The sequence below is a fragment of the Cnephaeus nilssonii genome (assembly GCF_951640355.1).
Source record: "Cnephaeus nilssonii genome assembly, chromosome: 1".
NCBI classification, from domain to species: domain Eukaryota; kingdom Metazoa; phylum Chordata; class Mammalia; order Chiroptera; family Vespertilionidae; genus Cnephaeus; species Cnephaeus nilssonii.
Genome location: NC_137072.1, coordinates 79,230,135 through 79,302,223, shown reverse-complemented (window position 1 = coordinate 79,302,223; position 72,089 = coordinate 79,230,135). Strand labels below are relative to the sequence as shown.

Here is a 72,089-nt window from a genome sequence, read left to right as displayed (position 1 = left end):
AAAACTCAGTGAGTATATTTTATGTGCCATGAAATGTGCTCTCTCAAGTAGGTTTTGATGATAATTGAAGATTAGAAGGTATATAAAAATAGTGTTTCACTACTCCAGCACCTTTATGGAAGAAAAAATTCTACTGTATAAATGATTTCTTTATGTTATGATTTCTTTTGAGAAAGCTTTCCTCTATTCCTTCCTTCACCCATAACTATAAAAGTTATGTTTCTTTTCTCTTACATTCTTGGAATGAAAACATATTTCACAATATAATTGATAAGAACATCCATCAGATAATTAACTCAAATATTTTTATTCTATGGCAAACCACCTAATGGTGAAAAAACAAACATTATTATTGTTATTATTATGAATTATTTTATTTGGTTCTTATTTATGGTCCAATCTGCCAAGTGTACATTTCTAAGTTATTCTTGCCTAGTAATGAGTGCATGGTAAATTAATGGATTAACTTACTTTTCTCCTCACTGAGTGTGTTGCTTACTTGTGGTGACTGATATTTTAATAAACTTCAAGTAGAAGTGCATAACAGAATGTCAGAAGCATCAGGTATGTTCAATTAATGTTTGCAAAGTGAACTCACACGTATACTTTCTTACAATAATACTATTCATGTAGTTAAATAATAAACTAGAGGCCTGATGCACAAAGATTCATGCAAATATGGACCTTCCTTCCCCTGGCTACATGCAGTGCCTTTGCTCTGGCCGGAGCCGCCTTTCTGTCTTCCCATGCTGCCCAGAGGCCTGGAGAATCTGGGGTGGTACGGAACACCTGTGTCGTCGCCATGGCAATAGCGAAAGTGTCCCACCCCACCCCCAGCCGCTCAGCACCTGTGTATGCAAATTAAGTCACCATCTTTGTTGGGTTAATTTGCATACTCACTCCTGATTGGCTGGTGGGAATCGCGAAGGTACAGTCAATTAGCATGTTACTCTTTTATTAGGTAGATATTTACACACATGTATTATCTTTTGTAAAAGGTATATTTTTAGGTGAAAATTTTAAATCTTCCTAGAATATAGCATTGAAAAATAGAGATCACTTATGTATATTTATCTAGCATCCTCTTGGAAAAACTATAAATTTTGAATTAGTACCACATTTCTGTATAAAGTTATACATAATTGAAGTAATATTTTTTAAAAATTAATATTTTAGAAATGCATATACTACTTTACATAAACTGTGTTGTCTATGAGACTGAAAAATGTTTTAACTGAAGCCACACCAAAATTAGACTTCAATTTTCTTAATGATTATATGCAAAATTAATTCTATTATTCATAATATATATCAACTTGAAGGCGATTATGTAATGTTTTGAATAATAGTTTAAATAATTAAGTCTCAATAAAATTATGATTCAATAAACAATATGTTTCAAATTACATAACATCAAGTATAAAAATGAAAACATTCAGATTTTTTAAAATATCAAAATGGGATATATTATAACAATATTTAGGATATCCTAAATGTTTTTTTTTAGGAAAAAAATACCCTTCTGTAAGTAAGTGGGAACTCTCTAAACTTCATTGTATATTTATGTTAGTGGCAATGAACATGAACAGATGGAGTGTCTTAAAATAAAATAAGTAAATAAAAAATAAAGTCCCCAGATCAAAGGAGCATATTCTCAGATGTGGAACAGAAATAAATTTGGGTGCATCATTCAAAATGATCAAAGAAAAAGGTCTCTAAGGTAAACAGTGTTATTTTTGTTTGGTTGCCATAATATTCCTGGTAACTTGTCAGTCTTACTAAGAAAAAAGTGTAAAAATCTCTCTGTATGACACAGAAACATCATTCCTATACCTGAAGCAAAGTCACATTGAGCAAAAACAGTTTTAAAAAGAACTCAAGGAAGGATCTGAAGCTTTGGCCAGATTGAATCTGAAGGTTTAATAAAAAACTTGCCTATAACAGAGTGTTCAAACTCTAAGAAACAAGCAAGAAAGTTTTAAGGCTCAGGGATATATTTTTCAGAATATTTATTATTTTGGCCAGCTGAAGTCTCCATAAACTTTGAGTTGGGCAATGGCTCCAAGCTCTATCTTAGTTCTAGCAAATAAAATTCTACTTTTATAATTCAAAAATGCTATGTATTGGATTAAATTCTAGGATCAAAAAAATAATAATTTCTATTACAGCATAATTGGAATTACAAATGAATAAACATTTAGAAAGAGAAGTACCGCTTATATATATTTTACACTGTGTTTTATAGAAAATCGGTGTGGGAATGATAAATATTTTGATCAGCTAGGTATACTTTATTATTCCAATATATGCAAATAAATATCTGACTAATAAATATTCTGATGTCATATTTTTATTAATTATTAAATGTGCTTCATTTCTCAAAGATTCCAAATGAGTTAAGTTTTTCTGAATTATTATTTTAAACCTCTCTTTTCTAAAAATATTGACTAGAATTATCTATTAATGAATCTCAAAAGCATAATATCATTAAAACTATACATAGTTTCTCTTTATCCTTTTAAAAATATTTCAGAAAATTCTCATTGAACCTTGACTAAGTAGATTCACAGTCTTTACCATAAAACTATAAATCAATTAAGTCCAGTAAGATAATGCTGGCTACATGAAATCCATTGTCAACCATGTCACTGGTGAAATGAAAAACACACACAAATCTGTGCTAAAGGTAATATTGTAAAAAACACCCTTAAATAATGCCAAAAGAAATATGCATTGTGTATTCACGCTTCAAATGCAATCTTCAGAACATCTGTGAACAATAAAAATCATGATAGAACATAGCTTGTGACATTTCAATACTATTGTTGAGAACAATAAGAAAGTTGTATAAAATATTAAAACCCCCTTTCATATGACATCTATGGAAACAGTGAGAACCAGAAGGGCCAAGACTTTGCATAGTGCAGAATTATAGAAGGTAGGCTAAATTTCTATTTTCTACAAGTCCTAGCTGTTTTCCTATGGACATTTGTCAAATCTTGAAATATGCAAGAGGTTAAAAGTATATGGTTGTGGGTTGTTCTTTTTGTTTGTTTTTTGTTTTGCCTGGAAAAGGGCTGTTACTCAAAGATACTAAAACCAACAGAACTTTAGGTGGTTTGTGCATTCTGAGTAAAGAAATTGATTACTGATAATTATAAATTCCACAGTCATTTCTCATACAGAAATCTACCAAATTCTAATACTATAAGGGTTAGAGGCAAAAACCTCAGGCAAATGCCTCTGAAAATAAACTAAATGTTTTATCAGACAACTTTCGGGAGTAAGAAGACACACAATGGAGAGTGGAAGCTAACTGAAGAAAAGGCTCCAGAAAATCAGATTTCCATTTCAAATGTGTGATTCTAGACACAAGATAAAGGTATGCAAACTAGAATTAGAGTGGACATTGTCCCAACTATAATGCAAATGACACATCACTATTTCTGACTAGTTTAAGGTTATAACTTCCATTATATCTGCTTAACAAATTATAGGGTGAACCCTTTCTAAATAAAGAATCTGTCACTTAGAATGTCTATAAATGTATATATACAGCATCTGTCACTTAAACCAAAAGGATTAGGCCAAAAATAGAATGAAAAAAAGAAAAAGAAAAAGAAAAAAAGAACACTTAAAAATGACTACAGGCTATGTTGAAAAGGCACTATGTAATTTCCTATCATAACGAAAACACTTAGAATAGCATTAAGCAGAAAACCAGCAATCCTACCCTCAAGTGTATGTGAAATTTGAGTTACATTTATAGAGTTATGTTGTAATCTATACTAATAAAAGGGTAATATGCAAATTGGTCAGAACGCCCTCACAGTAATGACCAAACAGCAGGCTGCATGGGGCTACAAGACCGGCAGGGGGGTTAGTGAGGGACGATCAAATGACTGAACAGCAGGCTGTGTGGGGTGATCAGGCCATCGGGGGGGGGGGGGCAGTGAGGAGTGACCAGGTTGGCAAAGGGGGGCAGTGAGGGGTGACCAGGCCAGAGGGGGAGCAGTTGGGGGTGACCAGGACAGCAGGAGGGACAGTGAGGGGCAACCAGGCCAGAAAAGGGGGGCAGTGGGGGGCAACCAGGATGGCGGGGAAGGTAGTTGGGGGCGACCAGGCCAGCAGAGGGGGGCAGTTGAGGGTGACCAGGCCGACAGGGGGGGCAATAAGGGGTGACCAGACTGGTGGGGAGGGCAGTTAGGGGTGACCAAGTCAGCGGGATGGGCAGTTGGGGGTGACCAGGCTGGCAGTGGGGGCAGTTAGGGGCAATCAGGCAGGCAGGCAAGTGAGCAGTTAGGAGCCAGCAGTCCCGGATTGTGAGAGGGATGTCTGACTGCTGGACATCCCCCAAAGGGTCCCAGATTGGAGAGGTAGCAGGCTGGGTGAGGGGACCCCCCCATGCACGAATTTTGTGCACTGGGCCTCTAGTCTTAAAAAATGTTCATGAAACATCCCATTCAAACAGTTAAATGTCTGGAAACTGTTTAAACCCATGGTCAGCAAACTCATTAGTCAACAGAGCCAAATATCAACAGTACAACGATTGAAGTTTCTTTTGAGAGCCAAATTTTTTAAACTTAAACTATATAGGTAGGTAAATTGTTATTAACTTAGAGTACCTGGTATTTTGTGGAAGAGCCACACTCAAGGAGCCAAAGAGCCACATGTGGCTTGCGAGCCACGGTTTGCTGACCACTGGTTTAACCTTATGGAGTTTAATGAAGGGCTGCAGTTCGATTCCAGTCAAGGGCACATACCTTGGTTGCAGGCTCCATCCCCTGGCCTGCTTGGGCATCTGTGGGAGGCAACCAATTGATGTGTCTCACATCAATGTTTCTCTCTCTTTTTATCCTCTCTCTTTCACTCTCTCTCTCTAAAAAAAAAAGGAAAAAAAATCCTCAGGTGAGGATTAACAACAACAAAAAACCTCAGTGTATGCCACCAGTGATACTCCTTATATAAGGTCAGACATCAGTCAGGCAGAGCTGTAAAAATATTGAGAGATTTTTTAAAGTGTTTTTTAAAATATAATTCCTGCCATAAAAATAATGTTTATATCAACATCACTTTAAGGCTTATATGGTAGTACACAAAAAACTAATAATTAAGATATTGCTCCTAACAAAAATTTATTCCAAATCAGAAATTTTAACTTCCTCATATTGATAAAAATAAGGAACAGAAATTTAAAGTCAAAACTTCCTCATATTAATAAAAATAAGGAACAGAAATTTAAAATCTCACACTTGCGTTTATGAAAAATCAGTCACCTTGAAGTATTGCTATGTAAAAGTATTTTTAGTGTTGTGATAAGAGGTGCAATTTATTACTCATTAATTTTCAAGGAATTGTAAACAAAAACCATTGTAAGTAATAAATTATGATTGTTCTATTCACATTAATTTTCTCCTTATTTCAAAGTAAATTACAGAAAAGTTTTACATCATGTTTCAGATTTAGGCAATCCATTAATTATTCTTTGTTATTTCATTCATTTATCTATTTATTTTCATCACAAAGTAAACCTATCACACACAGGGTAGTTTTTTAAATGCATACCTCATGGATATATGCCAGTATCCTTTACATATGAGAGAGGAATTTTGTAAATAGAGGAGCTTATACATAAATATCTAGAGTTGTTAGTCTGCTGGAAAATGTTCTCTAGCCAACCTACAATGATAAAGGAGCTTATACATAAATATCTAGAGTTGTTAGTCTGCTGGAAAATGTTCTCTAGCCAACCTACAATGATAAATGACAAAGAGATGATGCATCCAATGGCAAGATGATCAGTAGCCTGAAGAAGCATAAGAATGCAGTAGGTCACTTTCTTTATTAGAATCTTTCCCCCGCACCCAATGTGAATACCACTACTTGCAGCATTAGCTAAATTGTTTTTGAGCTCTAAGTCCTTGAGCAGATTTAATTTCCATGTCACCCGGTGTTCCCTTTGTGAAATTTTACAAAATTTAACCCAGTAATATTTTTAAAGTGCTACCACACTTTTTCTCCCTAAAGTAATCATATACATAGACCAGAACATAAATACAATTTCTCTCTAAAATGCAAAATGCATGAGTCATATTCAAATTAAATGAAACAATTACCTACATTTGAAAACATATCAGAGAATGTAACCTCATGTTCCCTATTCTATCCTATTTATTTATTTTTATTATTTATTCATTGTTTGTTAATTCAGTAATTCACCTATTCATTCATTCATTCATTCACTAGGTGTAAATAAATAATGAAATAATTATTTTGCAAACGGGGATTTATCTGACATGTAGTGAATGACAATACACTGAATGGGAATTATTTTTCTCTCCCATTTATTACATCCTTCAACTCCTGGAAACCTATCTCATGTTAGTCCCAGTCTTTCCAGAAACTTCCCAATTCAAAAGTTATAATTTTCAGCTCCTCTGTGTTGAATTAGGGCATCAGTTCACTGAGCTCTCTTATAATTCTTCCACTAGACCTAAAATTTATAAGAATTTATGCACATTTTATTAGACCAGGGACCATTTTCCTAGCATTAACCTATTCCATATACACAGTATAGTCCTGGAGTGAATGCAGTTGTCTTGCTTCATTTCCTCAGAGTGACTGAAAACAAACATGAAGTTAAGTCATCAGAACCAGGTTTGCACATTCACTCCATGATTGTGCAGATAAATAACATTTGGCAAATTATTTGACTTTGTATTTTTCTCATAAAATGTGCACTATAATACCTAATTGTATGACAGTTGAAAGGATTAAATGAGATTATGTATGTAAAATGCCTAGCATGCTTTGAGGTTCCAGGGAATCCATTATTTCTACAGCCGCATGAGTTGCCTCATCCATAAAACTGTACTAAAATTGCCTCTCATGGGTGAGAATTGAATGTGATTGTGTATGGATAGATGATATTCAGACTAAAAATTGCTATATAAATGTTGGTCATTGTTATTCCAGGAAGTAGCATGTGGCCTGAATGTTAAAATTGTCAACTTCATTTTCTTTTATTTATAGAAATGATTTGCATGTCAAGTATGACAATTGCCCAAGTTTGATAGCTTTCTATGTTAATTAGAGCCCCTAAAAACAACACTATTGTAAATACATGCCTTGAATTTGTTGACTACTTATTGCCATTTAATCTACTTTCTCGGCTTGTGAATATTAGATACCAGTATCATTAGATTTTAATAATTCTTAAATCATATTTGATTTGATATTACATTGTTTATATGTAAATGAATTGTCCTATTGCTCAAAACATCAAATATTCACCTTCTTTTGCTATAATAAGTTCTTTTAAAATGACATATTTAACAGAGAGCTTTTGATAGTAGATTTCTTTATTCACATGTATACTCTTTAAATACCTTTACCTACCCAAGGTATTAATGTTCTCAAATATGTATATAGTAAAGGATAGGCAATACCATCTCTTGTTTAAAGAATGTTCTTAATGCCCTGGCTGTTGTGACTCAGTTGGTTGAGTGTCATCCCATGAACCAAAAGGTTACTGGTCAGATTCCTGGTCAGGACACATGTCTGGTTTGTGGGCTCAATCACCAGTAGAGGGTATGTAGGAGGCAGCAATCAATGTTTCTCATATCTATATTTCTCTCCTTCCCTCACCCTTCCTCTCTCTCTAAAATAAATAAAAACATATTTAAAAAAAACAATGTTCTTAGAATGCATAGCCTTATCAGTGAGGTCAACAAATAGCAAGGTTATTTTGGTAATTATGTGCTTACATTTTCCTCAGAGGATTTGGAATGCACTTGACTTAGATTGCTTTCTATATTATAATAAATAATATACAGTTAGGTTTTAATGCAGCTTTCTCTTCTACATAATTTATAATTCTTAACTTTAAAATATGCCCTGACTTATTCTCATACGGCAATATTTTAAACAAAGGCTTGAGGTAATGGCTTTTTCTTTATTTTCCCTTTTGGCTTTTCAACATACTGTGGTAAACAGAATTCTAGTAGATAAAAAAGAATGGAAGGATTTATTTTTTTATATATAAGTAAATGAGACAAGACATTATTTTAAGATATATTGTGGAGAGTATAAACATAAAATTTTATAAAATATATGTGGGAAGCCACTGCTTTCCCAATATTGTCATAAGAGTGCACCAAGGAACACAGAAGGCTGATGGACCTTGAGCTTTAGCAGGGCTAATGCTATGCACCTATTGTTCCCTGTTGAGATAGTGGTGGCTCGAAGCAATTTCCTAACCTAATAGCCTTAAAGTAAATGTTTACTGAACCTTACTGATCTTTACTGATCTTTATTGGCCTCAGAGATGGTCTGTCTGCTACCTATTTGCCAGGCTTTACTGAGGGCAAGATGGGTATCTACAACTGAATAAAAAGTGGATAAGGCCAGGTTTTGGTGTGCCTCTCCAAGAGAGAGGTCTCCACCTGGATCCCCATGCCTTCAAAATTCATATTTCTTGTCTAGTGTTTTCATTTGTGCGTCAGCCCTTTCTTCAGATCCTGAACCCCTGCTGTAAAAGATTGTGGCAAATATATATGAAAAACATTTTACCAGCTAGAACATTCATAATTACTTATAGCCCTACTGGTGTGGTTCAATGGTTGAATTTCGACCTATGAACTAGGAGGTCAGGATTTGATTTCAGGTCACGGAATATGCCTGGGTTGTGGACCCTATCCCCAGTAGGGGCAGCCAATCAATGATTGTCTCTCATCATTGATATTTCTATCTCTCCCTTCCTTTCTCTAAAATGAATACTTTTTTTGAAAATTACCTATAAACCAAGGTATATTACTGACTGTCTAAAGTCGAATTATGCATGGTTACATTTGAACTAGCGAGATCACCCTCTTGAGAAAATATAGTATTTTCTGTGTCAGCTACACTGACTCTACGCGACCTAGATCATTATTAAACTCAAAGCACCACATATTGAAATAGGTCTGCTCCTAAAGTATTATAAAGGAAAACATATTCTTCTTGATGACATTCAAAGATAAAATACACACTCTGGAGCCCATGATGACTCAACACTTAAAAAACATTGTTTAGGATTTGAAGTCTAAATACATCACACTCAATTCATTGCTGTGCTTTAAATTAAATGTATAGACCAATTTTCATTACTAAGTATATTTAGATCTAGAAAACATAATTAAGTGATGAAGTTTATATTTTTCACCTATTTAACTAAATATTTGTATAAAGTACATATGATAGTATAAATCTAAAATCTATATATCTACACTGATAAAAGAGAAAGATGCAAATTGACCATACCTTCACAATGCCCACCAGCCAATCAGGAGTGAGTATGCAAATTAACCCAGCAAAGATGGTGGGTTAATTTGCATATGCAGCTGCCCAGTGGCCGGGGGCAAGGCGGGACACTTGTGTCATTGCCATGGTGATGATGCAGGTGTTCTGCACCACCCCATAAGCTCCGGGTCTCTGGGCAGCATGGGAAGGCGGAAAAGTGGCTCTGAGCGGGAGCGAAGGCGGTGCCAGCAGCCAGGGGAAGGAAGGCCCATTCTTGCATGAATCTTCATGCATCAGGCCTCTAGTATATATATAAAACACTAATATGAAAATAGACCAAACAACGGAACAACCAAACAACTGAATAACCAGTCAGTATGATGTATGCTGACCACCATCGGGTGCGCATGGAACATGGCAGGCATCAGCCATGGCAGGATGGTGGAGTAGGAGAGCGGGGATGCCAGACCAAAGCGGGGCACCAGTTGCTGTCATCAGGGCGAGCCTCTGGTGGTTACTAAAAATTCTTTGCTCCTGCCCAGCACTCGCAATTGCTGCCAGCCCCAATTGCCCCTGAGGGCTTCTCCACCTCCCCCTGCTCCTGAGGAACTATCGGGGCAGCAGCTGCCACTCACACCCACTGCTGGCACTGGCCCCAATCACTCCACACTGTCATCGGGTACAAGCGGGGCCTGCACCATTAGCACATGGGAGCAGCGACGGGAGTGGGGCAGTAGGCAGACAGGGGACCAGGGGCCATGGAGGAAGGAGCCAAGTGGGGGCACGGAGGATGGGCCAAGACCTGCCCCTGTGCCCACCACAGCCTCACGACCACAGTTCCTTTCAAGATGCATGAGTTCATGTACTGGGCCCCTAGCCTATAATAATAAAAGCGTAATATGCTAATTAGACTGAACAGTTGAACGACCTTCCAGATTTCCTTCTGGACGAAGCCTCAGTGGTGGGGACTGTGGGAGAGGAGGTTAGGGGTGATAAGGCAAGCAGGCAAGCAGTTAGGGGCGATCAGGCAGGCAGGCGAGTGATTAGGGGTTATCAGGCAGGCAGGCAGAGTGGTTAGGGGTGATCTGGCAGGCAGGGAGAGGGGTTAGGGGTGATTATGCAGGCAGGCAGAGGGGTTAGGGGAAATCATGCTGGCATGCAGAGTGGTTAGGGGCAATCAGGTAGGCAGACATGTGAGCAGTTAGGAGCCAGCAGTTCTGGATTGTGAGAGGGATGTCCGACTGCCGGTTTAGGCCTGATCCCATAGGGATCCCTGCAGGATTGTGCCTAAACCAGCAGTTGGACATCCCCCAAGGGGTCCTGGATTGCACGAGGGTGCAGGCTGGGCTGAGGGGACTCCCCCCTGTGAATCATTATTTTTATTCTAAGTATTAGTTTTCTATATTATTATTCTAAGTGTTAGGTTTCTTTATTCTAAGTATCATTATTCTAAGTATTAGGTTTCTTTAACAGTATAGAATTTTTGTCTTTATAAATGAGTACTAGAGGCCCACTGCATGAAATTCATACACAGGGGGGTGTCCCTCAGCCCAGCCTGCACCCTCTCCAATCTGGGACCCCTCGAGGGATGTCCGACTGCCCGTTTAGGCCCGATCCCGGTAGGATCGGGCCTAAAGGGGCAATCAGACATCCCTCTCACAATCCAGGACTGCTGGCTCCTAACTGCTCACCTGCCTGCCTTCCTGATTGCCCCTAACCGCTTCTGCCTGCCAGCCTGATCACCCCCTAATCACTCCCCTGGCAGCCTGATTGATTCCTAACTGCTCCCCTGCCAGCCTGTTTGCCCCTAACTACCATCCCCTGCAGGCCTGGTCACCCCTAACTGCTCTCCCCTGCAGGCCTGGTCACCCCTAACTGCCCTCTCCTGTAGGCCTGGTCCCCTCCAACTGCTCTCCCCTGCAGGCCTGGTTCCCCCCCGAACTGCCCTTCCCTGCACACCTGGTCGCCCCCAACTTCCCTCCTCTACCGGCCTGGTAACCCTTAACTGCCCTCCCCTGCAGGCTTGATTGCCCCCAACTGCCCTCCCTTGCAGGCCTGGTTCCTCCCAACTGCCCTCCCCTGCTGGCCGTCTTGTGGCAGCCATCTTGTGTCCACATGGGGGCAGCCATCTTTGACCACATGGGGCAGCCATCTTGTGTGTTGGAGTGATGGTCAATTTGCATATTACTCTTTTATTAGATAGGATAGAGGCCTGGTGCACGGGTGGGGGCTCGCTGGTTTGCCCTGAAGGGTGTCCCGGATCAGGGTGGGGGTTCCCATGCGGCATGGGGTGGCCTGGGCGAGAGGCCTGTGGTAGTTTGCAGGTTGGCCACGCCCCCCAGCGACACAAGCGGAGGCCCTGGTATCTGGGATTTATTTATCTTCTATATTGAAACTTTATAGCCTGAAGCGGAGGCCAAGGCAGGCCAGGGCTGCGGAAACTTGGTTTCCTCCATTGCCCGGGGCAACTCAAGCCTCCTGCTCTCTCCAGCTCTGTGGCTGCCGCCATTTTTGTTGGCATTTATTTATCTTCTGTAATTGAAACTTTGTAGCCTTGAGTGGAGGTCTTGGCCAGCCAGGGTGTGCAGAAAGCTTGGCTTTCTTCATCACCAGGGAAACCCAAGCCTCCTGTTTGCTCTGTGGCCACAGCCATCTTGGTTGGGTTAATTTGCATACTTGCTCCTGATTGGCTGGTGGGCGTGGATTTGGGGTGTAGCAGAGTGATGGCTAATTTGCATATTACTCTTTTATTAGATAGAATTACTTTCTTCTTTAGATAATGAGAATGATATATAATTATGGTTTTTCCCTGGAAATACAGAACAAAATTCAATTGTTAGTTATGTTACCCATATCCTTGTTCTCAATATAATTATTTGTCCACAAACTTATTTTTCTTTAATCATAAATCATGCTATCTTACATTTTATATTGTGCCTTGCTTCAAATTCTCTTTAGGAAGTAGGTAATATCTTATGTAATAAAAGCCTAATATGCTAAGTGTCTGGTTGTCGAGTTGTCTGTTCAACCAATCAAAGCGTAATGTGCTAATCATATGCTAAGGCCACTAAACCACTTGCTATGATGTGCACAGACCACCAGGGGGCAGACGCTCTGTTCGGTAGGTTAGCTTACTGCTGGGGTCTGGCCAATCGGGACTGAGCGAGACTGGCCAGACATGCTGGCCAACCTCCAGCATCCCTCCCCAACCCTGACCGTGCACTGGTGTGGTCCCTTGGCCCGACTTGTGCCATCTCACAGGAGATGTTGGAGAGCCAGTTTCAGCCCGATCCCGCAGTCCAGGCTGAGGGACCCCACTGGTGCACGAATTTGTGCACTGAGCCTCTAGTGTTTTTTTGTGTTTTTTTTTTGTTATTTGTTTGTTTGTTTTTTAAATATATTTTTATTGATTTTTTACAGAGAGGAAGGGAGAAGGATAGAGAGTTAGAAACATCAATGAGAGAGAAACATCAATCAGCTGCCTCCTGCACACTCCCCACTGGGTATGTGCCCACAACCAAGGTACATGCCCTTGACTGGAATCGAATCTGGGACCCTTAAGTCCACAGGCCGACGCTCCATCCACTGAGCCAAACTGGTTAGGGCTCTAGAGTAAGTTTTAAATGCACAATGAAAATTTTGGCTCAGAGTAGTAATTTGTAGACTAAATAAACTAAAGCTGAATTCAACCTAAATTATAGAAACTCCTTTCTTCAAAAACAGCAACTAACATTTTAAAAATACTTAAAAAGTATTGGGGCATTGTGTTAACCAATTTATTTTAAATGTTCTAGTAAAACACTATATAGATGTAAGTACTAATACCACCCCTAGTTTGCATAAATTTTAAGTCATTTTGAAGAATCTTCCACAATGTCATGAAGTGGTCCTGAATCTGAGCTCAGGCTCTTGACCATAATACCTATTGTAACCTAAGCTGCACATTCTACTTTGCATTATTGATGCTTTGTTTGTTTGTTTTTAGATTCTCTGTGGGAAAATGTTTTCTGCTGTCCCCAATTAAAAGGAACCCTGTCTTTTAACAAAATTTTGCTCTTCCACTAGGTCTCCTATCACATTTGCTCTCTTAGTGGAGTCCTAACCCATCCTCCAACTCTGGTCCCTGCAGACCCCCTATCCACAACAGAATCCCTTCCTCTCGCACTGTAGTTACCCCAGCAGCTTGTGCCTTCACATCTTGGTCCCCTAGCAGAATCTCTGCATTTCCGACACTGATCTCTTAGCAGGGCCTTAACCCCTCAGACTGATGATTTCTGTAGAGCCTCCTTCCCTTGTCCACAGAAAACCCTCTGACCCGACTTTTTCAGCAAAATTGCTATTCTTGTATCCCAGCCAGAATCAATACTCCACAGCAAACTTTTGCAGAGACTTCTTACAAAGGTCCCATCTCAAACTGTAATTAGGGCATGCTCTACCTCTCATTCCCAGCCTTCTCCTAGAATAGTGCAGGTTTCATTTGTTTGTTTTGTTGATACTGTTTTTTTCCTCAGGGAAACCTAAGTTTTGCTCATGAGAAATTTCAACTGATTGGATGAGGCTGGCCAAACTATCCAGGTAATCAACTTCATTTAAAGTCATCTGATGGTAGATGTTAACCACATGTTAAAACATTAACCATGTGTATTATAAAAAATACTTTACAGCAACAACAGGATTAGTGTTTAATTGAGTTACTAGTGACTGTGTGGGTAAATATAACCTATTTATCTTATTATTTAAATATTTTAAAGATAACTGACCTTCAAAAGGAAAGTAATAAGAATGTATTCAGTGACTGATTAAAAAATGAAGACAAATTGTCTGACAGCAATAAAGAAAGGCCAATACAAATGAAAAGAAAGTACGCTCTTGTAAGTTTATTTTTGATAATAAACATGAAGCACCATAACATCATTAAATTTAAATTGTGCAAAGTTAAAGAATAAAAAAAGTTAAATGATTATAGTATAAATAAATTTTGCTTTGTTGCAAGCTGGATATATTCTATTTTTATAATTTAAAATATTTGTACTGGCACAGCTAGGACATTTTGGAAGAAAATGAATTTATGCTAAAAGTAAGAAAAAACAGAATGTTGTGATTTGCATACATACAAAAATAACTAGGCTTTGTAAAATTATACAAATTGCTATATTCTTATAGTAGCTTGAGTGATTATAAATTGATACCCTGTACAATTGTTTTGAAGATCTTGTTGTTGAGCACATTTAGAGAGAGGTGTAATTTTGCAGAAAAATTTTATAAATAAAAGAGCACATAAAACAATATAAAAGAAGAAAGAAAAAAAAAACGAAAGCTTTAGGGTTTTGTTTGTATGCTGCTTGTTTTTTAATCTGTCTCCATCTTGTGTAGATATTATGCCTGGTTATCCAGGGCCACAAAAGTTAGAGTGTTAAGAACCTGCAAGTTATCTTGATAGGGATCAATACATTTTTAGCATGAGCTAAGTAGACTTTGGTATCTTACAGAAATGAATATCTTCTACATAGGCGTTCTACTTTTAGAACGAGGTTATTCTTAAATGGTTCTGCTAAGCTTTTAAGTTTCAAATTATGAACGTAAGTAAAAGATCAAAATGTTGAAATGTATTTAATAGTTCCTCCAAAATATGCATTTATTACTCTACTTATCTATTTTTACTTTGTGCCTGCATTAACAGTACTCAGATTCTGTTGAATAAAAACCAGTTGGATAGTAGCAGTCTATATAACTTAAATTACACCCTGTAAGTAATAAAGTCATAATTTAGAAGAAATTCTTATGAATTGTTTTATTAAAAGTAGTTTATTTAGTGCTTGCTGGATATTATACTATTCCAGTATTTATAAAGCTTGCTCTGCTAGCTATTAATTCATAGCCCCAAAATACAGCATATAAATTATTGTTCTTGTTGCATAGAGCATGGAAACATCTGTTGCTCATTAAATAACATTTGAATCTGACAGAATTTAGTTCTGCTTTGTAAAGTTTATTATACAAATTGTTCGCATGCTCGATTCAGAAGCTTCAGTAATATATTTCACTAGGTGTCTAAAATTATGCTTCTGAAATTTATAGTTATTTTGTCTTTAGAATTTTAAGAGTACTTTTTTTAGTAAGTTTGACATTAGACATTAATAAAGTTATTAAAACCATAAGACACTCATCTTGAATGCCCATTTTATTTTTATTTACCTTCATTAAAAACACAAAATAACATTGTAGAACAATTGTTAGAACACTCAGTTCCCTACATAATTATTGGTTACTTTGTGTGGTCTGAGAAAAATGATTACACATTGAGTGGCTTGATTTACCAATCTGATGGATATCTTTGAACTTCTATTTACAATGTAAATCTATTTATTTTTAACATTTTATAAATTAATTTTAAGTGTATATTTTATATTTAAATTTTTATAAATGCAATTTTTTCTAAGAGCACCAACATAATATTCTCAATATTCCAATATATTGGAATTTAGAATTAAATATCATAAATATTAAATATTATGTAAGTGCTAGTTATTACTAGACATCTGTATCAGTTTACTCTTAAGAAATCAAGTGCTTGTGTATTTGTCAATGAAGTGTAACATAGCTTGTTTTAATTTTGCTTTGTTTGTGAACCCCTCACCGTTTTTTGAGAAGAGTTCTTAGGGAAGTCCTGTCTTGCATCCATGGTGCCCCGTTGTACCATATATTACTAATACTGTGCAGCTCCATGTAGGTGTTGCTTTCCTATCTCTGGAAGGAGTAAAATGAGGAAAAAATATCAACCTATATCTCAGTTTCATAGGAAACCTTATTGTATTTATGAAAACTGTTGGCAGCATTGATGCCAGTTATATGATGTTACAAGTCAAAGAGAAGACTTCACAAATAGCTTATGGATACACTATTATTTTTTCAATTACTTTTCAGTTGAACTCTGTTCTAGGTATATGACAAAATGTTAACAATATCAGCACTTAATGATATCAAAAGGGGTAGGAAAAAATTTGTATTTCCACTCAGGAATCATATATGATTTTCTTAACTTTTTTTCTTGAGACATTTGCATAATATTGGCATATTTCCTAATATCTTAGAAAATATGCCAATATTATGAAAATCTCATAAGTATTTGAGGGTTTATAATATTTTGGTGGCAAGATCATACTTGTAGCACTCTACTAGTATAAGACTTACTTGTTATTAGTCTAAAAAAAATACACTCATCTGTTATAAGTCATTCTTAAGAATGCAAAGTAAATAATAACTTCATTACCTAACAATAAGATAAGATAATTATATTTGAATCTGAAACACATTGAAATTTTAAAAATATCTCAAGACTTAATTTTTCTAAACTGAAATTGCCAATTATAAAATCATATAACCAAGAGAAACAAAAATTTAAAAAGCCCAGGTTTATTTTAAAGAATTTATCATTTAAATCAGAAACCTAACAGGTTATCCCAATTCTGTTGTAGGCTTTCCCAATTTTAGCCTCCTTCATATTGCTCATGCACTCCTCCTTTCTTTCATTGGTTACTCTCTGAAATGTAGGCTACTGTCTTTGTCACACATTAAAACACTATTGTTAACATAAGCTTCTGGGAAGATAAAGTAGATGCACTACTCCCTATTCCTCCCACTGAGTAGAGTGAAAAATCCTGGACATTATATATAAAACAAACAAGAAGATTCTGAGGAGTAGAGAGAAGAAGGAAGACCGCTAGGGCAATCAGGACCTTGGGGACTGCAGGGTAGTATGTTTCATAGGCTTTCTCTTCGCTTCATTTTTCTAAGTCTTGTAGTTGAAGCTACTGATAACCTTGATGTTTCTCTTTCTCTCCCCTGCCCTCTTCCCCTCTGTCTAAAATTAATGGGCATGTCCTTGGGTGAGGATTAAAATCCTACCTAATAAAATGGCAATATGCAAATTGACTGCACCTTCGCTATGCCCAAGCCATGCCCACCAGCCCTAGCCACGCCCACCAGCCAATCAGGGCAAGTATGCAAATTACCCAACAAAGATGGCGGTTAATTTGCATACGCTGAGGGAGGGAGGAGTGAAGACTGAAGACAACTTAGAAGGAAGAGGGAGGAAAAGCGGAAAGCAAGATGGCTGCCAGAGGGAAAGCCCAGGTGGGGCAGGGCGGGGCGGCAGGGGCGCTCGGGTGCAGGCGCAGCGGCCGCAACGGAGGCGGCAGCGGCAGTGCATGCGGCTGCAGCGGCTGCTTGCAGGATTCTTCCTGCAAATGGGCTACTAGTATATATATAAACATAAATGTCACATTGGCTGGGGAGTCTGAAATCAAGCTTGGAAATGGAAAGGAATTAAGGTACTTCCAGGGAATTGAGTAACAGAAACTTCTCAACAGCCTCCTGGGATACTGCCTCTAGAATGAACAAACTCCATTATGCATTGGTTCTAATACAGATAACTTGCCTCTAGGTAGCTGGCTGATTTCCCTGAGTTATGCTATTAGGAGCTCAAATGTAATTGCATTTGCTGACATATTAACTACCTCAGTGGTCTTGATAAGGGGAAGTCCATTTTGTTGATCCCATCATAATCTTTAAGTCTGACTCTGTGGATGCTGTTTATGTTCCTGTCTGTAAATTCCAGTGGCGAGGGAGAATGTTCAACTGGGATTCCATGATTGGGCTGTTCTGATTTCCAGACTGTAAAGATCTTCTTTAACATTTACATTGGCAGAACTTTCACTTATTCTGGACCTTTCTTAGAACATCCAAGCTGCTCTAACAGAATCTCATAAAATGGGTCGTTTATAAACAACAGAAATGTATTACTTAGAGTTCAAGAGGCTAGAGCATCCAGGATCAGAGCACTGGTGGATTTGGTTTCTGGTGAAGTCTCACTGCCTGGTTCATGGATGGCTACTTTCCATTTGACCTCACACATTGGAAGGGTCAGGGGAGCTCTCCGGAGCGTTTTTTAAATAAATCACGAATCTCTTTCATTCGAGTAGAGATGACTTAATCACCTCCCCAAAACTACACCTCCAAGTACCATCACTTTGGAGATTGTTTCACAATATGAAGTTTAGAGGGAAACAAACATTCAGTTTCTAGAAGGAGCTGTGAGGTCATTTTAACGTATTACCTTTTAAAAGCTCCTTGGTCATCCATATGCCAAATTCACTTTTTCATATTTCCTATCCAGTGCCTATAAGTCTGAATAGATACTAAATTTAGACAAACTGGACCCTTGGAAACAGACCTACTGAAAGTGTTTCACTTTTGTACTGCCCTTTACAGCTGCTTTCGTATTAGACTACAAGGCCAGCAGAGCAGGGCCTAATTTTCCTCCAATAAAACTAGGCAGGGAAATTCCTATGTTTAAAGACAGGTGGAAGAGGCAATGGCTGTCCATGAAAGAAATTTGCATACTATCCATGCTTCCACACCACTCATGCAACTTTATTCTTTCAGAACTAACTTTTACCTTATTTCAAATACCCCATTTTATTTTAGTAATGAGATGCTAGTTTAAACTCTGTATAGCTAGTTGGAAATCCAGTTCACAGAGAGACACTCATATCGGAGAATGTCCTTGTGTCCCATAGCAAGTCTTTCAGTTTTGTTAGAGCCCAGCAACAAGTCAGGAATCTTTCTAAAATAACAAAAAAGAAAGTTGAAAAGGAAAAGAAGAAAAGGAAAAAGGAGGAGGAGGAGAAATTATTTTCCAAATTAAAGATAATTTGTTTCAATAATTAATGGACCATTGTTCCGATTCTCAACAAACGATTGCCATGGTATAAATGTATTATCCCCATTTGTTACAGATCATTCCTACATCATTGCATCTCCAGTTTCAGAAAGCAGGAAAGCTATTGACAAATGAAGTCAGACAAGCTAGAGTAGTCATCTTGTTTTGGTTCCTGTTAAACTGACATTCAGATAATTAGGCCATCTGGGAAACAGTTCAAATAACAAAATAGCCAACTTTGTTATCTGCAAAACAAAAGCTAAGTGACTAAGATTGCCTTAACATTTTCCTCAGCTTAACTACATCTTAGACAGATTCTTTCCTGACTCTAGGCCCTGACATCACTTTTTCTTAGAAGATTTACTTTAAAAAAGCAAACCTGCAAATTATTTCTCTGCCCCTTTAGAGATTTAAATATTTTTAAAAGGTCTTGCCAGTTTTATAATTCAGGAATATCTTCCTCTAGGACCTGAGTCCCATCCCTTGGAATTTTTTATGGCAGGAGAGGAGCGTAACTTCAGTGAGGTTCAATCTGCAAACACAGATGACCTTATCACAGAAGAATCTCTGTGGGAATAACTCAATGTGCTCAATACATCCACTGGCCAACCTCTCCCCTAATGTCCTCAGAACTTTTCCACTAGCTCCTCTCAGTTCTCACAAACTCTGCTGTCTTTTGTTCCAGCGGAGTTGAGATCAGGCTGAGGCCTGACCTCTCTCTCTCTCCCTCATTGCAATTAGCCTTGAGTACAATCTTCCTTGCCAGTTCAGCTTTGTCCAGTGTTTGCTTTGGGATAAGCCACCAGGATGGTACTTCTTTCTACAATTTTAATGCTCCATCACATATATCCCAGAGGATCACCTGAAATTTAAAAAAAGATAGATATTGTTCATAATAATTTCCTGCTCTTCATTAACTTTGTTTCTATGATCCTGCTTTATCAAAAGGGTCTCATCAACACAGTGATCCAACATGATGAAGGGTGAGACTGTGAACTCTTCAAAGTTGATGTAATTAAATTGGGGCACTGAGCAAGAGGATTAATGTTGATATGATATTAATATTGATATGTTCAAGAGTGCAGTAGTATGTTTTCTAGGTAAAAGCACCATTTTAAAATATTTTCTCTTCAAGCAATAGAGCAAAAGCCATACTAATTTATTCCAATGAAGACCACATCTGTAACAACAGCTGCAGTTTAATTTAAAGCACTACTTAATCAAACTAATTTAAAATTCACTAACATCCTTCAAATTTTATCTTTTCCCTGGTGTAGATAAATTTGTGCTTTGAGAGTCGAGTCTTTAAAAGAATAACCAGGGAGTACTATGAGCAACTTTAATAAATTCAATAACTTAGACAAAATGAGGATATGATAAGAATAAATGCATATTGAAAGTATTTAATGGTGACAAGAACCTGCACAATGAACACCAAGGATACATGATACTGAAATATTTTGATACTTCTTGTTAGCCTGCTCTAAGAGGAAGGAAGGTAACATGGGAACCAGGATATATTGTTGCTGAGTCCTAACTCCAGGAACATAGAGCAGCGTGTAAAAACCTATAACCGTAGAGCTGAACACTTATAAAAAGATAATATGCACAGAGGACAGGATGGAAAACTGGAGGACCTTAATCGGAGAAGGGAGAGATATATAGAACCAGATGTATTTGGCTGGAGATGCAGGTGGGTGACAGAATTTGTGGTACCTTGTAGTCTATGTTAAAGTGGTTTGTTTTCATCCTAAGGCAATAGTAACTAGCAAGGAAAAGTATTAAGCATGGAAATTTTTAAAAATGAATCAGCTTGAGCTAACATAATTACACAGGTTTTTCATATCTCAGTTTAGATGCCACCTCCTCCCCAGGATCTTCTAAAGCCCATGTTATACATATACACAAAACATGATTATAGTCCTTCACTATTTACATTCAAAGCACACTGCCGTTAGTCTTTCATAGAATTTAATAATAGGTAATATCATTTTGTTTACTTTTTTAGTCTCTTGCAGACCATAGTTTTCTTGAAGTGATGAACTATGTCTTTCAAACACAGGGTCTACAGTAGTATCTCAACATATTCTTATTAAATACATTTTTAAACCTAAAGTATGGTGTTCATTGTTGTCATATATTCTGTGCCATTACTCCAACTTCATATCAGTTATTTTCTGTTGGTAGTGACTCCCTGAATCACAGGATATGTTCTGATATTTCATATCTCTCTAGTAATCTAATGGTTACAATCTTCTACAACTTTATCAAATTCCAGGTATTTCACTTGAAAGTGAAAATGAGTTAAGACAAATTAGCTTAAATGTAATTTATAAATCTTTGTGTAATGATGCAACAAGGAATTAATCAAAGTCAAATATTCTCCTATGATATGCTCTATAACACATCTTAATTATAATATAGTAAGCATATGTTATTATTTCTCAGTTTACAAGTGTTTTGTATAAAAATTTTGTCTTATTTTCTCCCAAAGTTAAAAGAGGGGGAAAAAAAGCCATTAGATAGTGAGATCAAGGATTTCATTATTGATGAAAAATATTTAGTGCTCAGAAGATAAGTGTGTTATGCTGTGTTTTTGCTTTGTTTCTAGTAATTTGTTTCCTGAAATGAGTTTATTTTCCCTTCAGCTATTTGTAAAATAATCACAATTATGCTTTTCCTTTGTTTGAATGCTACCATCAAATTAGGCAAATTAAAAGGCAGTTTTCATTATTGCTTATTTTGAATAATTTTTCAATCCATTTTTTATTTTAACTAATACATTCCACTTGCAAAACAACCAATATTATATAATTTAAGATAAAAGGTATATTAATTTTAATTTGCATTTATTTTTATGTTTACTGTTGCAAAATATCATTCAATAACCAAATCTAGATATGAATTACTTATAGTTAAATATATTACTTTTTTTTTCTTATTGGATAATAAAGACTTGAGATTCTGAATTTAAAAATAACGTAGACCACAAATAATACTAGACCAACAGTGAAATCAATAAGTGAACAGTTGACTCTATCTCAACTCCCAGACAAAGTCGGTTTATGCTCTTGTGATTTTCAAATACATAAACTAGTTTGGCATAGCTCTCTCCTACTTCATGTTTGGCTTTCTTTCTGATTGCCAGCTGGGCTGATCTATAGAGGCATTGGTCCAATACTAGATGCAGATGAAACATCCTCACATAGATTTCCCCATAAGCTCCTACTATTTATTGGTATATATATTGACACTTACATAGAATAAGTAATTTATCATAAGGTTTAGACTTTAAGCAATTGGCCCAGTGATCCCAGTGGCTTGTGGGTGTAGTGGAGTGATGGTTAATTTGCATATTACTCTTTTATTAGATAGAATTTTGTATAAATTAAAAATGTATTAGTCATAAATATATAACAAGAAAATGGACCCATATGCAGAAAGGAAAGCATTTATTGGGAATTCATTCTAGGTGGCTTATAGATTGGTAAGAGCAAGCTAATACTTTAAAACAAATAATAGGAATTTGTTTTTTTAATTCTGGCAAATATGTTTAAAAATTAAAGAAAGCATTATCTTAATGATTAACCAGATAAAGAACATCTGCAGAGAAATTGAAAGTTTAATTGTAATTGGGCAACCAAAAGGGCCTTCAAGAAATGCAATTAAAATACATTAAAGTGAAAAATGTACTGAATGAGCATTATAGAAGATTGGAGATAGAGATAAAAAGGATCAATGAGCTCAAAGACAAGTTAATAGAATTCGGTGTTAAATTTGAAAATGGAGGAGAAAAAGGATTATAGAAAACAAAACAGAACTTCAAAAGCAGATTGGCAGTTTCAGGACAGCTTTTGATAAAGAAAGGTATAAAGAGAAGTTCCAAAATTTATACAATGTCTTTTCTGCTACATTTCATTAGACAAAGTAAATTTTAAAGACAACCCATATCAAGGTAGCTAAAAAAATTGATTCCTCCAGTGGAAGAGAATATATCAAAATTAACAATGAAAAAGAGACAGCATACTAACAATATGTGGCCAATAAAAAAACTACATGGACTTATTTTTATAGTTATTGCAGATATGATATTACCTCACCACAACTAAGATGGCCATTGAACCACACTAACAGTCAACAGTATATAAATCATTCATTATCAATGCTTACTTTTTATTTATTTTTTTAATCCTCACCCAGGATATTTTTTCTATTGATTTTTTTTTTTTTAACAGAGAGTGAGAGAGGTAGCTAGAGGGGGAAGAACATAGAGGTGAGAGAGACATATCTACTGGTTGCCTCCCAATGCACCTGACTAGGATGGAGCCTGTAACCCAGGTACATGGCCTTGACTGGAAAGTGAACCCTAGACCCTTCCATCTGAGGGCCAATGCCTTCACCGGTGAATGAAACCGGCCAGGGCATCAATGCTTCCTTTATAAATAGCACTTATTAGAATTTATTGTCTTTTAATTTAGTGTAAACAAATAGAAACATGTCCATCTTTGCAGGGTCTCAGGAAATGTTATTTTCCCAATAAATTTGTTCCTTGAAGAAATTATTGAATATAAGTAAAAACAATGAAGATATTCTAGAAAGCAAAATGCATGGCCCTTAATATACAACTGTTTAAATTTATAGTTGTAAGATAAAGTGTATTAAATTCAGAAATTAGGGTGATTTCTTTCCTGAAAGAAAATGTATGTAATAATTAACAGATATTTTAAACCTGAAGAATAAACAAAAAAGTGTAAGGTTTTCTAGAGAGAAAAAGTAAGTCATGAACTAGGACTTATTTATTCTCTACAGCAGTGATGGCGAACCTATGACACGCGTGTCAGCACTGACAGGCGTACCCATTTCTGATGACACGCGGCCGCATGCCGAGGATGAAACATTTGCGACTACAGTCTTGGAGTTAGTTTCTTCCTCAAAGTGACACACTACCCGAGTTATGCTCAGTTTTTTGGCGAAGTTTGACACACCAAGCTCAAAAGGTTGCCCATCACTGCTCTACAGCAATAATCAATACCTGACAGCAATAGAAAAAAAAATGTCTTCAAAGTTCTGAGAGAAATATATAAACTAACATTGTATATTTACAAGCCAATCTTTTTCGTGCACTGTCATGTATCCTTAAGAATTCTAAAAATTATATAATATAGCACCTTTAATAATTACAAAATGAATTCAGCCCAACCTCGCATCATTCAGTGGTTGAGTGTTGACCTATGAACCAGATCATGGTTTGATTTCAGGTCAGGGCATATGCCCAGGTTGTGGGCTCAATCCCCAGTGTGGGGCTTGCAGGAGGCAGTCGATCAAAGATTCTCACTCATCATTGATGTTTCTTTCTTTCTCTCCCTCTCCCATCCTCCCTGAAATCAATAAAATATATTTAAAAATAAAAATAAATAAATAAATAAATAAAATGAATTAACCCACATGATTATATAGATAAAGAACATGTGCCAAAAAATAAATATACAAATCAGAATTCAAAATACAGAAGGAAAACCATGATAAACATGCAATTCCACAAGTACACCAGGCAATAGAGCAAAATCTTCCCTTTAAAGCATTCAAAAATGTAAGCTATCAAGTGTATTCTTTTAGCAGTCAAGCTTATTTTATCAAGTAATGGAAACCCCTAGATCATGAAAATATTAATTTTTTTAAAGTACTACTAAGTTTTTGGTTGCAGTTATATTACTGATGGGAAAACCATACAAGAAATAGCCAAATTTAAAAAAATAGTGAAAATGGAATAAAATTTGGGATAAATGTGACTATAAAGGCTGTTTTATTAACTGCTACTCAGAATGCCTCTGTTCAATGTATTTAACTCTTTTCTGTATGTGTCAGTTCTTGTCACAATGCTACGAATCCTTTCTTCCTTATTTGCTCTGCAATGGTGGACATGTAAGCATTTCTCCATTGTTATCAGGATTAGATTAGATGAGATTACACTTTGTTTAGAGGAGACAGAGAGATCCCTTTATGGTTGATGTGTGCTGCTTTTTATTTATTCTCAATCCTGCTGCACAGCTTTCAGTAGCATATATGTAAAAACATTCATTATATTCAACAAATGAATGAGATCATGTGATATTTGTCTTTCTCTGACTGGCTTATTTCACTTAGCATAATGCTCTCCAGTTCCATCCATGTTGTTGCAAATGGTAAGAATTCCTTCTTTTTTTTTTTTTTTTTTTTACAGCCATTGTGTAGTATTCCATTGTGTAGATGTACCATAGTTTTCTAATCCACTCATCTGCTGATGAGGCTATTTCCAAATCTTAGCTGTTGTAAATTGTGCTGCTATGAACATAGGAGTGCATATATCCTTTTTGATTGCTGTTTCTGATTTCTTGGGATATATTTCTAGAAGTGGGATCACTGGGTCAAATGGGAGTTCCATTTTTAATTTTTTGAGGAAACTCCATACTGTTTTCCACAGTGGCTGCACCAGTCTGCATTCCCACCAGCAGTGCAAGAAGGTTCCTTTTTCTCTGCATCCTGTCCAGCACTTGTCGTTTGTTGATTTGTTGATGATAGCCATTCTGACAGGTGAGAGATGGTATCTCATTGTCATTTTGTTTGCGTCTCTCGGATGATTAGTGACTTTGATCATGTTTTCATATGTCTCTTGGCCTTCTGTATGTCCTCTTTCAAAATGTGTCTATTTAGGTCCTTTGCCCATTTTTTTTTATTGGATTGCTTATTTTCCTTTTGTTAAGTTGTATGAGTTCCCTATAAATTTTGGAGATTAAACACTTATCAGAGATAATATTGGCAAATATGTTCTTCCATGCAGTGGGCTTTCTGGTTGTTTTGTTGATGGTTTCTTTTGCTGTGCAGAAGCTTTTTATTTTGATGTAGTCCGATTTGTTTATTTTCTCCTTAGTTTCCATTATCCTAGGAGCTGTATCCCTAAAGACATTGCTACAACACATGTCTGCTATTTTGCTGCCTATGGATTCTTCTAATATTTTTATGGTTTCCCATCTTACATTTAAGTCCTTTATCCATTTTGAGTTTATTTTTGTGTATGGTGTAAGTAGGTGATCTAGTTTCTTTTTTGCATGTATCTGTCCAATTTTCCCAACACCATTTATTATAGAGACTGTCTTGACTCCATTGTATATTCTTGCCTCCTTTGTCAAATATTAATTAAACATAATGGTTTGGGTTGATTTCTGGGTTCTCTTGTTCTGGTCCATTGATCTATATGTCTGTTCTTATGCCAGTACCAGGCAGTTCTGAGGACAGTGGCTTTGTAGTATAGCTTGATATCTAATATTGTGATTCCTCCAACTTTGTTCTTCTTTCTCAATATTGCTGCAGCTATACAGGGTCTTTTTTTATTCCAGATGAACAAAAATAGAACCAGAGACATAGAAGCATATGAGGGAAGGTGTAGGGTGAGAGGGTAAGAGATCAACCCAAGGACTTGTATGCATGCATATGAGCATACCCAAAGGATGCAGACAGTAGGGGGGTGAGGGCATGTGCTGGGGGGTGGGAGCAGCCAGGGAGAGGTCAATGGGGGAAAATGGAACTCATGTAATACTTTAAACAACAGAGAATTTAAATAAAAACAAAACACACATTTTACAACACTGTACCAGCCATGATTATACAGTCATTTGTCACGTTCTCTGCTCTTGTCCTGTTCCAGTGACCACCTGACAATTGTCCTCTCACAGTCACTTCATGTCCTGGACCCCCTCACTGCCCTATTGGTAAATGGGCTCCTAATGCTCCAAATCCCTCTGAGTACTTTCCCCCCAGACTTAGCCCAACTGTCACCTGCAAGATTGTTGTGCTGGTCCTAAAGACAAGACATGGACACCATATACCCCAGACATTTATTGCCTGGCTGGTGAGCAGGTGCCCAATGCCTCAGCAACCTGTGCACTCCTGCCCAACAGCCTTGGCCTTCATGCACCCCAGATGGGTGTTTCTGCTTGGCTGACAACCATGGACTTGCTCTGCCCATGTAACCTCAAAAACTTATATGCCATGCAAATGATGCTTACCCCATCTTCTACAATGAACTGGAGCCTTGAAAAGGAGGATCCATTTTCAAGTTGGCCCTTCCTTAAGCACTCTCTCTTACTCTAAGGAGTTCTGTTTCTGTTTTATCACTCTTCTGTTATGATTAGGAATTTTTACAGCAAATACCTCCTATCCAAATTATTGTGTACTATCAGTCTCCAGATTGGACCCAGGATGATACACACTTTTTAGTCTGCACACTCTCTAAGCACAGCCATAGGAGGCTGGTTATCCCTCCACACCTAACAACTACATGTGGTGCCCAACACAAAGCATTTGCTTCAAAAATGCTTGATTGAATTTAATCCAAAAAATAAATTTACATTGCTGTATCTCATGGTTCCTCAGATTTTTTCTAAATATTAGCAAATCTTCTTCACACTAGAATCAACAGCCTCCTGATGTTTTCATCTAGGCTTCTGCAAAAATAGCATAAAGCATGAATTTTTCATTAGTTATTGGGAAAGCAAAAGATTGTTTCAAGAACTAGTGTGTAGTCAACTCTGACAAATGCTGTCAAGACTTTGAAGGAGAGAAAAGTGTCAGTTTGCTAATGTGGAAGTAGTTGTTGATTTAGCCGGAGCGATTTCAGTGGAGGCCTAGAGGCAGAAACCAGCCTAAGCATATGAAGAGTAGGTGAAGAAATGAAAGCAAGCATGGGGAATTCTTTCACAAATCCTATATAATAAAGAGGAAATATGCAAATTGACCCTCACACCCTACAAGATGCCTGCCTATGACCAGGCCGGCAGGTGGGTTAGTGAGGGATGACCAAACAACTGAACAAGCAGGCTACATGGGGCAACCGGGCTGGCAGGGGAGTTAGTGAGGGATGACTAAATGACTGAACAAGCAGGCTGCATGGGACGACCAGGCCAGCATGGGATGGGGGGGCATTTAGGGGTGACCAGACCTGTGGGGGCATGAAGTTGGGGGTGACCAGGGCAGTGGGAGGGGGAAGTGAGGGGCAATTAGTCTGGCAGGGGGGTTAGTTGGAGGCAACCAGGCTGGCAGAGAGGGCAGTTAGAGGCAACCAGGCCAGCAGAGGGGGGCAGTTGGGGGCCACCAGGCCGGCAGTGGGGGCAGTAAGGGGTGACCAGGCCAGCAGAGGGGGGCAGTTAGGAGCGACCAGGCCAGCAGAGAGGGGGCAATTGGGGGCAATCAGGTGGCACACAGAGGCAGTGAAAGGCAATCAGGCTGGCAGGGGAAGCAATTAGGGGCAACCAGGCAGGCAGGCAGGTGAGCAATTAGGAGCCAGTGGTCTAGGATTGTGAGAGGGATGTCCGACTTCCGGTTTAGGATTGGGCCTAAATTGGCAGTCAGACATCCCCTGAGGGGTCCCAGACTGGAGAAGGTGCAGAATGGGCTGAGGGGACCCCCCACCCCATACACAAATTTCATGCACCAGGCCTCTAGTAAATGTATATTTCTGTGAAATTGAAGTGACATTGCTCCTCCTATTCTTTTTGTACTCTTCTTACTCTCTTTCTCCCCACCTCTTAGTAAAGAGTGTAATATTCCATATTTTTATTCTGAGAGAAAATACCTAGTAGAAGAAAGGTGAGATGCATGATATAGAAAACTCAAGGTTTAGCAGCTGAGAGGTGGGGTCATAGAAAGAAAATATCTACAAAATATCCTGTTATAGAAAGATAGACAAGTGATACTTTAGAAAAAGTGAAGAAACAGATGTGTGCAAAAGGTACAGATGTAGTGGCAGAAATATTAGTGATTTCACATCTAATGGCTTTTATTTTCTTAATAGATGGGAGAGAATAAGAAAAACCTGGATAACAATATTTATTCCTGAGAGGGAAAAAAATAGCTAAGTTGGAGAATTTGATGGCAATGGTAGTGACTATTTAAGTTTTAAAATCACAAAATGTCAATAAAGCCAGTGTTTTTTGTTATTTGGCTTTTGCTGATAATCTTCAATTGCCCAAGGGCATGCAAAATAAAAGTAGTTGAATTTATGCAGGTGACTGGAAAGAAAAGTGGATGAAATTAGAACATAGTTGAAAGTATTTTCAAGAGAGTGATGAAAATGTTGGATAATGCCATTTAAGAAGGGGAAGCAGTGAACTGTAAAATGTTGTGATGCTAATGATTAGGTAAACTATCAAAACATTATATAATATATATATATATATATATATATATATATATATATATATATATATACACACACACTCAACTAAACCATCTTATAAATTACTGATATAAAAACAGTGTAGGAAATTATATAATAAAACAAAGACCGCTGTGTTATATCTTACCTTGCTGTCAAAATCCTTGAAGACCAATTATCCTTCCATTTCTTATATATTCACTATCAAACTTCACCACTTTTCAAAATATATGAATGGTACATCTGTTGGATTAAATATAGTGAAGCCCTGTGTATCTCCTGCCTCAATAAATCTTTACTTTCCATAGAGATTGCCTAAAAGTCCTCAACAATAGAAAGTGAGGATTACACACACTGTTAAGTGTCTAGTAGGTGAGGCACCCAGATCCCACTCCTCCAGGATAGAGACATTAAATTCCCCAGCTGCTGGGGATATTGGTGATTGATAGCTCTCCACTGAGTCCCTTGCTGGGAATGTCCCTTGGTTGAAGAGGCCACCTTCCCCTAAGTTTATGTTCTGTTCTAGAAAAGTCCAATGCTTCGTTCATGTGGACATAAATGGCCTGACCCCTCATCCAAGCAGAGGAGGCTGAAGGGCGATTCAGTCTCTGTATCTCCCCATCACAAAGGATGAGAGCCTTCTGCAACTGCATTGTGGTTCACACTCTTGCTCTGCCTGACTCTACTACTCTGTTCCTTTGAATTTTTTGACCCTGAATCTTTCCAGTAAATTTATTGAATAGAAATCTGCATCTCAAAGGCTGATTTAAGAGAAACCAGACCTGTTACTCTTAGTTCAAGGACTGGTCAGAAGAAAGCAGTTAGAAAACAGACTCTAAAATGTGTTGTTGCTGCTGGTTTAGCCAATGCCTGGCTGGCTAAGAGGCCCTTATCAATTAGTGATAGGTGGATCGTGCAATAGTAGTGCATTCATCCTTAGTGATGACCTGGAATCGTATACCAGTGGGAGGGATTGCATTTAGGAAATGTGTGAGATATGATAATTATAGAGCATTGGCTGTTTGATAAATCAATGCTTCTGGGGAAAGACAAAGCTTAAGGATAATTAAGCATTCATTAGAAATTAAGTTTGAACACCAGAACATCCCCTTAGTAAATTATAGAAAGACTCCAATCTCCTGCATCAGGAGGCAGAAAATGATGAGAAGGCAAAAGATTAAATTATAAAAGAAGCAACCTACAGGATACAGGGATGGTGGGGCCCTGTTATATCCCTGATATAATTCACCAGTTTGTCCCCCCAACCCCCAAGAAAAAGAAATAGATCCAAAAGACAAAAGATCCCACTAGATTATGGCAAAAATCTCATTTAGACTGCTGTGGGAGAAGTCCTGTCTTTGCTAAATTACATCACTACAGCCTCAGGAAGCATTCGTTCACCTGTAAAATGCATTATTGTCCATCCTTATGAGGAAAGGGAGTCATATGCAGTTTGCAGTGGGCATACTGGACAACATAGCATATTTATAGTCTTGCTCCAGTGCTATGTGAACTTGCCACTTGCTTCTGCTACAGTACAGACCAAAGGAAACTGGCACCTGGTCACTCTACGAAACATCACCTTGTAGCATTATATTAGGATCTTCATGTCAATCACATTAGATGACCAAACAGTGACAATACAATTGTGGCCTTGGAAATGCAAATGCCTTTGGAAAAGTGGAAAATAATTATAACGTTTCAGGGGTCCAGCGGCCTGGGTTTATAGAGACATTACCAAAAACGCAAAAGGTGAATTATTGTATCTGATTCCTTCCAGCACTGCTAGTAAGAAATAACCACAATGTCCATGGGGGTTCTTTGGGCACTGGAGGCAGCATGTGCCACTGGTAGGGATATAATTTTGGCCCAAGTATCAGATGACACAACATGCAGGTGGGGAAAATGTAAGCTGCAAGGTGGCCTTGCATCCCATCCCATTTCACCCACAGGTGCACTGGCCAGCTCAGACCTATAATGACATAGGTGTCTATGATGATTAGCATATAGAGAAGGAGCAATGTAAGCTTTTTAAGCAGATAGATTTACTAAGAATGTGAAAAACATTGCATCTGTAGAGATGGCTCAGAAAAGTAACAGTGGAGGAAAAATCTCCGAGCAGGTCAGAACTTTGGGTGGTACAGCCCATCCCCCACCTGGGGAAGAACAAACAATCCAAAGTTAAGAATATATGCAATTCATTTAACATGTAAAATGACTGTCAGAGTTTTTTCCAATCTCAGGGCAATTTTGGGAAGTTGTGCTTGTGTAAAATAAAATGTCTACAGTTTTGATGTAGTGGAAATTGGAAATATGATGAAAGAGGATGAAACGAAATCAAATACCTAGACTTTCAGGATTCATAATTTCACATGTCAAATCTTTGTCATATCAGCTTCAGTTTTTTATGTTCATCTCTTTAGAAGTCACTCATGCATAGATGCCCTCCCTCAATTTTAACATGGACAAAATAAAGTATTTTCTTCCTCCAAGTTTGTATCAGTGCCCAGATTGTTAATATTTTCCTGAAGGAAATATTTTCCAGATGATAAAGAATAAAGCCTTCCACAAAATAGCTTTTTTGGTATTCTCTTTAAACTTGTAGAATTTATTATATACTAGAGGCCTGGTGTACGGAATTCTTGCACAGGTAGTGTCCCTAGGCCTGGCCTGCGATCAGGGCCAATCAGGTTCCCCGCTTCCCCACCTCCTTGCCTCCTCCTTCCCTAGCTCCCTCAGCACCCTAACCCACCCCCCTGCTGCTGGTAACCCCGCCATGTTCCATGCCGCCCCCTGATGGTCAGTGCACATCATAGCGAGCAATTGAACTCCCATTCTCCCAGTCAAACTTCTGAGGGGACACTTTCTCTCTCTCTCTCTCTCTCTCAGTGTGTGTGTGTGTGTGTGTGTGTGCGTGTGTGTATGTGTGTGTGTGTGTGTGTGTGTGTATGTGTGTGTGTGTGTGGTCTCTACACCTTGCTGATAATCAGGACATCATTTGTTGAACTCTAGGACAACTAGATTTGTCTCCCAACTCCATGGAGATTACCTTAGAACTGCAATTTCAGTGATTAGTGCAGGTAACCATATGCAAATCTCCAATGGAAACTGCTCTCAGAGAAAACTAGCATTTATAAATAAGGCAGATTTGGAATTTATCTTACTAATAAGGGAACTTTATCAGGACTGTGAATAAAATTGTACAAATTAAAGAATAACACAATTCCCTTGGATGTAAAGCTTCTCATGATGTGTTATAATCAGTCATATTTACCATTTATTTAATTATAACTCAGGAAAAATAAAGCTCTAGATATGTATCGCTTATTAAGTATTAAAGTTTTCTGACTTATCCTGGAATAATCATTGGGAGATAAAACCATCCCTATTCACAGATTAAAATAGAGAAGTGTAGTGTGATCTTTTAACATCCTCATGGTCACATCATTTAGAAGAGTTAAACTATCCCTCATAAAACTGTCTGGTTCTAAACTCCCACAAGGCACTGTGTCTCTTCTCTCAGCCGCACCCCTCGTTTCCAGGAAGGGGTAGAGGGGAACATTTTGGCAGCATATTTTTACATCATTCTGCAATGTACATTCTGTATTTGAAAGCAGATTTAAATTATCTCTTTTATAGTGATTGAAGGGCTAAAGTACATTTAATACTAGTTTTATAATAAATGTGTGTTCTGCTTCCGCAACCATATTGTACTAGCAATTCAGTTCATAAACTTTCAAAGCCCAAGGATTTTGTCCATAAAACTTATTTCGGGAGTTAATACAATGTCCTTGGCAAGTTATGAACCTCAAGTTTTAATAAAAGAGAGAGTGATTGAAGAATTTAGAAATTATTTAATTTTATTTATAAGTTCAGAACTTTCATTATATAAATTATAAAATACACAATCTCCACATAGTAGATGATTAAACAAATTTTTATTTCTAGAATATGAAATATTTCCTGTATTGAAAATTTTAATTTAATGTAGAGCTCTTTAATGTGTGTGGTTGTTTTGTTTGTTTGTTTGTTTTTAGTCCTCACCTGAGGATATTTTTTCCATTGATTTCTAGAGAGAGTTGAAGGGAGAGAAGTGGGGGGAGAGACAGAGAGAAACACATCCACATGAGAGAGACACATCCATTGGTTGGGTCCAGCAGGTGCCCCCAAATGGGCTGAGAAAGATGCAACTGAGGTAAGAGGTACCTGCCCTTGAGTAAGAATCAAACTCACGACCCTTTAGTCCGATGGCCTATGCTCTAACCACTGAGAAAAACTGGCCAGGGATAATGTGGTATTTTCCTGTAATTTTCTTTATATTTCCTGTCTTTCTAAAAGTTTTGTTAGACTTTCTCACATATCCCAATGACTCTTTAGAATTCAGTGGTTGTCAAGTTTTCCATTTCTTTTGAAGAGCACCGGATCTTGATCAAAGGAATGCAACAAATATGAAGCTTTTTTTTTTTTTTTTTTAAGTAAGTTTTGTGTAAGCCTGCCTTGGACTGGATTGATACTTGCCCTGCTCTCCCCAGAAAGCCTCAGGATGTTAGCAGTACATTTTCATATGCTCCTGGTGTTATCAGTAACAAGCCAAATTTGAGGGGTGTGTGTGTGGGGGGTGGGGGGTGTACATTCCTCCCCTAAGGGGTTACCACAAAACACATGAAAATGTTTGTAACCACCTACTATAGAAAATGTAATGGGAAATCAAAAATCAGCTGAAAAGGATGGAATAAGGGTAAAAAAAAATGCTAGTTGTTTACCATCCTATATAATAAAGAGGTAATATAAAAATTAACCATCACTCCAACACACAAGATGGCTGCCCCCATGTGGTAAAAGATGGCTGTCCCCATGCAGACACAAGATGGCCACCACAAGATGGCCAGCAAGGGAGGGCAGTTGGGGGGGGGGGACCAGGCCTGCAAGGGAGGGTAGTTGGGAGTGACCAGGCTGGCAAGGGAGGGCAGTTAGGGGTGACCAGGCCAGTAGGGGAGGGCAGTTGGGGCGACCAGGCCTACAGGGGAGCAGTTAGGTATCGATCAGGCTGGCAGGGGAGTGGTTAGGGGGTGATCAGACTGGCAGGCAGGAGCAGTTAGGGGCAATCAGGCAGGCAGGCAGGTGAGCAGTTGGGAGCCAGCAGTCCTGGATTGTGAGAGGGATGCCCGACTGCCCTTTTAGGCCCGATCCTGGTGGGATCGGGCCTAAAAGGGCAGTCGGACATCCCTCTACGGGTCCCAGATTGGAGAGGGTGCAGGCTGGACTGAGGGACACCCCCCACCCCTGTGCATGAATTTTGTGCACCAGGCCTCTAGTTTAATAATAATTGTTTTTGAAAATATCTTTATATCTTCAAATGTACTTTACTTGGAGGAAAACTATTATTAACACAAAGTATATCAATTAAAACTCTTTTGGGCTACCACATATGCCTACCATAAGTGGGCTATCTGTACAAATTATAGGTAAAAATCCTTTTGCTCTCCTTTTATACTTTGTTTTAAAGTCTATTACTAGTATATTTGGGTTTATTATTTGAATAAATTTAGCCTCACTGTTTGTCTGAAATTTGAGGGCAAAGTTTTAAGAAGGAAGGCAGGCAATCAATGATGCCAGCAAAGTAAACATTAATAAACTCTACAGTTTATTAAATTGTTGAAAGAATCAATTCCACTCTCCTTCAGTTGTTTGAATCTGTTAGCTTATGTGGAAAAATAGCCAATGTTGTTTGTTTTTATTGGACTAATTACTTCTCTTGAATTAAAAGCTTCTTAAACAATTCACCTAATCTTACTTCTTAAATCACTCTCAATCTGTGTTGCTTAGTTTTCACAGCTTCTGAGCACATAATATAATTAATTCAAATGAGCTTCCAAGCAAAAAGTATATTTTTTCATTAATATGAGATTAAAGTCTGGAAATGGTTGTTGCTGTGTAAATTATTGAGTCCCATTTATTTTATTAAATCAGTATGTAGACTTTAAGGCATATAAGAAAATCTCCTTCTTTCCCATTTTCTCTTTATTCCTTGCCACCTTTTTCTTCATATTTCCTTTCTTCTTTAAGTGTGACTTGATAGTTGCCCTGTACTTAAAAATATGCATAATTGTAAGGAAGCATGGGACTTGGTTGGAAAGTCTGTAAAGAGGATTCTCTGAAAGGTTGGGGGCCTCTAAGGGGACCTTGTTGAAGGCAGCTGCCCCTGCCTCGAATTTTCCAAACAAGTCCAAGCCCCCACATGTTTTACTAGAATCTCTATGTTTAGTCTTTAGACATGACCTTGTAGAAGCATGTGCTTTCTTAAGGATGCTTACCCTGCTAATAGTATCTAATAGTTAATTTTAGTTCAAGCTGTTGTTTAAATAAAAGCCTAAGGAGGCAAGTGAGAGGGGCTGCCTGGTTGCTATTGCCAAGCAGTCCCTTAGTCTCTCACAGAAATGTGTGTTGGAGTAATCCATTCATCCCTAGCTCAGGGTCTGCTGGTCATTCCCAGCACATAATATTTTTATTTAATTTGTCACAGTTTCTTCTAACATCAAAAATACATGCAACTGAGAGAAATTATACATAGCTCTATATATGTGGGAGAGAGACAACAACATTGATTTGTTGTTCCACTTATTTATGCATTCATTGGTTGATTCTTGTATGTGCCCTGACTGGGGATCAAACCTGCAACCTTGGCATATTGGGAGGATATTCTAACCAACTGAACTATCTGGCCAGGGCTATATTTACTTTATACGTGGTAGTTAGTTCTTTCCCAGTTTATTGAAAATGCCATAAAATAACTATGTGAACAAAATATATATTGAAGTAGTATTACATATAAAATACTGTACTTATTACCGAAAAGCATATAGAAGATTTAGATTAAAAATAAAAAATTGTAAACAAATGTTTTATTTTTACTCACTCAGATGTCCCTGATGTAATGAGATAAATAAATAAGGAACTGAATTCAAACCCCAAAATTTGTGAAATATATCAAACATACAAAAATTATATAAAATATAATAAAATACCTGTGCAATTGAAGGAGTAACACAGGCTCATTAGGTCCACCCTTGTTACTTGTCACTTAGAATTATATTCTTGTATCTCTCCATACTCCTTCACACCCAGAGGCCACCACTACCTTGAATTAGATATTTATCATTTCTATGCATGACTTGATACTTTTATTACATATATGTGTATGTATATGTATGTGTGTATGTATGTATATACACATGTGATTACAAGCACTATGATAGATTAGTGGCTATTTTACTTTCTACAAGTGACACCATACATTGCATTTTCTTACAAAGTTTAAAGTGGCTTCTCCTGTTCTCAGGTGGGTCCTCTTTACCCATTGATTCAAGGACAAAGATTTCTTTAATCATGTAGTTCTGCCAACATGAATATGCAGTTTTAAAGACAGCAGTGTTAATATGAGTCAAGTTATGGAAGGAGGATAGATTAAGGGAGAGAGTATGTGTATATTAAGTTGTTATATCAAAACAATGAAAAATAATAGAGCTGTTAAGACAAGTGGGACTGTTCTTTATTGTGATGTGGATTTCTTAGAGACCATGTTAAATGAAACAGGAAAAAACACTGAACATTAAGTATGGTATCCAACATGTATAAAAGTGCCACTTTATATTGAAACCATATATGTATATATGCCCAACAACATATAGGATATATTGTCTAGTTTGAACTTTAAACAAATGGTGTCATTCTTTGAATGTTTTTGTGACATTTATCAATGTAATTGTTGGAATGTCAGTGCATATATTTTTACTGCAGTATAGTATTCCATTTGAACTAATATACCATGATTTATTGGTTCATTCTCTTTTATCAGTGGAAATATTTTTGGTTTGTGGATCTTTTTACTCACTATTGCAATGAACATATTTTTCATATTTCCTCATACATTTTTGCGAGATTATCATGTAAAAATTACATGAAATTGCTGAGTATGTGCATCTTAAACTTTGTCAGATATAGTTATATTCAACTTACTCTCCATCTTAGTTGTATGAATGTTCATGTAGAAGAGCTCTCCTAGATTACATAATTAGCATTGTATCTCCTTGAACCTTTATTTCTTTTATTTCTGGTCTGATTAAGTAACATTTCATGTGTTTATAATGTAACAAAATTTCCTGTTCTATTAATTGTCTTTAGGACCTTTATCTCTTAATCACTAGGTTTCAATGTTTGAAATAAAAATAAGATTTTCTAACATTACAATACATACAATTTTAAGGTCAAAAAGAGAAAAATGGTGGTAAAGTCAACCTAATTTTTATTTACTATTTCAAAAAGTTAATAGATATCCTCTGAAATTAATACAAGATGTGAAAGTGTTAATATGCTATATAAATAAATAGAATTAACAATTAGAAACAGCATCTTAAGAGTTAAAAGAATTTGCCTTTCGAGAGTAGGATTAGCACTTTATAAGGGAAGTTTCTTTCAATACATATACACAAAAAATACATATGTACACACACTTAAACACACACATGATTATATACACATATACTATTTTTGTAAGAACACACAAGAGCTGGATGATTTGCAACCACCACTGGATATGGAAAAAAAGAAGCACTGAGGGAGTGGGTAAGTAGAATGCTTATATTTCACGGCATGCTATTTTATTTCCTTTTGATTTTTTTCTTTATGACTGTATTGCCCATTAAAATATAAAGAAAATACAATTTAAAAAATCTATTCAACAAAACTGTAATCAAATATGTTTTAATTATCCCTGGAGGATAGTAGCTGTTAAAATAGATTTAACAATCTTTAGAGCAGAGAAAAAAGGGAAGTGATACATAATATCTATACTTAATGAGTTATGAATTCCTGTATATTGAGAATGCAGATATCTTGCTATGTCATTAAGAATATCCATACTAGCAATAAGTTAACAAAAGACTTCTAATATTTTCTGGATAATTATTTTATATTTGTCACACTGTAACAATGCTGAGGGCAACAGCTCATTTATTAACTTCAAAATCTTATTTAACAGGCTCTAAAGTTTGAGATCATTCATCTTTCTTAACCTAGACTCTCCACGTATTTTATAAAACGTGGTGACATTGACAATTGAGGAATTACTACTAGTCTTTTAATGTGTATTTTACATTTCATATTCATATCAGGAAAATTTAAATCCAGGATTTCATCTTCTTTCTTTATTCCCTTCTGTCACCCTATGATTTCCAACCCTTCCTCAAATTTGCATACATTGACATTTTCAACATTTCAAAAATTAGACAGTTTTATTTTGCTAAGCTGCAATATAAAAGCAACTAGCAATTATGTCTCATTGATATTCAATCCTAGTGAGTGTACTTCTCAAACAAGGGCTAGCATTTATTATTCTCAGAACAGTTTCCTGGTGTGCTTTCTCGTGATACATGTTTAGTTTCCATATCTGTGTCTAATATCGATATCTTTTACAAAGTTGTGAAGTATTATATTGTGGGAACCATTCTTATGATTTCCACACAATAGATGTAGAAATTAAATTACCAGATTTTTGATTTTCATACCAGATTCAGTAAAAAAGGATGACAATGATGAACTATTTTTGAAATATGTATATATATCTTACCTAATAAAAGAGAAAAATGCTAATTGACCGTACCTTCGCTACACCCACAGCCAATCAGCGAGTATGCAAATTAACCAAACAAAGATGGTGGTTAATTTGCATATGCAGGCGCAGAGCAGAGTGAAGCCTGCTATGAGAGGAATGGGGGCGGTGGAGGGAGCTACTTGAGTGGTGCTTCGGACAGAAGTGAGGACGTGCCAGCTCCAGGCGGCCCTGAGCGGGGAGTGGGGATATGCTGGCTCTAGGTGGCCGGGGAGCAGGGCAGCTGGGAGTGAAGCCAAGGGCCTATTCTTGCATGAATATCGTGCAATGGGCCTCTAGTATATATATATATAGGCAGTGTCTGTCACGACCAGGATGACCAAAGGACCAGCTGGTAGCCTCCCCACAGCCCATAGGGAACTGACGAGCTGCAGCAGGCAGCAAGCAGCAAGTGGCTTGTGCTGGGCCTGCCCCTGCCTTCCCCCCTGCCTGGCGGCACAGCAGAGCCTGTGCCAGGCAGAGGCAGGAGAGGCGCAGCTCGCACCCCGCCAGGTTCTCAGACCCCTGCGCCTGCATCAAGGCCTCAGATGCCAGCACTTTGTTATCTGCCACAACTCCGCAGCACTGGTGCTGCCCAGGCAGAAGTTTTGCGGCCTCACCTATCCGGTGTGGGGCCAGTTTCTCAGTCTACTCTTGCCACCTGCTGCCCGCCCATCGCTCAGACACCCGAGCCAGGGAATCGCTGTGGGGCAGGCCCAGACACTCCTTCCCATCCCCAAGGGTCTGGCGGCCTCGGCAGCACCTGAGCCCTTTACCTGCCCCTGGGAGGGTGGGTCTGGGCTAGGGATCCACAGCCCCTCCTCCGCAACATCCCACCCAGCAGTGGGGGAGGGGGCAGCCCCCATCCTTTCCAGCTCCATCCCAGCGCAGAGGCTGGGGCACATCTCCGCCCCCAACACCCTCAGAAACCCTGGGAAGACATGCCTGCCTGCCCAGCTGAGACCAGTGCCTCAGGCTCCCCACCCTCATGAGCCCGCACCTGGCCTCGCCAGTGGCTGCTGCTCCCCTCAGCCATCAGCCCGCCAGCACAGGAGGAGAGGAGAGGAGGAGGGAAGCTGTTGGTGCGACTCTGTGGGGTTCAGCTGGCCTGCCTGAAAGCTCTCCCCGTGTGCCTCCCTGCTCCACCTCTGCCAAGGGGATCCTCCCCCGCCCCCACGCTCATTCATCAGGATTGCCACCATCTTGGGAAGGTCAATGCCCGGCTGACTGCCAAGGCCTCAGGCAGTAGACGCCCCTCGGTTGCCATGACAAAGAGGTCATGGAGGGTCAGGACACCGCCTCCGGTTGAAGCAGGTGCTGTGGGAGCAAACGGACCAAAAAAAATGGTTATGTCCAAGAGCCATCTAACGCCACACGTGGTGTGAGAATTAGTCATTGTGAGAGCCGAATTTAGTACTGGTGTGCCCCATTTTAAGCAGACCCCCCAAATAGACTTACCATGTTGATAATTCACTTTAATACAGAAAGAATGCACAACGATTCTTGAAATAAGCAAAATATTTTGCACCTCATAGTACGAAACATTTAAACATCATTAAAAATAATCTCTATTTTAATGAGTAAAGGAAGTTGATATTAGCAAAATCTAATATACCCAATTCAAAATGTCATTCAGAAATGCATCTACTATGTAAAATCAAAGTATGGGATCTAGGGTTTGGAAAAAGCAACTTTACCCTGCTCTACCTGCTCATCCCCTCAACTTTATGCTTTGCACAAAAGTATCAATAAAGAGATGGAGGAGAAGGAAACATATGCCTCATGGCACTGAAATTTATCAGTTTCCTCAACAAATATTTATAAAAGTTGTATTAACTTTGTGCCTGTATTATAGAAACATAATACAGCTCTGTCCCTATCTTCAAAGAGCTTAAAGTCTCTGTGAGTTCCCGGTAAGGAAAACCTGTAAACAGCCAAAGAAGGAGCAGGTTCCAATACAATTCTTATTATAAAAATTACTGAGTAAAAAAACTGTCCTCACTCTCCCTCTAGAACAAGAATTAAAAGGAGCAAATAAATATAATGAATAAATCCTAACTCCTTTGGGGACCCCAACCCTCAGGGACTAACACAGGTTTTGTGAGGCCTAAAGTTTACTGAACCTGAAGGACTAATTCTAGCGGGGGGTGGGGGGTATTTTTTTTAAAAAGGTTCAAAAATTACTTTATTTAGAATAATAAAATAAATTACAAATAATTGTAGGCTTAGGGAATCTGTCCCTTTCTCTTTTAAATCATTTCAGGCATGTTATCCAAAATGTTGCTGGTTGCAACTTGCTTGCTCTCTCCCCCAGAACAAATCCAGCCCTCACAGGGGCTCTGAAGCTTCCTTAGCTTTACCATAAAAATAAAAAATAAAAATAAAATTTTCAACAACACTCCTTTCAAGACAAAATTCTTTCTTTTTAAATTTTTTTTAATTTAATCAAGCGGTAAATACATAGTTCATAATGTATCTTTTTTTTTCCTAATAGGTGTGTAGTGTAGTGGTATATAATTGTTGTTTTTATTCTATTGTTGACACTATTACAGATGTCTCCCATCCCCCCCCTTTACCCTCCCCCACCCAGCCCCTCCACGTCTGGCCATCACCACACTTTTGTCTATGTCCATCCTCCTCCCCTCTGACCTCTGTCAGTCCCTCTCATCCTATATAATAAAAGGCTAATATGCAAATCGGCCAAATGGTGGAACAACCAGTCGCTATGATGCACACTGATCACCAGGAGACAGATGCTCAATGCAGGAACTGCCCCCTGGTGGTCAGTGTACTCCCACAGGGGTAGTGCCACTCAGCCAGAAGCCCTGAGCTGGGCTCACGGCTGGCAAGCGCAACAGTGGTTGGGGGCGACCAGGCAGGCAGGCAGAGGCGGTTAGGAGTGATCAGGCAGGCAGGGGAGCAATTAGGGGCATTAGGCAGGCAGGCAGGTGAATGGTTAGGAGCCAGTGGTCCTGGATTGGAGAGGGTACAGGCTGGGCTGAGGGACACCACCCCCCCACCCCCGTGCATGAATTTGGTACAATGGGCCTCTAGTTATTTAATAATAAACTAAATGTATTTGTAAGATATTTGATATGTGACTTATTAATTACTGATTGCTGCTTTAAAAATTATCCAAATTTAGCCCTAGCCGGCTTGGCTCAGTGGATAAAGCATCAGCCTGCGGACTGAAGGGTCCCAGGTTCGATTCCGGCCAAGGGCACGTGCCTGGGTTGCGGGCTCGGTCCCCAGTAGGGGGCGTGAAGGAGGCAGCCGATCAATGATTCTCATCATTGATGTTTCTATCTCTCTCTCCCCTCCCTTCTTCTCTGAAATCAATAAAGAAAAAGAAAAAAAAATTATCCAAATTTATAGTAAAAAACAACATCTATTTATTATCTCAGTTTTAGTAGATCATAAGTGTGGGGAAAGTTTAGTGTCTCCCAGGCAGAAATCAGGTTGTCTACAGGCTACTGTTACATCTGGAGGCTTCACTAAGAAATACTCTGTTCTCAGGCTCATTCAGGATTTTTCAGGCATTCATTTCCTTGTGGCAGTATGAATGAAGTCACCATATTCTTACTGTCAGCTAAAGACCCTTTCTCAATTACTAGCAACTACCCTTAGTTCTCACCACATGGCCTCCTCCTCTACACTATGACACTTTTTTTTTTCACTGCTATCATGAGTATCTACATTTTAAGGGTTCAACTGATTATGTCAAGCCCACCCATGAGATTGAAAAGAGACATGATTAGCTCAAATATCTGGTTGAAAATTCATTTACCTTTGCTATTTAAGGCCATTTATTCATGGGGATTTTTCTATCGTATTGATAGGCCCCACCCATACTCAAGAAGATGGGGTTATATAAGGAGTGTACCAGTATACCAAGGGGTAGAAACCTTTGTAACAATTTTAGAATTCTGCCTACCATATGTTTTATTTTTACCACCTGCAATGTGAATTACCTTTTTTTGTTGTTTATTTAAATATTTATGAATACCTTGCTCAGAACACATTTATATGTCAGATACTATCCAGAAGCTAGAGTAAGTATGATCTCAGCCACTCACCTACTAATGGTCACTTGGCTGTTTCCAGATCTTAGCTATTGTAAATTGTACTTCTATGAAGATAGGGGTGCATACATATTTTCTAAATTAAAATTACTTCTATACATAACATTTTAGGGTTGAGCTTTGTAGGCTCATGTATATATTAGTATATGCACATCTATAAAGCTATGTTTATTGAATTTCCTTTTAAAGAAGATAGATTTCAGTGAGAGTACCTAATTTTTTCTTACGATCATTCATGACATTGCTTTAGTAAGTAGGAAGAACATTTTGAAGTTTAAAACAATGTTGATAGTTAGTAAAGCTCTTAGAATAAAATACCCTTATAAAAACTGAATGTCTTGAATTTTCTTTTTTTCATGTGAAAAATTATGGTAGATTCTCATAATAGTTAATGAGTTCTCAAAAATATGAAGATAGAATCAAAGAAACAATTTACTAAACAATTTGTTTGAAATTTTTCCATTTTTATATTAATTTGTATAGGCATTTAAAAATATTTTCATGTTCCACATTATTACTTTAGTGTTCCTTTTGTTACTTTATTTAATTGTTTTAAACATTATTTATTATTTTTATCTTTTATTTTATTTAAAAAGTGAAAGTTGTTTCTACAGATACATGTTCTCAATAGTATTCTTCTTATATTTTCTTTATTATTATAATAATACTGATAAAACTATTTGGACTTTTTTTTTTTCTATATCTAACAAAATCTATAGTCTCATAAAATTAGTAACACGACTTTTCAATTGTCTGTAGTCATCTAGTCACAGACACAGGTGACTAAGTAAACAGGCCTCATCAGGAATCGCCCACCTGACCCAAGCATTGCAGAGAACAGAACTAACTGAGCACATACTTTTTCCAAAGACAGATCCTGCCCCTTTCCATTTCCTGTCCTACATGGTTTTTTCCCCCCACAATTATTTTACCTTGAAAGTAAGTTTATCCATCAAGAAGTGACCATTTGTTTCATTTCCCCTTGATTCTGGGTGTACTTGTAGATATCTGATCAAATTCTGCTTTCTGGCTTTCAGGACTACTAGGTAACTTCGGACATTCACTCTGGGAAAATCCACATGCCTGGACACTCCCAGGCTGCAAGGCCATGGGTTAGTGCTCGAGGCAGCAGCACTGCTGTATTTCCTGCCAGCAGAATGTGGCATCAGCCAACCATGTGAGAAAGCCATTATGAATGCCCAGCCTACTCAATCCTTCAGATTATTGCAGCCCCAGATGAGAGCTAACTGAACAGTATGAGACATTCCAAGTGGGAGCTGCCCAGCAGCACCTAGCCCAAATTCCTGAGCCACAATGTCCAAGAGAATGACAGCATAGACACTTGCTTTACCCCACTAAATTGGGATGGGATGGTACTGCCATAAAGCAATTTGGAAAAATATTTTAATACTAATAGTATTTATAATGATACTATTTGTTAATAAGAATCATTAAACTCTTTCTTTCAAGGAAAATCATATACTAGTATATGCATGATGATGTGTGGTGTGGCCAGCAATATCAAAGTCTTCTATGTAATTCATTTTATAACTTACTAGAGGCCCAGTGTATAAAATTTGTGCATGGGTCGGGGGAGTCCCTCAGCCTGGCCTTCACCCTCTTGTAATCTGGGACCCCTCGGGGGATGTCCGACTGCTGGTTTAGGCCCGATCCCTCACCTGGGATTGGGCCTAAACCAGCAGTCAGACATCCCTCTCGCAATCTGGGACCACTGGCTCCTAACCGCTCACCTGCCTGCTTGACTGATCGCCCCTTTCCATTTCCTGTCCTACATGGTTCTATCTCCTGTCCCAACCACTCACCTGCCTGCCTGATCACCCCTAACTGCCTCTGCCTGCCTGCCTGATCACCCCTAACCACTCTCCTGCCTGCCTCATTGCCCCTAACTGCTTCTGCCTCAGCCCTCACCTCCGCAGCTTTGTCCGGAAAGACGTCCAGAATGACATCCAGAAGGTCTTCATTAGCATATTACGCTTTTATTATTATAGATTATTTTAAACGGCTAACATTTATTTAAGCATTCTATTACCCCAGTATTTAAGTAACCCCGGTTCATTAATTTTCTTCTTTCATATTTACATGAAACATGAATTATGTGTTATTTTACTGATGCAGAAATAGATATTTCAGCGGATAAATGCCTTTTCAAAATCAGCACACCTGGCAAGTGACAGATCTAACTAATCTTAAAAACCTTTAGTTTTCAAACTACAGTGTATTCAGAAAAGAAAGTTATCATAACAGATTCATGTTACAGTGGATATACTGTAGTAGATGTTTAGAAAATTACATTGCTTCCACCTCTTGTACATTTTTTTCATTTTCTGCCCCTACTCATTATAGAATATTTTATATTTTCTGCATAGAGTATGCTTACTTTATATGCTTGTTTATTTTACACAAATGAATGACTTTTGAATTTTGTGCTGAACAGGTGGCATTAGCCAATCAGTTATGGTTTGGGATATTAAAGAGGTCCAGCTGTCAGACAGTGAGAGAATATGAAGTAGTTGCCTGTGGTAAGATTACTCATTTATCTTTGCTGCATATTTTGAAACCATGGCTTATTTAAATAATTTGTGTTCTGTGAGCCTTGACAAATGTGGCAATATAGTGTGGCTCACATACTCAAGGGTACATTTAAAGACATTTGCAAAATGAAATTTATATCTTATTTTGAATACAATTTTCTTAGTGTATATAGTTTTGAATAAAAATAAATACTAGGTATCTTGGTCGCATAAATATAACAAATATTTCAGACTCAGACTGCATTAAATGTGGAAGGACATTAGCTGTTATCAACATCCTAAAATAACACTTCAGTAAGAATTTCTATTTGTGGATCCATTTGTGTACTTGCAAACTACATAAATATTGTTTTTACTGACTTGTTAAAATAATAAACATCTTAGAAAGTGGGTCGACTTTTTAAGAACGTGCCATAGTTTCAATTTTGCTTTGGGATAGATTGTGGTTTAAAATTTGTTCATTACACGTGTTTTCTGGACAGCAAAGAAACATTGAAATTATTTATGCTAAAGAGTTTTGTGAGAACAGATAATTTTCTAGACACAATAGTAAAATGCAACAGGAAACATATTTAATGCATATTCTAAACAGATGAAGACTTCCAATCCACAATTTTCTTATCTTCACTGTCTCTGGGGTTGTACAAAATTTCTAGGGGCTGATGCACTGACAAATCAGAGAGATGATTTTCAACTTTTGTCTAACTATCATATCTTTTGGTAACAGCTCATTGCTTCCTCATTACTGCAAAGGCTACTTTTATGACAAGCATTTCCTTCCTGATTTTCATGGCACTCTTATTCACATGAGAAAGCATTCTGCTATTCCAATGCCATGTTAGAAGGAGTGAAAATCTCTATTCTTATGCTTTCTACAGATATATCATACACTTCTTCCTTTTGGGGGATGTGATATTTCTAAATGTTATTAAAAAATAGAATTCACATTCTCATCTGCTTTTAAATATAACAAAATGATAATTCTTTAATGTCCAACCTCTCAAATTTTTTTCTTTAATTCCTATCAGCCCATAATTCTGGATTATTTTTTTTCTATTATCTGTAAACTTTTTTATATGTAATAGCAATTAACAATTTAAATTTTAAATTAAACACCCAGTACTATTTATAATTGTACCACAAACTAAAAATTAGGTGTAAATATTACAAAATATATACATGATATATTACATATAAATATACTAGAGGCCTGGTGCACAAAATTCATGCATGGAGGGGGGTGGTCCCTCAGACCAGCCTGCACCCTCTCCAATCCAAGACCCCTCGGGGATGTCTGAGTGCCAGTTTAGGCCCGATCCAAACCGGCAGTCAGACATCCCTCAAGCAATCCAGGACTGCTGGCTCCTATCCGCTCTCCTGCAAGCCTGCCTGATTTCCCCTAACCACCTCTGCCTGTGGGCCTGATCGCCCCTAACTGCTTCTGCCTGCCAGCCTGATTGCCCCCTAACTGCTTCCCTCCCAGCCTGATCGCCCCTAACTGCCCTCCCCTGCCAGCCTGATCACCCCTAACTGTCCTCCCCTGCCAGCCTGATCGCCAATAACCGTCTCTGCCTCGGCACCTGCCACCGTGGCTTTGTCCGGAAGATGTCCGGTCTAATTAGCATATTACCCTTTTATTAATATAGATTATATATTAATCTATATACCATATATAGATTAATACATATTAATCTATATAGAACTCTCATCCAAGAAATCTAAGAAAATCTAAAAATATGGATTCATGGAATAAAAACTCCATGTTATGAAGATACCAGTTCTTCCCAACTTGATCAGTACATTAAACACATGAAATCCTAGCAACTTCGGGGGCTGTGGAGTCGTGGATCCTGCCCGAAGCGCCAGGACAATGGGGACCTGGGGAGTATCACTACCTATTCAAAGTGGTGCTCATCAGGCACTCAGGTGTGGGGAAGAGCAAACTGCTGTCCAGCTTCACCCGCAAAAATCCAACCTGGAGAGCAAGAGCACTATTGGTGTGGAGTTTGCCTTCTACAGCATCCAGGTGGATGGCAAGACCATTAAGGAGCAGATCTGAGACACTGCTGGCCAGGAACGCTACCGCGCCATCACCTCCGCGTACTACCGAGGTGCAGGGGGTGCACTGCTGGTGTATGACATCGCAAGCACCTGACATACGAGAATGTGGCACGCTGGCTGAAGGGGCTGAGGGACCATCCTGACAGTAGCATCGTCATCATGCTGGCGGGCAACAAGAGCGACCTGCGCCACCTGTGGGCTGTACCCACTGATGAGGTCCGAGCCTTCAGGGAAGAACAACTTGTCCTTCATTGAGACCTCAGCCTAGGACTCCACCAACGAAGAGGAAGCTTTCAAGAACATTCTCACAGAGATCTACCGCATCGTGCCACAGAAGCAAATTGCAGGATGCGCAGCCCATGACAAGTCCCCTGGTAACAACGTGGTGGACATCAGTATGCCACGCAGTACTGATAGACAGAAACTGAACAAGTTGCAGTGATGCCAGAACCTGTGCCTGCCCCGTGCCTCGTCCAAGTATGCGTGCGTGCACATCCTCTCCTTCGCCTGCCCCTCACCAGGATGTCTTCTCTGACCCGACCCTCTCTGTTTCTCTGTGTCTGGCTCCCACCCCTCCACTCAGCTCTGCACAGTCAGCTGGGGTTTAGGGAGAACGGAGTCCAGCAGCACCATCTGTCCTCCTCCACCCCAGGAAAGCTTGAAACCTGGCTGCTGCACCTATTTTTCTTGGGTCTCAGTGGGCCTTTGGGTGGGATGAGGTGGGGAGGATGGCAGGATGGACCAGGCCAGCCAGAGGCAAGAGGATGGGCACACCAAGCAGGCTTCAGTTTTCCACAGCGGACTCCAGGGAGCAATTACCTCCCTTCCTCTCCGGCCAGTTGTCCCAGCTGGCTCTGGTCCCCCCCCCAGAACCCTGCTCTGGGCTGAAGCCTGAAGAACAAGTGACCAGGGGATTGGATCAGGCAGACAGAGGCTCCGGCACCCTACCTCCCACATACAGACAGGACCTGCATACACCTTTGACCTCGGCCTCTCCTGTGCGTGCATGAATCCAGCTCCTGCCTATAGATTTATGCTGGGAGAAGACCTCCCCCCGCACCTGCTTTCTACATGCAGCACACTCCCCACCCCTCCCTGTGCCCTTCTCTCTGTCTTGTCTCCCTGTCTGGTCAGGAATTGTTTGCAAGTGAAGCAATGTCTCAGTGTTTTGTATACACAACTGCTCTTGTAGCCTTTGTTTTTTTGTTATGGTAGAGAAGCAGATTCTTTATACACTTTGTAAGATTGACACCAAACCCCAGCTCTCAGATCTTTTATTCTCCCTATGGCCCCTGTTGCCCCAGTGCCTCATTTCTCTGTCCCATTACAAAAATATGTAACCCGACTTCCTGGACAGAAACCTGCCACTGCAAGAAAGGAAGAAAGAAAAAAGAAAGAAAGAAAGAAAGAAAGAAAGAAAGAAAGAAAGAAAGAAAGAAAGAAAGAAAGAAAGAAAGAAAGAGAAATCCTAGCAACTTCTTTTGTGGTTATTTAAAACATTTAAAACTGATTTTAAGTTTATATTCAAAGGAAAAAGGTGAAAAGGATCCAATACAACACAGAAAAAGAACGTCAGAGGATTGAAACTATACTAGCAGAAGTTCAACACTTACCAATTGCAAATCAGCAAAATATCTTAACAGGTTTTTCACCAAAGAAGACAGGCAAGTGGTAAATAAACATGAATGAAGCTTATCATAATTTGCCATCACGGAGTTGCAAATTTAAAACAAGGAGACATCACTGCACACTAACGTCAAACATGCCTAGTGCTGTGTGAGAATGAAGAGCAACAGGAAATGTCATCTATTGCTTGTGGGAACACAAAACAATGCATGCACTATCGAAGGTAGTTTGTCAGTCTCTTACAAGCTAACCATAGTTTTACCATATTATCCATAAATTATGATTCTACATATTTACCCAATAGATTGAAAACTTGAATTCACACAGAAATCTGCATGATGACATTCATAGTCTCTTTATTTATAATCACAAAAGCTAGAAGCCACCAAGGCATTCCTCAAAAGATCAATGGAGAAACAGACTTTGGTACATCTGTACAATGGAATGTTATCCTCTCTAATAAAATGGTAATATGCAAATTAACCATCACTCCGCTACATAAGCCACGCCCACCAGCCAATCAGGGCGAGTATGCAAATTAACCCAAATCCCAGATGGCTACAGCCACAGAGAGCAAGGTTTCCCAGGTAACAGAGCAAGCCAAGCTTTCCATAGCCATTGCAGGCCTAAGCCTCCACTCAAGCTACAAAGTTTCAATTATAGAAGGTAAACAAATTCAAACAAATGGCGGCAGAATGGAGCTTGAGAGAGCAGGCCAGGGTTGCCGGCGGCAACAGGGGAAGCAAAGCTTTCCACACACCCGGGCCAGGCTCATCCGCTTAAGGCTACAAAGTTTCAATTGTAGAAGGTGAATTAACTGCCACAGAAATGGCTGCCGCCCCAGAAATGGCTGCGGCCCCAGGCTACAAAGTTTCAATTGTAGAAGGAAAATAAATTCCAGATACCAGGGCCTCCCCTTGGGTTGCCAGGAGGCGTGGCCAGCCTGCAAACCACCACAGGCCCCTCGCTCAGGCCGCCCCACACCCCAAGGGAACCCCACCCTTATCTGTGACACCCTTCAGGGCAAACCAGCTGGTCCCCACCCATGCACCAGGCCTCTATCCTATCTGATAAAAGAGTAATATACAGATTGATCATCACTGCAACACACAATATAGCTGCCCCCATGTGGTAAAAGATCCTGCCCCCATGTGAACACAAGATGGCCAACAGGAGAGGGCAGTTGGGAGGCACCTGGCCTGCAAGGGAGGGAAGTTGAGAGGGACCAGGCTTGCAAGGGAGGGCAGTTGGACGTGATCAACCCTGCAGGAGAGGGCAGTTAAAGGTGACCAGGCTGGCAGAGGAGGGAAGTTGGGGGCAAACAGGCTGGCAGGGGAGCAGTTAAGCATCAACCAGGCTGGCAGCGGAGTGGTTAGGGGGTGATCAGGCTGGCAGGCAGAAGCGGTTAGGGGCAATCAGGAAGGCAGGCAGGCAAGCAGTTGGGAGCCAGCAGTCCTGGATTGTGAGAGGGATGTCCGACTGCCCGTTTAGGCCCGATCCCACCAGGATCGGGCCTAAACGGGCAGTCGGACATCCCTCCAGGAGTCCCAGATTGGAGAGGGTACAGGCTGGGCTGAGGGACAACCCCCCGCCGTGCACGAATTTCGTGCACCGGGCTTCTAGTTTTGTAATAAAAAGAAATGAGCTATAAAGCAATAAAAAGCCATGAAGAAAACTTAAATGAATATTTATGAGTGAGAGAAGCAAGTTTGAAAGGTTATATACTGCATGATTTCAACTTTATAACATTTTTGAAATGACACCTTATTGAGATATTAAAATAGTTAGTGGTTGCTAAGATTTGGGGTGAGAGATGAGTAAATAAAATGCTGAGGCATTTTTGGACAGTAAGTTTATTTTGTAGAATATACTACTGTATTAGTGGATCAGAGACTATGCACTTGCCAAAAGCCATAAAACTTGAAAGCACAAAGAATAATGTGTGCAAATATACAAAATGTCACTTAGGATCAGGGAACCAGGGTCCCTGTAGCCTGAGACAAGAAAGTCCTGTGGTATTAACAACTGTATAAAAGAAACTCAGTGAAGGTCATTGGGGAAGGGGTGATGACCAGAGTCACTTTGGGAAGGAATGGAGGCAGTAAGAAACTGCATATAATGCTATACACTAGTTGATAGAGTCGTTAAGAGAGCATGAATTAACAATAATTATAGTTCTATACATTTAAATAGAAATGGAACAATTAAGGAAAAGAATGGTATATGGTAGGCTTGTCACTATGGGATTGAGAGTGAATGTGCAGATAAGTAAACTGACTAAACTAAAATGATCCAAGTGATAATAAATTAGAATTGGAGGCATTAGTATGAACTCATGTTTAGCTTAATAAAGATCTAGATGTTTATGTATAGAAATATATGTATAGTCAGAATTCGCTCTCTCTGCCTGTTTATTAATATGTATATACTAGAGGCCCGGTGCATGAAACTTGTGCATGGGGCAGGGGGTGTCCCTCAGCCCAGCCTGCAACCTCTCCAATCTGGGACCCCTCAAGGGATGTCCAACTGCCCGTTTAGGCCCAATTCTAGTAGGATTGGTCCTAAACGGGCAGTCAGACATCCCTCTCACAATCCAGGAATGCTGGCTCCCAACTGCTCGCCTGCCTGCCTTCCTGATTGCCCCTAACCGCTTCTGTCTGCCAGCCTGATCACCCCCTAACCACTCCCCTGCCAGCCTTATTGATGCCTAACTGCTCCCCTGCCAGTCTATTTGCCCCTAACTGCCTTCCCCTGAAGGCCTAGTCCCCCTCAAGTGCTCTCCCCTGCAGGCCTGGGTCCCCCGCAACTGCCCTTCCCTGCAGGCCCGGTCACCCCCAACTTTCCTCCTCTGCTGGCCTGGTCACCCCTAACTACCCTCCCCTGCAGGCTTGATCGCCCCCAACTGCCCTTCCTTGCAGGCTTAGTCCCTCCCAATTGCCCCTCCCCTGCTGGCCTGATCACCCACAACTGCCCTCCCTTGCAGACCTGGTCCCTCCCAACTGCCCTCTCCTGCTGGCCATCTTGTGGTGGCCATCTTGTGTCCACATGGGGGCAGGATCTTTGACCACATGGGGACAGCCATCTTGAGTGCTATAGTGATGGTCAATTTGCATATTACTCTTTTATTAGATAGGATACAGGCCTGGTGCATGGGTGGGGGCCTGCTGGTTTGCCCTGAAGAGTGTCCCAGATCAGAGTGGGGGTTCCCTTGGGGTGTCGGGTGGCCTGGGCAAGGGGCCTGTGGTGGTTTGCTGGCCCTCCATGCCCCCCCATGACCCAAGCGAAGGCCCTGTTATCTGGGATTTATTTATCTTCTACAATTTAAACTTTGTAGCCTGGAGCGAAGCCAAGCCTCCTGCTCACTCCATGGCGGCAACTGTTTCTATAGGGATTTATTTATCTTCTGTAATTGAAACTTTGCAGCCTTAAGCAGAGGCCTGGGCCAGCCAGGGTGTGTGGAAAGCTTGGCTTCCTCCATCGCCAGGAGCAACCCTAGCCTCCTGCTCTCTCCAGCTCCGTGGCTGCCACCATTTCTATTGGGATTTATTTATCTTCTATAATTGAAAATTTGTAGCCTGGAGTGGAAGCCTCAGCTGGCCAGGGCAGGCGGAAGCTTGGCTTACTCCATCGCCAGGGAAACCCAAGCTTCCCTCCTGCTTGCTCAGTAGCTGCAGCCATCTTGGTTGGGGTTAATTTGCATACTCGCTCCTAATTGGCTGATGGGCGTGGCTTGTGAGCGTGGCTTGTGGGTGTAGCAGAGTGATGGTTAATTTGCATATTACTCTTTTATTAGATAGGATATATATAGATATACATATATATATATATACACACACACACATATATATAATAAATACATCTAATAAAGAGGAAATATACTAATTGACCCTCATGCCATCTAATAAAGAGGAAATATACTAATTGACCCTCATGCCATCCTATCTAATAAAGAGGAAATATACTAATTGACCCTCATGCCATTGCAAAGATGGCGGCACCCACAACCAATAAGGAGGGAATATGCTAATTGACTGCCACACCCTCAAAGATGGCAGCGCCCACAGCCACAAGATGGCAGCGCCCAGTCCCTTTAGCTCCACTGGGGCCGCAGGCACACGGCAAGCATGGGCCTTCTCTGTGCACCTGCCTCTGGAGTCCCCCAGTCCCCTCAGACCCCCAGCCGCCCAGGGCCAGCCCAGGGTGCAGGCAAGCCTCGGATGGTTGCTTCCCAGCTGCCCAGGGCCAGCCAGAGGCACAGGCAAGTCTCAGATTGCAGCTGCCCAGCCGCCCAGGACTGCCCGAGGCTCAGGTAACTAGGGCTGGCCGACTGAGGCTTGTGCTGCTGGCAGTCGCAGAAGCAGAGGTGTGATGGGCATTGCCTTTCCCTGATCGCCAGGTAGCCTCCCGCCCCTGAGGGCTCCTGGTCTGTGAGAGGGGGCAGGCCAGGCTGAGGGTCCTCCCCTCCAGTGCATGAATTTTCATGCACTGGGCTTCTAGTATATATATCCTATCTAATAAAAGAGTAATATGCAAATTGACCATCACTCCAACACACAAGATGGCTGCCTCCATGTGAACACAGGATGGCTGCCACAAGATGGCCAGCAGGAGAGGGCAGTTGGGAGGGACCAGGCCTGCAAGAGAGGGCAGTTGTGGGTGATCAGGCCAGCAGGGGAGGGCAGTTGGGAGGTACCAGGCCTGCAGGGGAAGGCAGTTAGGGGTGACCAGGCCAGTAGGGGAGAGCAGTTAGGGGCAATCAGGCTGGCAGGGGAGCAGTTAGGCATCAATCAGGCTGACAGGGAGTGGTTAGGGGCAATCAGGAAGGCAGGCAGGTGAGCAGTTGGGAGCCAGCAGTCCTGGATTGTGAGAGGAATGTCCGACTGCCCGTTTAGGCCCGATCCTACCATGATCGGGCCTAAACGGGTAGTCGGACATTCCTCTAGGGGTCCCAGATTGGAGAGAATGCAGGCTGGGCTGACGGACACACACCCCTTGCATGAATTTCGTGCACCAGGCCTCTAGTATCTATATATATAAACATTTTTTTTTTTTTTTGTCAGCTAAGAGGGCCTTAAATAAATGACACCCCAGAAACAGTAATTACCCAGATCTTGGTTTCTAATACTGTTCTATAATAAAAGGAAACAGAGCTCTTTGGGAAAATGGCTGATTTGAGGATTAGACCAAGAAATATAGGAGAAGAGTCTGTATCACTGTGCAGTATAATAAAGTAAGTGTTCCAAACATTTATGGGGTACATTAAAAGAGCACAGAGTCAACTCAAATTGCTCCCAATGACCAAAGTTGGAACAATTGGAACAACAAAATAAAGAGAGTAGTATTGGGATCCAACACAAAATACAAAATAAAAATCCATGAGTCTATACTAATATAACTAAACTTGGGGCTCAGTGCACAAATTCGTGCACCTTAAAAGGAACTGTGGGCCATGAGACTGTGGTGGGCACAGGGATGGGTCTCAGCCCATGCTTCATGCCTGCACCCAGCTCCTTCCGCTGAGGCCCCCGGTCCCCTCTCTGCCGGCACCCCTGCTCCCACTGCTGCCGCTTGCACTCGCTGATGGTGCAGAGCAATTGGGCCCCGCACCAGCAGCGGGTGTGAGCGGGGCCGGCACAGACAGCAGGTGTGAGTGCCCGGTGGGACAGTGGCGTGCAGGAGCAAAGAATTTTCAGTAACCACCAGATGCTTGCCCTGATGACAGCGTCAGGTGCCCCACATTGGTCTGGTGCCCCAGCTCACCTTCTCTACCATCCTGCTGTGGCCAATGCCTGCCATGTTCTGTGCACCCCCTAATGGTCAGCATACGTCATAGCAGCCAGTTGTTCAGTTGTTCTGCCGTTAGGTCAATTTGCATATTAGGGTTTTATATGTGTAGATTATTAAATACATCAATAAATGGTAGAGAAGATAAAAATTCCGTGCAGAAGATTTACAAATAATTTATGTAGCTATCCTCCCCCTTAAGAAGGGGTAGTACAACTGTGTGAGCTGTGCAGAGTGACTTTCTTCAAAAGTGTACAGTATGGACAGGGGAAAATTTAATAAATTAATTGTGGAGTAACTTGACAAACACTATCTCAGCATCCAAGAAAAGGTACTGTTTCCCCAATAGCCAAGATTCATGAGTTCAGAAGTTAAGGTGTCGTAAAGGGAGAGGTACCACTCACTATTACCCCAAAATGTCCCACTAGCAAAATTTTTGCTTCCTGTTTTGGCAACTTTACATTCTGTTGATGCAATGGTCTTAGTTGTAGAGAGAGAATGCATCCACCAGGAGGCCAATAGGGCTTCCACTGAACTGCAAGTAAAGACTGCCGCTTGGAGCCCTTCATATCTCTCAACCATGGGATATTCAGAGATATGCCATGGGATGATTGATCCTGACTACCAAGGGGAAATTGGACTACTATCCAAAAATAAAGATAAGGATGAGTATGTCTGGAATATAGGAGATACCTTAGAGCAGGTGTCCTCAAACTAGGGCCCGCGGGCCACATGTGGGTGTTTTTGCTGTTTTGTTTTTTTACTTCAAAATAAGATATGTGCAGTGTGCATAGGAATTTGTTCATAGTTTTTTTTTAAACTATAGGCCAGCCCTCCAACGGTCTGAGGGACAGTGAACTGGCCCCCTGTTTAAAAAGTTTGAGGACCCCTGCGTCACTTAGTATTATCATACTCTCTGATTAGGGTCAATGGAAAACTAACAACCCAGTCCAGACAGGACTACTAATAACCCAGACCTTTCAGGAATAAATATTTGGGCCATGTGGCCAAATAAAGAACCACAATCAGTTGAGGTGCTTGCTGAGTGCAAAGAGAATCCGGAATGGGTACTGGATGAAGGTAATTACAAGTATCAACTACATTCAAATGACCAGTAACAGAAGTGAACACTTTGTTACAAATGTATATTTGTTTTTCTTTCCTTTTAACATTGGTATTATTGACTTCATATCATAGTATTTAAATAATGTCAATTTTACAGCATAATTTTTAGTTATGGCATATTAAGGGGAAAAGTAAACATTAGTCAAGGACTTTACTTCCTCTTCTATAGAAGAGGTTAGTGATTTTCTATTGTACACAGAATAACTGTATAATTTTAAGCAGAATTATGATCTCTTTATTGTATTTTTTTGGAAATTAAGTATTGTTTAAGAGGATGCATATGGACGTTAAACTGACAAGGGGTGAGGTTGTAGTGGTTAATTTTATGTGTCAACTTGACTGGGTCGTGAGGTGTCAGTATTTAGATAAACATTATTTCTGGGTGTGTTTGTGATGGTGTTTCTGGATGAGATTGGTAGACTTAGTAAAGCAGGATATTCTTCCCAGTGTAGGTGGGCATCATCCAATCTGTGAGGGTCTAAGTATAACAAAATAGGTGGAGAAAGGGAGACTTCACTCTCTCTGCCTGACTGCTTGAGCTGGACATTGGTCTCCTGTCCCCCAACTGGACTTACACATTGGTTCTCCTAGTTCTCAGGCCTTTGGACTCAGACTATAACTATATCATCAGCTTTTCCAGTTTATAATAATAATTCTATTGGTTCATTTTTTTTTCTGGAGAACCCTGACTAAGACAATGGATTGTCACTGAAAATATTAAAAATGTTTTGCAAAATTTTATATATAAACATCATGTGTTCAGATCAAAGGGGAAGCAGAAATACTGTCTTATAAATCCTGTTTTCATTTCATTTCCTTTTTCATAAGAGACATTGCTAAGTGCTTTATAAGAAGTTAGTAATGTACATTTGAATTTCCTCTAGTAAAGTTTTATTCAACTGTTTCTTTTAAAATTATTATTTCTTCATTATCACAGCCATGATTGCTAAGAAATATTCTGTGCTGCAAATTATTATCAAGATGTTATCAGTTTATTTGTTCTTAAAAATATAGACATCAATATTCATATTTAGAAAAACAAATATCACTTGCAATGTAACTTAGAGTGAGAATCTTGCATTTTTATTAAAAATATGTGAAGTCCATGAATCAGTAAAATTATTTACATATTAAAAATTGTTTTTAATAATACCTTCCTGCAAAAATTTAAGTGAAATGTACTCTAAAAAGAAATAGGAGTTATAATATTCTTCCATGTGGCAGTGTGGAGCTTATACCATTTAATTTAGATCAGGAGATTTACCACTAGCCTGAAAGGTTTTGAAATTGGATTATTCATCAGCTTTACTTTCTGCCAAATTGCAATCATTACCTTTTTTTTTTTTTTTTTTTGATGGTAGTTCCAAAAGTGTATTGACTGTCTTAGCTATTAAGTATACAGAACATTTCCCACTCTCTCATTGACTGGAAGATTTTTAAAGAATATGGATTCCTTGGGGAACATAGCATTACACACAGGACTATAAAATTTCTTTATATACTCTTTGTCTTTGAGATCTTTTCAGCTTGTCATTTTATGGGCAGGTGAGGACTTCGTACATTTTTCTCACCTAGAGAGTGCTAATACAACATTTGCGGGTATGTCTTTGCAAGTAGCCTTGAAAGAAGCAGAGATTAATATTTACATTTCCATAAAAGGCTCTAAAAATAGCAGATCAGGACTGTCACTCAATCAAAAAGGAATTTTTGGAAATCGTAAGTAAAATAAACTTAAGGAGTCCAAGTGGACAAGAAGCAGAGAATAAAATTTACAGCCAAAATCTTGGTGCATAAATGGTTTGGTTAGAATATTGCAGCTGTTGGTGTGGCTATTGAATGGGCCCTTCCCTAGCACTGAGTCCTGGACACTCACTGTGGCATTTCAGACTCTGACACTCCAGAATTCTCACAGACCTTATACTGTGACTAAGTTGCTTTGTCGATACTTAGTGTTACAAATGTTTAAAAAAATGTTTTGATGGGGCCAAAGGACAATAGAAATAACCCTTGCCCTGGTTCCTATTTACAGCCTACTAGGATTTGGAATCACTCAGAAAAGCATAAAATCAAAATATCTTATTGTTGCACATAGTGCTTCTAGAATCCTGAGATGTTCATTAAGCAAATGTGAGGGCTCAATGTATAAAAGGTGTAAGTCTTCCTGCCACTTTTTGAAACTATTTATTTATTTATTTTTGGCATTTACCATTTTATTCAAAACACTAACAGTGCTATGTGATTAAATAACATATTAAGCCAGTATATATAGAAAAGGGATTATTTTAAATTAAGTATTTATTTTCCTTTATTTAGAAAAAAATATTGCTGTGTAAGAATTTATCTACTCATAACTTTATAAATTCATTCATTATAGAAGATAATAAGTTTATACACACTGATCAAAGCATTGTAATAGTCTTAAACTATCTTTAAGAAAGTGGGATGGTTGGGTTTTATTTGTCAACTTGACTTTGATATCGTACCCAGTTGTATTTTCAAACACAAATCTACTTATGCTGGGAAGGTATTTTGTAGATGTGGTTAACATGTGTAATCAGTGGACTTTAAGATAATTAAGATTAACTTGGGTAATGTGAGTGAATCCCATGTAATTAATTGAGGGCTTTGAAAACAAAACCTCTCACTGAACCCTAAATGAAACAAACAGGTAATATTATCCTTTGTTTTCTCTTTGCTTCTGTTATTTTCTTTTGTAGTCTATTAATATTTCAGAATAATACCTACTTTAAAATTTTATTTAGAATAAAAATAATGTGAAATTCTTCAATTAAAAATGTAATTCATGCCCTAACCGGTTTGGCTCAGTGGATAGAGCGTCGGCCTGTGGACTCAAGGGTCCCAGGTTCAATTCCGGTCAAGGGCATATACCTTGATTGCAGGCACATCCCCAGTAGGGGGTGTGCAGGAGGCAGCTGATCAATGTTTCTCTCTCATCGATGTTTCTAGCTCTCTATCCCTTTCCCTTCCTCTCTGTAAAAAATCAATAAAATAAATTTTTTTAAAAATGTAATTCATTTTTCTAAATACATTTGCAATATCTTAAATGTATATTACTACAGATTACAATTGTGCACTTCTGTAAAGCTATTTTAGCTTTTTGACTTCCCTTAAGTGTTACATTAAAGCTAATTGAGATTTTGGTATACAACTCTGTAGACCTCTTCCGTTCATCTTTATCTTTAGGTACTTGTGATTAATTTTTAGTCAATGTACAATGATTGTTTCCCAGATCTATAGGATGTTTTTGATAATTCATAAAATTATCTTAATGACCTTGATGTCTTTAGAAAGAAATGTTATATAAATAAAACATATTTACTGTCTTGAAAGGTCCCGCTTATACTATAGTTGCCACATAAATGTAACTCAATTTTACAAATTAACATTTATGACTAATAATTAAGATTCTTCTCTCCACTTGATAAAATATATCAACTAAGTTGCTTTGCCGATATGGTTGTTATGGTGGAACCACCATCTCCCTCAGCCATAACCAGTAATCCAAAAATTTCTTCCTGTGGGTCTCCACTTAAAATTGCCATTTTTAAAAATCAAATATATCTAACAAACAACTTAAGAATGTTCTGTACCTTAAAAGAAGAGGCACATTAATTGACTAATCTTTGAGATGCATTGTATTATACTAGAGACCCAGTATATGAAATTTGTGCACAGGGGAAGAGGGGTGACCCTCAGCCCAACCTGGGACCCCTCGAGGGCAGTCAGACATCCCTCTCACAATCCAGGACTACTGGCTCCCAACCACTCGCCTCCCTGCCTGTTTGACTGATTGCCCCTAACCACTTCTGCCTACCAGCCTGATCACCCCCTAACCAATTCCCTGCCAGCCTGATCAATACCTAATTGCTCCCCTGCTGGCCCAATTGCCCCTAAATGCCCTCCCCTGCTGGCCTGGTCACTACTAACTGCTCTCCCCTGCAGGCCTGGTCGCCCACAACTGCCCTCCCCTGCCGGCCTTGTCACCTGCAACTGCCCTCCCCTGAAGGCCTGGCCCCTCCAAACACCCTCCCCTACTGGCCTGGTCGCCCCCAACTGCCCTCCCATGCAGGCCTAGTCCCCACCCATCTGCCCTCCCCTGCTGGTCTGGTCCCCCCCAACTGCCTTCCCCTGCTGACCTGATTGCCCACAAAAGCCCTCCCCTGCTGGCCATCTTGTGGTGGCCATCTTGTGTCCACATGGGGGCAGCCATCTTTGACCTCATGTGGGTGGCCATATTGTGTGTTGGAGTGATGGTCAATTTGCATATTACCTTTTTATGATATAGGATAAATAAGGGCAGTATACTGTAGCACTTAAGAGCAATTGGTCTGGAATAAGACTATACTCAGTGTTCATATTATTACCTACTCATTTTGACTTTTGAGATATTTAATTAAGTTCTAACTAAGCCTTGGTTACCTCAAATGTAATAATGATGATCAGAATACTTACTAACCAAGTCTAAGTATGTACCCTAAGACCTGGCCAGGGTGAACTTCTTGCCAGGTTAATGTCATCAAACTTTCACAGTTGTGCACACAGTGCATTAGTGAGAGGTATCTATACTAACCAAAGGGTAATATACAAATTGGTCAGGACAGCAGTAATGACCAGGGGGGTAATGAGGGAGACTAAACAACTGAACAGCAGGCTGTGTGGAGCAACCAGGCCGGCGGGGGGGCGGGCAGTGAGAGGTGACCAGGCTGGCAGAAGGGGGTTAGGTGGGGGTGACCAGGCTGGCAAGAAGGCAGTTGAGGATGACCAGGCCAGTAGGGGGGCCGATGGGGGTGACCACACAGGAAAGGGGGCAGTTGGGGGCAACTAGGCCAGCAGGGGGTGCAGTTGGGGGCAACCAGGCCAGCAGGGGGGGCACTAAGGGGTGGCCAGGCTGGCAGGGGGGGAAAGTTGGGGGTGACCAGGTCGGCAGGCAGAGGAGGTTAGGGTTTTTCAGGCTGGCGGGGGAGCAGTTAGGGGTGACCAGGCAGGCAGGCAGGGGAGCAGTTAGAAGCCAGTGGTCCTGGATTGTGAGAGGGATGTCCTGAGGATCGGGTCTAAACCGGCAGTCAGACATCCCTGAGGGGTCCCAGATTGGAGAGGGTGCAGGCTGGGCTGAGGCAACCCCTCCTCCCCATCCACGAATTTTGTGCACTGGGCCTCTAGTCTCAAAATGAATGTCCAAATAAATATTTCCAGAACAATCTTCCCATGCAATCATATGACTCATTTATCTCCGTAATGTGGGAACTGATAAAGCTAAGGAGTTGAGAGTGCTGAGGTACAGTAAACATTCACTTAGCATCATGGGTAAGATCTTGGAAACTTCAATTTTAAGTGAAACAACATGTAATAAAACCAATTTTACAATAGGCTAATGGATATAAACAAGAGTTATGTTCCTACAGCATATTTCTGGTCAAAAAAAATCACCAAATTACTAAATAAAGACCCAAAACACTTCTAATTTTAAACATTGAAATTCATGCAAGGTCTACTTGCATTTAAGAAAGAGAAATAAAAATAAGTAAGATTTTTTTTTTTTTCAACCCACTCATTTCAATTCAGGGTCCTAGATGGTGGGAGTCTATCTCGGCAGCTCAGGGCACAAGGCAGGACCCCACTTTTCACAGGACGCCCTTCCATTATGGACACACACACACACACACACACACACACACACACACACACACAGACACACCTTCTCAGACTGTGACAACTTAGGCACACCAATTCACATAATATGCACATCTTTGGGATGTAGGAGAAAACCTTAATCCCTAGAGAAAACCCACACATACATGAAAAGTACATGCAAACACAAACTCCATACCAACAGTGGCCCTGGCCAGGAATTTTTTTTTCTTTTTTTGCTTTTGTTTTACTCATCAGTATTATAACAAAATGATGTTGAATCAAACGTTGTTATTCTAGGACCTGTAGTATTTTTTACTGAACAAAAGTGTTTGCTGGCCATATCTGGAAAGCCCATTTATTTACCACTTTCATTGGATAGTTTGCAAACAAAGCTTAACCTCATGGTAAAGATAGGTGAAGAAGCCACAAATAAATGTATTCATATTTAGCATTCATATGTTTAAGTTTGTGTACTTCATGTGACTATTAGTCATTAGTATGTTTTCACTATATTTCTCATCTTTCTGAAACTGTTTAACTTCAGTTTATGAGCATCAATATGATTTGTTCCCGTATTTCTGGAAAAAAATCAAAGGTCACAATGTTTAATGACTACATAGAATAAACAAATATGTAACTGTCTCAATGATGCTGTGCATGATGAAGTGAAGTGGTTGTGGTCTCTTTTACTGTTTTTTGTTTTGTTTTGTCCCCCACAGTTAAAAAACAAGTAAAATGTACAAAATCACAGAAAAACAGAAATATTCTCTAAAAATTTAACTTAGATATATGTTAAAAATTTAAAAATATCAAGTTCATTTGCAAGTTGAACTTACTAACAACAGAAAACTAACAAAAATTCCCACACAACTAAGAGTCATTTCTGCTTATCTAGGCTAGTTATTGAGGGGATAGTTGACATTATCCTGTGTAAGTCTTTTATTACAGAATTTAATATGAGCATGCTCCCTCAATAATAACTTTTGGTAATATTTGTCTACATAACTTGCTTACTTGTCTACATTTTGCCTACATTGGATACATAATTAAAATGAGTTTACATTTACCTCATACTAGAGGCCTGGTGCATGAAATCGTGCACGAGGGGGTGGTCCCTCAGCCCGGCCTGCACCCTCTCCAATTCAGGACCCCTCGGGGGATGTCTGACTACCAGTTTAGGCCCCATCCCTGGGGAATGGGGCCTAAACCGGCAGATGGACATCTCTCTCACAATCTGGGACCGCTGCCTCCTAACTGCTCTGCCCTGCCAGCCTGATCACCCCTAACTGCCTCTGCCTCAGCCCCGCCATCGTGGCTTTGTCAGGAAGGACATCTGAAAGGACGTCCAGAAGACATCTGGTCTATTTGGTCTAATTAGCATATTACCCTAGGCCTGGCCTGCAATTGGGGCCATCTTCCCAGCTGCCCACAGCCAGCCCTGCCCCCTGCCACTACCCACCCCTATTTTCCCATTTCCCATTGGGTGATCGGTGCCTGATGGCCAGGGGAAGGGACCGAGAGGTTGCCTGTTCCCACCCACTCGCCCGCCCCGCCCCCACTGTGGTGGTCATCAGGTTATCGGAGCCTACAAGCCAGAGAAAGGGACCAAGAGATGATCAGGGTGCCTCATAGTGACTGGTCCAGCAGTCTCTCTGGTTGTTCTATCATTAGGGTCAATTTGCATATTACCCTTTTATTATATAGGATAGAGGCCTGGTGGGGGCCAGCCAGTCCTGCCCTGAAGGGGGCCCCAAATCAGGTGATTTGCAGGCCAGCCATGCCCCCTGATTGGGATGGGGGTCCCCACTGGGGGATGGGGCCAGACTGGGCAAGGGGCCTCAGGTGGTTTTTAGGCTGGCCACACCCCCAGCTTCATCAGGAAGGACATCTGGAATGACATCCGGAAGACTTCTGGTCTATCCAATCTAATTAGAAATTATCTTTTTATTAGTATAGATAATAAGTAGTTTGTTAAATTTTTCATATTTTATCTTAATGAAATTCATTTCTTTGAAAAACTATTTTCAATTTTATATGTTAAGTAATAGTCATGTTGAAATGCCATGACTTTATTTAAGAACATAAAATCAAATACTATAACAAAATTAATTTCAGTGCATATTCATTTGTTTTAGACTTTGTCCACAATAAAATTATGCATACTTCCCTTGTAGTTATTTATGCTACATTTAATAACTTTAAATATAATAATTTATTTATAATATAAATGCCACTTACTTCAAAGTAAGATCTAACTTGACAATATGTAATTATTTAGAAACTCTATTGATGCACAAATAATATGATTTGAAGATTTCTAGGTGTACAGACAAAATTTTATTGTTTTACCATGTCAGTTTCACTAGTCTTCTTTAAGGTTCATTATTCTTCTAGGGTGAGAAAAAAATTTAACAAGCTTTTAGGTTACTCTTACACACAGGCATTATATGGACACACTGAAATGAATTTAATGGTGGGCATTTTATTATTTTAATTATCTAGGACTACAAGGACTTCATAGGGGCTCAACATGGTTAGGGCACGGTATGTGACATGGTGATGGGGAAGGTGGAAATAAATGAGGCAAAAGAGATAAAAAGTGATGTATTTGTGGAAATTCTTGTAAATTGGGTTGTATGCGGTACTACATGTGTGGCATTGTGCTCCTGTCGCCCTGAAGTTATTGGGAATCCATAGAAAAGTGTGATTGGCAGGTAATACTGCTTAAGTGTTGGTGTAAACTGCTCTTGCACTTTAAATCTTAAGCAAGCAGATTTGAGTTTGCTTGGTGAAATGGTGAAAATATACGGTATGTTAAATATTGATCTAAAAATAGGAATGGGTAACTGGAAGATGATTTACTACTTCTTCCAACTATAAAGTCATGGAAACAAAATCCACTGGAATGTTCATGTCAGCTTAATCAGAACTGGAATTTAAGGTAATGTGTGTTATGTATGTTTCCATCCACTGGTATTTTTAAGATCATATATTACTTAACAGAAATACAAAAATATTTATTATTCTAATAGCCATATTCACAGGGGAAAAAAGTACCTGACAAAGGAAACTGCATGGACTTCTTTTCTTTAAAGATTCTCTTTGGTCTTTGAGAATTAATTATTTAAGATTTTTCTAGTGTTCTTTGTTACTTTATTTGTAGCTGTTTACTAGTATAACACCTTTCATTCTTTATTTTTTCTTCTGTAAAAGTAGCATTGATTCATATGAAGAACCCTATTTTGTGTTTACAAAGAACTGTTTCTTATTTTGGATATATTAAATTCAATCATGCACAAAACTTTAGGACATTATGTTTTCATGTTTGGTGTGAATATTTTAAAATATTCCATCTAACATTTGCAATTCAGCTGTTTTACATTTAATCTTTTCCATCTGTAAGAATTTTTTTTTAATGTTGTTAATCCTTGAGGAGTTGAAACAGGTTTACAAATCAGCCAAATACTTAGACTTTAATGAACCAGATTTTATAATCAACTAGAGGCCCACGGAGGGGGGTGTCCCTCAGCCCAGCCTGCACCCTCTCCAATCTGGGACCCTTCGGGGATGTCTGACTGTTGGTTTAGGCCTGATCTCTGTGGGATTGGGCCTAAACAGGCAGTCAGACATCCCTCTTACAATCTGGGACTGCTGGCTCCCAACTGTTTGCCTGCCTGCCTGCCTGATTGCCCATAACTGCTTCTGCCTGCCAGCCTGATCACCCCCTAACCACTCCCCTGCCAGCCTGATCGATGCCTAACTGCTCCCCTGCTGGCCCGATTGCTCCCAACTGCCCTCCCCTGCCAGCCCATTTGCCCCCAACTGCCCTCCCTGCCAGCCTGCTCGCCCCCAACTGCCCTCCCCTGCAGGCCTGGTAACCCCCAACTGCCCTTCCCTGCTGGCCCAGTCAGCCCTAACTGCCCTCCCCTGCCAGCTGGTTACCCCGAACTGCCCTTTCCTGCTGGCCTGGTTGCCCCCAACTGGCCTTCCCTGAAGGCCTTGTCCCCCCCAACTGCCCTCCCTCCCCTGAAGGCCTGGTCTCCTCCAACTGCCCTCCCCTGCTGGCCTGATCGCCCACAACTGCCCTTCTCTGCTGGCCATCTTATGGCGACCATCTTGTGACCACATGGGGCGGCCATCTTGTGCGAGAGTGTGATGGTCGATTTGCATGTTACCTCTTTATTATATAGGATAATAAAGGTTTATAGAAATAAGTCATTGAATCAAATTCATATAATATAAAATGTTTAAAGTTAATCAAGTAAGTTAAATTGAATTACTTGTACATTTATATTCTTATTACTTATTTAGATTTAGGATTGCTTCTTATTTATTTCTTATGCTAATGTACACTTTATTAGTTATGCTCAGGGTCATTCATATTTTACTACTGAATTAGGTAAAAGGTGGAAGAAAAAGAACAAAAAAATTAAATGGGAAAGAAAATAATATCTTGAAATTGGTAAGAAAATTACTTGATTTTGAGCTGGTAAAGAGGGAAAAATGAAAGGGAAAGAAAAATTACTAGTTTTTTAAATATAATGACTTAGGAAGAGTAAGAGTTAACTTAATAAACCAATGTGTTTCATATGCAAGTGCTGAGATATGTACATTAAACCTTTTGCACTCGGATGTCGAGTGTGACTCGACACGGTTAGCATCGGTAGCAGCTCGTATGTCGAATTGTATTGAATGTATCAATAATTTGAAATATAAAAAAATCCAAATAAATAAGTTTGTATGAAAAGAAACTCCAGTTTTTTATTCTACTGCCGCGCTTTGTAAAATCTGGGGTATTTAAAAAATTAAATCCCGAGTAGAATAAAGGAATCGAGAAAAAAGCAAGTGAGTGCAAAGGGTTAAATACACACTGTAAGCCTCTCAAAGTCCGGGTTAGAGCATTTTTTATTATATATAGCTTCAATGTCCAAAATGGTTTCTGAGTATACTATTTGCTACTGAGTGGACATCTTATTTCATTCTCAAAACAATCTTGTAACATTGTAGTTGATATCTGTATATTAAAGAGGAAGACACTGGACTAGACCTTATTTCACTTAGCATAATATTCTTTCACTAGCGGGTATTATACTAAGTGAAATAATTCAGACAGTGAAATAAGAAAGACAAATACCATGTGATTTTATTCCTGTGGAATCTAAAAACAAAATGCATGAACAAACAAACTCATAGGTAGAGAACAAACTTGATGGTTGCCAATTGCAAGGAGGATGGGAAGATGGGTCAACAAGGTAAAAAGAATTAAGAGTTACAAATTTTGAGTTATAAAATTGGTCACATGGGTTTAAAGAATAGCATAAGGAATATAGTCAATAATATTGTAACAACAGTTATAGTACCTGTATATAGTTATAGTACCTGTATATAGTTATTACAAAATAATATTATATTGTAATAACTATATACAGGTACTAGACTTATGATTACTTTGTAAGGTATATAAAATGCCTAATATAAGGTACTAACTATTAAGTATTTCTCTCTTTACCATGACCAGTGTGGCTAGAGAATTGACACGAGTCCTGAGTAGGGGTGACGGGGGATTGAGAAAATGAAAGTGACAGATGGAGAAACAGTAGGGAAAGCTGGGACCAGGTGGGACAGCTGTCCTCTGATGGAGAGACAGTGACCCAGAGCCAGTGCAGTGCATTTATTATATACAGTATAATTCCAGGATGTTTTATTAGAGTTTAAAACAAAGGAAATTATGTGAAATCATGGTTAAAGATCAAGTTATAGTCATGGTTAAAGATCAAGCTGTGATTTTTCATTCTTGTGGCTTCTTTGTAATCATCACTCTTGGCTAAGCCTGGATAATTGTGTCCATTCCTTGCGCCTGACTGAACTTAGATAATGAAACCCATTCCCTGGCACCTCAGCTAAGGGTCAGGCTGACAACGTACCTGCCTCTGGCACGGTGTGTTTCCAGAACGTGCCTCTGCCAACACCACTGGATTCAGCTGACAATAATTAAAGAAATGCTCATATGCCTTCCCGGGAGCTCTCTACAACTAACCAGTGTACAATGGTTATAACATTGTATGTCAACTACAATTTAAAAAATAAATTAAAACAAAACAAACAAAAAATACTGGGGCATAAATAAAGAAAACCTAATCTCTGATATCTATAACTGAAAAACTAAAGAGCCAGAACTAATTGACTGGAAAACATTGCACTTTTGTCTGTTTTTCTTCCAAGCTGGCACTATGCTGTATTATGTTCTTAGGGTGCAAGGTCTAGTGCTATGGGGGAGAATCAATTTTTCTAGGAATGCCTCAGCAACCCAATGTTCCACACCTTCATACTAGATAACTGCCAACAGTAACCTGTGACTTGCTTCCCCCTTAAAAGGCTCTAAAGTCATCAGAGTTTGCCCATTTTCAAAAAATTAAATATGAAACTCCCATTTGGCCCAGTGATCCCACTCTAGGACTATATCCTAAGAAACCCAAAACACCAACTGTGAAGAATATAAGGAACTCAGACAACTTAACAAAAAGAAGAAAAACTATCTCATTTTAAAAATAGGCAAAGGACCTAAATAGACACTTCTCCAAAGTGGACATACAGAAGGCCAAGAGACATATGAGGCAATGCTCAAAGTAACTAATCATCTGAGAGATGCAAATTAAGATGACTTTGTTTATATAGTCAGGAAAACTAGGCTTTCTCTGTACAGTCTCTCATCCACCAGCATACTACCCAGGCTTCTTCACATGATGATTGTTACACTGTTCCCAAATACAGCAGGAGAGGGCAAGTCTCAATATGAAAAAGCTGATATTCAAGACTCCACTTACATCATATTTGCTATTATTCCACTGGTCACGCCAAGATTCATTGTGGGAGGGGATTCAGAAAGGTATGGATTCAGGGAAGCAGGGGATAATTGGGACCCAATCCTGCAATAATCTGCCACAATATCATTAAGAGATAAAGACAGAATTCAAATTCAAATACACAATGGGTGGGAAGAAAATGTCTTCTAACATTCCTTCCTTGCAATCTCTGAAAAAATATCTTGTTGTTGCTTAGAAAATTAAGGGAAAGCTCAATATATTCACAACACCTAAGGCTGCTGTTCATCTCACCTTTATACTGTGGAATTCATAGGCTAATATGGCCCTGGGGGTAGATTCCACTTCAAGTGTAAGCGTAGCTATTGTTTTTCCATTGCCTTCACACCTATATACAGACTGTTAGCAGCAACCTGAGCTGATCTCTGAATAGAGATTGCATTGCTCTCACTGAGTCCTACCAGAGGCCAACTGTGCTTCCTTAGAGCTGCTTATCAATCTTCATGTGTGAAAAAAAAATTATAAAAATGATAAATATCATGGGTATCACTTTCTCAAACATATAGATGGTAGTCAACAAGGAAAAATACAACATATGTCTGAATATGGAGAGATATAATCAAACACAAGTTCAAAATCTATACGCATAAAAGAATCCTTTGTTACATATAAATGGCCAAACCCAACTCAAGGCTTAAAACACATACACATGTGCGCGCGCGCGCGCGCGCGCGCACACACACACACACACACACACACACACACACACACACACTCACACTGTTGTTCTCTTATGGCCATGTCTGCAATCACATCAACGGGAAAGAAGAGACTAGAGGAAAACATAGATCCACTTAGTTACAGTTCTAAGGTGCACAAAATTGTTCCCTAAGGCCTACCCGGTCATAATTATGAGCTGGCACAATGTCTGCCCACGCCATCTGCTGTTCTCCAAGGCTTCTGCCTTATCTATTGCAAAGTATCCCATATGCTAACTAAACTCAGCATTGTCTCCTATGCATACAGAAGACTTCTTAGCCTAGGAACAGGTCAAGGAGACACCCACTAGCATTCAGCTAAAAAGCCACCCACTATAGAAGGAGCTGAGGTACATAGTAAAAAAGGAGAAAAGATAAAGACTAGTTTCACATTATCAGTGTTTTTCAAGATCTTTTAAGGCACCTGAGGAGAGTCATTTGTCATGCTGCCTGTCTTTCTCTCTCTTTAAATAAAGTCATTAAGATTTGGAGCAATATTTGTCAAGCACACTATTTGTCTCTGGTAAAAAAAAAAGAGTAAAAACTATATTTTATGAGATTTTATAATACTATTTAATTAACACAACTACACTAACATATATAAACAAGTTTGCAGAAGAGAAAAATTTTATATAATTACCCTTTTTTTTCCTGTACTCTTTCTATTCTGCATTAATAGATTTTTAAAACAGGAAGTTTCCCCTCATTCAATATTAGATATTTTTGTATGTGTGCATGTACATGTTTTTACTTTCTTACAGGGATTTAGAAAGTGATCTTTTGGAAACAGGTTACAGTTAACCATTTAGCTTTAATCTGCCCAAATAGCCTCTCGCCAAATATTTAAACAAGAAGATTCAAAGTAAATGAGTTAGAACGTAATAGAACAGCAACATGTAAACTCAATTTTTATCAGTATTCACTTTCCCTTATTTTCCACCTTTGACTTTTTAGATCAGTAGCTCTTAGACATCAGCTAGTTAAAATAGCCTCCAGCATTGATTCTAGCTGTTGGGGATACCCCAGTGAGCAAGACAAAGTTTTTGCTGTCATGAGGTTTTATGCTAAAGAACCACAAAACCAGATTTTCTAGCTCAGTGATTTAAGAAAAGCACCATGAGAAATTCACTTTATATAATATTTTTTCAATAGCTTTAAAGGAAACTTTTATTGCCATTCAGAATATACATTATTACTCAGAAAAAATACTGAATTGATATTTAAAGATAGGACATGTAAGTAGTGAAAAACAAACAAATCATTTAAATCCAAAGATTTCTAAACATAAAATAGTGCTTGCCTGGAGAACAAAGTGCCCCAAAGTTAACTAGAAATAAACTACACTATATTATAGTTGTGTCAATCCTTTGCCAGCAAGAACTTGCTTATGGGGATATTTCTTATCTGCATCATTTTTCTTATCTATATTAATAAAATAGAAGTTCTTCATCTCATTTACATTCAGTATATATTTTTACTCCAAACTATATTTAAAATAAATACTATTTTTTATTTTTGTAATCCTACAACATCTAGTTATATCTTTCTTAGAAGTTGAGAATTAAAAAGAAATAAAAAATAGCAAGATATGATGGCATCTCCGGGTTTACTTCTTTATTCATTCTTTTTATTTTTGGTCTTTTTTTTCTTCATTGATTAAGGTATTACATATGTGTTCTTATCCATCCATTCCCTCCCACCCCCCTACCCATGCCTCCACCCCCGCCCTCCCGTGTCTATGCCCATTGGTTAGGCTTATATGCATGCATACAAGTCCTTTTATTGATCTCTCCCCCTCACCCCCGCCCTCCCCTCCCCTCCCTCTGAGGTTTGATGGTCTGATCTATGCTTCTCTGTCTCTGGATTCTTAATGACATGATTTTTCAGAAGAACACAATACTAGTACTAAATTCAGTTTATAGAATCTTGAGTATTGAATAAAGAGTATGATATGAAAAATGTACACCAACATGGTTGAGACTTCTTATAGTCCATAGAATTATTATTTAATTTTTACTATACTTGATGTATATGTCTAATCAAAATTAAATCCTATATCTACAAGTATTTACTATATAAGAAAATCTCCTATTAAGGTAATTGGCTTATTAAGGTGTTATTTTTAAATACTTTTATGTATATTAAGTCATTTTTATAAGCATCAAGGGAAAAATTTTGTTTGAGTTGAGTACAAAGAAGAGTTATTTTTCTTGGAAAAAAAGAGTCTATCTTGACACTGTAGACATTAAGAATGCTTGCATTGACCAAGTTTTCCATTTAATTCTATGACCTTGTTTTTAAGTGTTTCCTAATGTTAGACAAACACTCCATTATGTCTCAACAATAAAGAAAATTCAATAAAAATATGAAATCTTAATTGTAGAGTAGATTTTCAGAAATATTGGAATATAGTTCCAGTCTCAAAGAAAGGAAAACTATATATTCTAAAAAATTTTAACAATATTTTTGGATTTATGTTTTCTGACATTTAAAAAACTTTTTTCTTCTAAATTTCAAGTATATGTTGTTTAAAGCATACTAGTAAAGAACTTTAAACTCTTTTGTAATTATTTAGCATTTTAATTAGATTAGGATGTAAGCATAAAAACAATAACAACAACAGAAAAAAGGCCCCAAATAGAAGTAGTTTCAGAAGATAGTAGCTTAAGTTTCTTTTATGTAAACATCTTTTATATAAATATCCAGATAGGCTCTCTGGGCTGATATGAAGCTCTACAGTTTTAGGGACCTAATCTTCTTCTGTTGTGTTACTCTGCAACTTGCAAGGATTCT

At 39.2% G+C, this 72,089-nt stretch overlaps 1 pseudogene across 1 annotated transcript; it reads left to right on the top strand.

The window, feature by feature from the left end:
- Nucleotides 1–31,269: 31,269 nt before the first annotated feature.
- On the top strand, nucleotides 31,270–48,065 carry LOC307094256 (ras-related protein Rab-11B-like; annotated as a pseudogene). Its single transcript has 3 exons — nucleotides 31,270–31,311; nucleotides 45,373–45,457; nucleotides 47,291–48,065. The product of its transcript is annotated as a ras-related protein Rab-11B-like (transcript).
- Nucleotides 48,066–72,089: the final 24,024 nt, after the last annotated feature.